Source organism: Dipteris shenzhenensis, chromosome 33, assembly GCF_047967505.1.
Source record: "Dipteris shenzhenensis isolate YYH24624 ecotype China chromosome 33, Dip_SZ_1.0, whole genome shotgun sequence".
NCBI lineage: Eukaryota > Viridiplantae > Streptophyta > Polypodiopsida > Gleicheniales > Dipteridaceae > Dipteris > Dipteris shenzhenensis.
The window spans coordinates 2,717,497-2,783,469 of NC_141628.1; the positions used below are offsets into that span (position 1 = coordinate 2,717,497).

The 65,973-nt window shown below is 41.7% G+C and overlaps 2 protein-coding genes and 1 non-coding gene across 3 annotated transcripts; all 3 read left to right on the plus strand.

Moving 5' to 3' along the window:
* Window positions 1-22,158: 22,158 nt before the first annotated feature.
* LOC147879542 (polyphenol oxidase I, chloroplastic-like) lies at window positions 22,159-24,767 on the plus strand. The gene is made up of 4 exons (XM_087371397.1): window positions 22,159-22,229; window positions 22,437-22,545; window positions 22,816-23,663; window positions 23,882-24,767. The coding sequence occupies exons 1-4, from the start codon at window positions 22,159-22,161 to the stop codon at window positions 24,765-24,767; spliced, it is 1,914 nt and encodes a 637-aa protein (XP_087227523.1).
* A 341-nt stretch (window positions 24,768-25,108) lies between these two features.
* Window positions 25,109-60,625, plus strand: LOC147879543 (pentatricopeptide repeat-containing protein At3g09040, mitochondrial-like). Its single transcript, XM_087371398.1, has 2 exons — window positions 25,109-25,216; window positions 57,536-60,625. The coding sequence occupies exons 1-2, from the start codon at window positions 25,109-25,111 to the stop codon at window positions 60,200-60,202; spliced, it is 2,775 nt and encodes a 924-aa protein (XP_087227524.1). The 3' UTR covers window positions 60,203-60,625.
* On the plus strand, window positions 57,347-57,444 carry LOC147879544 (U6 spliceosomal RNA). Its single transcript, XR_015540701.1, has one exon. It is a non-coding gene; the product is annotated as a U6 spliceosomal RNA (small nuclear RNA).
* Window positions 60,626-65,973: the final 5,348 nt, after the last annotated feature.

A 65,973-nucleotide genomic window follows, 5' to 3' on the forward strand; every position in this document is an offset into this window, starting at 1 on the left:
AGGAGAAGAGAAAGAGAAAGAGAAAGAGAAAAAGAAGGAGGGAAGAGAGAGAGGGAGCGCCAGATCTGCTATTACAGTTTTGCAGAAACTCAAAAAAACTGTTCGCGACCAGAAGATGTAGGAGCCCAGAAAATTATCGCGTGGGTGAACACAGTAGACGCACGAAGCGAGAAAACTGTCCGCGACCAGAAGACGCAGGAGCCCAAAAAACTATCGCATGGGTGAACACAGTAGACGCGTGAATCGAATGCATGCGCAGGGACTCATAAGGAGCACAGATGTTACAGTTCTGCAGATGCGACCGGTACGAGCAAAGAAGAAGAAGAAGAGAAGAGAGAGGGGGGGCACAGGATCTACTGTTACAGTTTTGCAGAAACTTAGAAAAACTGTCCGCGACCAGAAGATGCAGGAGCCCAGAAAATTGTCGCGCGGGTGAACACAGTAGATGCACAAAGCGAGAAAACTGTCCATGACCGGAAGACGCAGGAGCCCAAAAAACTATCGCACGGGTGAACACAGTAGACACGCGAATCGAATGCGTGCGCAAGAACTCAGAAGGAGCATAGATGTTATAGTTCTGCAGATGCGATCGGTACGAGCGGAGAAGAAGAAGAAGAGAAGAGAGAGGGGGGACATGGGATCTGCTGTTACGGTAATGTGAAACAACATACTCATGATCAATTTGTTTGGTATTTGACAAACTAATCAAAAGCTTAAAGAGATGAAAATATGATAATCTATATATCCAAGCCAATATAAAATGGGTCCAACCTTGTCCTCTTTCATCCCAAGTTGTTTAGTTCTCTTGCAATGATCCAAGAACCCACCTTTGGAAGAATGCAAGTGACATGTTGCTAGAAAGTTGCATGTGTCCTAAAAGTTGTTCAACTCTATAAATATTGAGAATGCAAAGATGGGCATCCTCAGCATTATTCCATATCCAAAAATATTTGTTGCACTTGTTATGCTCATGAACCATGAATGCCAGTCTAAATCGTGGAAAACATAAACGTTTTTAATGCAAAAAGTACACTTTAAATCAATTCAAATTGTTTTAAAAGATTTGAATTAATTAAAATACCGATACTTATATTCCTTAATTAATAATACTTTTATTCCTAAAATATATTAATTACTTGACCAAGAATATAATATCTCAATTTAATTTATGGTATATTATATACAAGTAAAGGATTTAAATAATTGAAAATACCTACTTTTATTTGTAAAATATGGTAATTACTTGACCAAGGACATTCCACGTTATATCTCATTTTACTTCATGGTATATGTGTGGCCTCGATGGTGACTCACATGTTGTGGGGTCCTTGAAGGAATGACAATGGATCCTCTACTTCAAGCTACTCCTTGTGAGAGAAATGCAAAGCAGGAACCGTTCTCAAGTGTCACTCAAACGGCTCTCAGATTTGTTGCAATGTGTTTCCACGAGAGAAACGGGGAAATTGGAGATGTGAGAAGAGGGGGAAAAGAAAGGAGAATAGGGGAATGAAGGGGGATGGAGTGGAAAACACAAAGGCACTACAAAGGAAACAAGAAAATACCCAAAAACACACTTGGAAGAGAAGAGGCGGCTTGTATTCCAAACTTGTGCATCCAACAATGAAGAGCAAATTCAACCACTTGGCCTTTTATACATGTTACCTTTTGAAGGGAGGGCCAACCCTATTCCCTTTATACCACTCTCTTTCCTCATTCTTTTACAGCCATCTTGGGCCTATATCGCTCCAAGGCACAATCCTACCTCTATTGACTTGCCAATCTCCACCATCAGATGACATTGCCAACTAATGTAGTTAACATGCCGCCCTTCCTATTCTCAATCCAGTCCCCTCGATCATGCAAAGCTCATGGTTGTGGGTTCGTTGATGGTGAAGATCATTCCTAGTGAGTACCCTTGTGAAGTTTTTCCATTTGTAGTGCAAGGTCTTCATTGGTTCTTGTATGGTAGAATTGTTGCTGGAAAGATGGATATTGCATCTTGTAGCATTGGATTCCAAGGTATGGCTTGATTTATTGCAATGGTTAGATGCTAGATGGATGGATTATAGATGAGTACTTGTAACGTTTCAAAGAAAGAGTAAGAAAGAGAAAAATCTAAGGTGTAAGTTAGTAGGGAGAAGGTGTTAGTAGGGATTGATGTAAGACCCTAGTGGTGTTAGAGTTAGACGAATAAGTAAAGTGTATTCTCGTTCTCCCCCTTAAGTCCCATATTTGATTTGAGTGGAACTTTTATTAGATTCTAATTAGACTTTGTCTTTGACCTGCCATGATGCTTGAAGTCCGAAGTTTTGCATGACGTTTTTCCTTGCTTCGCTTCTTTGAAGTTCTTTCAAAATCCATTTTATGGATTATATTTCATTGAGGTATTTGTCTGAGTCATCGGAGTCTGATAATACACCATAAAAACCCCTAAAATGAGGACTATCGTTGAAGCAATTTATTGCATTTGGGTTCTAGGAAAGTCCTCTACGTTAAAACTAATATGACATTGAAAGGCTCAAACGGTTAAGTGGGTACTATGGTTAAGCATAAAAAAGAAGAATAAGAAGGACAAATAAAAAAAGGAGGGAGAGTTAGAGTTAGCTAATGAAGGGTGGGGTTAGTAAATGAAAGTAAAAACAAATCTTTGAGGATCACTATAAACTCATCCAGACCCCTTTTTTTTTCATCAGATTCAACCTGCAATCAAACTCATCCTATAGAGCTGGTGGTATGGGACCACTTGTTGCTTTGTATGTGGAGGAGTTCCTTGGGATGCCAGGGGTTAATGTGTCTTTGACTATCCCTAAACCTTTGCTGGTGAGGCACTTCTTCCATGGTAGCAACGTGTTGTGAAGGGCTCCAATATCTTTTGTCACATCAGGTTCTTGTGCATCTACTTCATTGTTATGAGTAGGTGCTTGTGGGTATCTTGCCATGGAGTTGACTAAATATTGTACTAAAGGAGTGGGTTTGTATTTCTTTGTGGGAAAACTGATGAAGGCCTTGAACTAGCATTGTCTTGCTCTTTGTGGACCTTGCAGTAGATTCTTGTGTTACTATTCCCTTTTTAGGAGCAGTTTGTGTAGCTACTGCAGGGGATGTGTCATTGTTGGTGTTGTAGACTCTAACCTTTCGGGTCTCTCGTCTTATTTTTGTGGCTCTAGAGGGGTGAAGTTCACAGTGATACAAGCATGAGAAGGTGGGCTACTGTGTTGATGATGCTTAGGGATCCACACTGCCATTGTAAGATCTTTGAGCTTGTAGTAGTCCTTCTTAATCACATCTTTTTTATGCCTTTGTCAATTACATCCTCTAGCCTGTTCAACTTCCACTCTCTCACCATGATAAGGTGATATGTGTCCTTTGGAGCAAATGTGAGTAGGACCTTAGTGTCTCGGAGACCTTCTGCTTTTGTTGAGCCCAACTTGCTTCTGAGAAATGTGCCAATGAAAATAGTTCAGCATTCTCATTGGAAGGTTCTTGTATGACTTCCATTGTGCCTGGCATGGTTGGTGTGACATATTTAGCTGTCACACAAAGATTCATGCCGAATTTCGTACTAAGGAAGGTTCTTGTGTTACTGTCTCTTTTTTGAAGATAGGTTCTTGTGTAATTGCCAGTTTCCTTGAAGACGATGCGGTGAATTCAATGGCTTTTTGATATATTAATAGTGATCGAGTAGGTTCCTTGGTTACTATCTCTCTGTTTGAGATAGGTTCTTGTGTAACTACTTGATAGGAGGTAGAGGATGATATTTAGTGTGTAATCCTCTTGTATTGGTGCATTTACCTTGTCCTTGTGAGCAAGTTCTTGTGGCTCTACTTTTTCAAAATAGGTTCTTATGGTTCTACTCTCCAATCTTTGCCTTGATTTTTCATAATTGATAGGCCTGAAGTTTATGTTTGCCTCTCTTTTGTTGGTGATGACAATTTTTTAGGCTTCGGCCTCCATTCATTCTTCTACTCTTTATTTAGCACATTGTCGTTGCTTCTTGAAAATGATGGAGGTACTCTTGTTGCATTAAGTACCTTGGGTACCCAAATATAAGTGTTTCCAAGGTAATATCACTAAGCCTCTAGTAGTCTTGTGGGAATCCAGCAAAAGTTATAGCTTCCTTTTTGGATGTCCTCATTTTGTTCTCTGTTGTCAAGGTTCATTGCTTACATACTCGGGTGGCTTTCGATGTTAAGGTTTTGTTGGAACCCAAATGTATGATTCACCTTCAAGGTACCCTTGGGCCTCTAGTAGATCCTTTTGGACCCACACTTGCTTGGTTGCTCTTCTTCTTCATTTTCTTCGTTGGTGAGGTGCTTGCTGAGGTTGAGAAGTGGAAGTTGATGTTGATGTTGATGCTTGAAAGTTGGACCGGTTAGTAGTTGTTTGCACATCTGACTCATCACCAAGTAACCCTTTGTGAGTGTCTTGGATCCATCTTCTATCAAGAATTGTGGCTTCTGTTAAGGTACCTATAGGAGTTACAAAAAACTTGCAAGGCACGACGTGATTGTCCATGGAAACATTCAGCATTAAAGAACCAATAACCGTAATTGAGGTACCTCCTATGGATTGAATTTCAAAATCACAAACTTAAAGGAGTACCTGGCTTAGATGTTCTAATGTTAATCTGCCAAGGCCTGTATCCAACATATTTCACCTGTTGATGTTAGCTCTACCTAAAGTTGAGATGGAGCTATATCTATCCCCTTAAGATCAATGGAATTATCAATTCTAGGTTCAATTTGATTAGATAGTACCGCTCTTTTGGTGTAAAAAGGTGTAATGGTAGTAGGTTTATCATTGTCAAGGTGCATAAATTGAGTCCTTTCATACTTGGCAGATCTATTATGGCTAGTGTATGCATCCCATTTAGTGAGTCTTCTAACTCAGGTATAGGAGCACGCCAAGAGTCTTCAAGACCAAGGTATTGGCCCGGTTTGTTGATTGGTACCCTTGGAAGGTCTTGAGCTTGATTGGGAGATTCAACATTCTCAGGATTAGTGGAGTGGGGTGTCACTATTTTCCCATTCATCCACTCACAAAGATCTTTTCAAAGGGTTGGGTTCCCTCGGAGCAATGTCACGATAGGCATCTTCACCTTTGTGGGTAAAAATGAGGCTAAACCGGCAATGTCTCATGGCCCCATGGTTGGCTTCAATCTAATTGTTTTCGGCTCCTCAAAACCATGAAAAGACCTATCATCATCCTCTTTTAAGTGTTGTAGGGCGGGGTCTTCTTTAAACATTCGTTGCATTAGGGTGGATCCCTCTATTGAAGGGAATGACACACCTTCTTCATCTACCCTTTTAGGTATTTGAAAGTCTTTTGAGGCTTGAGTGGCTATCTCATGTCTTGGATTCGTTGTAGCAACACTCTTGCTTGCCTTGAGCCTCTGCTCACATTTCTCTTGGCACTTGCATACCAATTTATGTGCCTCGGTGAGACATTGTTTCTCCACCCATGGGTTGGGATATTCACTATTACCCTTAGTTGTTGTGGCTTGGCCCATGTGTTCTGTCATTTGCCTCATGCAGGTGTTTGTTGCTGCTACCATTTGAGAAAATACCACTAGAGGAAGATGATTGTTCTAGGGAGGTTGTGTCTTCATCCAACCCATCTTGGATAATTACCTTATTGTGTCCATTCCTAATCTTCGTTGCACCCTTGGTGCTTACTCATGCTGATTCACTTGCATCCCTAGGCTGTGACATACTAGCTTTATCCCTTTAGGAAGGTACAATTGTGGGATGAAATAGAAATCTGACCTCTCCATGAGCCACTTGTCATGTTCCATAAATGCTCCCCGGACACCGCCCCTTCCGTCATCATGAAGAAATAACCATCTCCAACACTAATGGATTGGCATTGGTAACTCTAAAATGGAAATATCCATATCTAGAGTTGAATAGGTACCTCACCACAACCAGACGTTCTCCCTCGATCCTACCCCTAATTGCTTCTCCTCCTCTCTTCCTTCTCTCCCTCCCCTTCTTGGATCTGTCGACAACCATTCCCCTTGCTCCCTGATCCTTCTTCCCCATTGCTATGGTTATTTTGATTCAAAGCTCTTGGCTATGGCGCTCACAGCCTCTTCTGCACACGGAGCCTTGGCTATGGCGATCTGGAGATTATAGATGCTTTCTATCCCCTCCTTTCCCTCTTCCTCTGTTGCTATGGACATTGCCAACCTTCTCTCATCCCTACACTTTCACTTCGATGTGGTCCGACGCATTAGCGTCTTTTGAAATTACTACCTACTTGTACTTTATTGTGGCTTCCTTGCTGCATATCCTTGCCTGTATTGCTAGCTCATTGTAGGTGTAACGAGAAATCTCACATCCAGCAAGTAAGCGGCAATAGACGAAAGAGGGCGTGAGCGATTCTTCTTCCGCTGGCTATTCGGAGACTAGGTTCCGTGCTAGTTATACACCACAACAGAGGGAAAAGGGCGTGGTCAATTGTTTTTCAATCCAGTGTTCAAATCTTGGTGATTGTTTGCGAAGGGCAGTGCTTTGTCATTGCCTTGGAGCAAACAATACCCGAGGTTTGTCAATCCTAGAATAACCCTCGACGGTGGACGCACTATTGTGAAGCAGATTTGGACACTGATCTTGATTCTCGATGTAGTGCAATGGATGCATTGGAGTGTCACGCTGAGCAAGTGCACATGAAGACTACGGCGCATGTCCTCGATCAAAAGAGAGTGAAACTTCCCGCCAATATTCAATCTCTCTGTAAAGCAAAGTATCTAGGGTGTACAAGCAAGAGGTCATCCCTTTCATTCCTTGCACCATGTTCTCTATCGCACCCGCCCTTCCAGTGGAGGCTCACAGCAGCTCTAGCAGAGATTCTTTATGTAGCTTTCGTTGTCATGGAAGGAGCATTTAGCTGTTGCATAGCTCTTAGGTAGCGTACTTAAGATAGCGGGCACAGAGGCCCTCGACCTGGATCTGAGTCATCATCAGAGTTTTGGAGGGTTTCTAGCGTGACAAAGTAGCTGGAGTGCGAACAACATTAGTGGATGCTTTGCAGACTCCAAAAACTATGCTTTGGAGAAGGATTTGCAGCTCGAAATAAGCTTTGAGGATGTTGTCACATAGGAGGCTAGGATACCAGCAAGAAATTGAGGTTCTATTAGATGGCCTTTTCAGTGATTCGAGCAGAACATCCCATGGAAGCCTATCCAAGACAACTTCATCCACTTCTCTTCCCTGTGAATTAGTGCCCTAGCAAGCCTCCTTTGACTCATGGAGAGAGTTCAAATTTACTCAGGTCATCATCCACATTGAAAGAGAACGCACCCGCAACAAGACCAAGAAGATTTAACTTCATGCAGCCTTCTAAGTGACTTGAGGGATTTACTATGTGTGCAGATATCGAAGGAATTGTCTCCTACCCATCAAGGTAATTCTAAACCATTGAGGGCTTCTTTTTCTGATGCTTAAATTGAGGATGATGATTTCTTGGTCCAAGTTTGGTTGGCAAGTTTTTTTGAATCACTTCTGGAAAGGCTATAGTTTGCTACAATTGATTGTTCACTCAAGGCTTCATCATTAGGTTTGTATTTTCTCTTTGATGGTTGTAAAGTGATTCTGAGCTGCGGCACTGAAAATTATGTCGCACAAGACATGTATGACAAGGATTCTGATTCGCATGTCAAAGGAGCTCTGTCGATAGATGTTCCTGGTGAGGTAGCCAGCTTGCATCTTGTGTGGCAGTAGCAAGGAAATTTTTCATCTCCCATCTTGTGATACGCCTCGCAAAGGAAGGCTTCGATGTGCACCCTTACCCAGAAAAATCAATCAATTTGTATGCATCTTTGAGAGTTTTTATCTAGATAAGGTGACTCTTATTGCAGGTTTGGAGGCATGTGCAAGAGAGGATTTGTTACCGTAGGCAAGTGGTTGCATATAACAAAAAGTGGCATCCAGGTAGATATTCTCGTGTGAAATGCTCTTTTCAGTATTTGTGGAAAATGTGGATGTTTAGACCATGCAAGGGAGGTTTTTGACAAAATGCTGAAGCAAGATGTAGTTACACGGACTCCTGTGATAGCATCTCATGCTTGAAGTGTGGCTAGGAGAGGAGGCTTTTCAACTATTCAGTAGAATGCATCACGAAGGAATAAAGCCAAACAATGTGACCTTTGTTTGTGTTTTCAACGTGTGCATGGGTTGTGGAGCATTAGCAAAATGCCAGAGCAAGATGTAGTTTCATGGAATGTCATGCATGCTCCGAATCGCAAATCCAAGCAAGCTTTAAGTTTGCATTATCAACGCATGTGGTAGCTAGGCAACTTTAGATGAAGGCAAGTGGGTCAAATCTCGTCATTATGTATGGAAAATTTGGATGTTTAGACCATGCAAGGGAGATTTTTTATAGAATCCAAGCAAGATGCAGTTACATGGACTGCTCTAATAGTAGCCTATGATCAATGTCAGTTAGGAGAGGAGGCTTTTCAACTATTCAATAGAATGCATTAGGAAGGAATAAAGCCAAAAAAGTTGACCTTTGTATGTGTTGTCAATCAATGCATGCACGAGGTGTGGAGTATCAACGAGTACATGCATGCATTGCATGCACGAGGTGTGGAGCATTAACGAGTACATCCATGCATTTCGGATCTTGAGATCATGATATCTTGCCTATTGCAGAGCATTATGTGCAATGTTGACCTTCTTGGGAGCGCAGGGCATTTGCATGAGGCAAGGCAGGGCATTTGGATGAGGCAGACAATTTGATTAGCAACATGCCCTTGCAATGTACAGGTGTGTTGCTAACGGCTTTACTAGGAGGGTAGGGCAGGGCATTTGGATGAGGCAGACAGCTTGATTAGCTTGCAATGTATAGGTGTGTTGCTAATGGATTTACTGGGAGCCTGCAGGTATCAAGCATATGTTGAACATGGAGAACACGTTGCAAAGAAGATGTTTCAATTGGATCTAGATAGTGCTGCACCTTATGTAATGCTATCAAACATATATAGTGCAGCTCGATACCTCTTCAAAGTATCTCTAGCACCTTGATACCTCTTCAAAGTATCTCTAGCTCATCAATCAAGGGCTCCACATAAACATTAGGATTTTTGACTTTCAACAAATGCATGCATAGTTATTTAGTGGCATTGCTAAATCAATCTCTCTTCATTCTTTGCAAGGAAGCATCTGCTTTTGTGGTGAACTAGCTACTCCAGTTATAGGATAGTCTTTAGGATTTTTTTAGGGCACATCATGCACCTCGATACCAGATCATTAATCAAGGGCTCCACATAAACATTAGGATTTTTGACTTTATGTTTCCTTGGAATTAGAAGGGTTAACATAACATGTCCTTTCTTAATCTCCATAGAGGCTGGAAGATTATAATTCACCAATATCACTGGCCATACACTATAAGAGGTGCTTTTGAGACCAAATGGATTCACATCATCGATACCCAATCCAAGTCTCAAGTTCTTAGGTTCTTTCTTGAAGCTTGGCCATGTATCTTCAATATGCTTTCACGTAGGAGTGTCTGCAGGAGTTCTCCACTTGCCATCGGTTGATCGATGGGAGGAATGCCATGACATGAGCTCTGCAATGGATTTGCACTTGAACATATGTTGGATGCGAGGGATTATGGGAAAATGTCGTAGAACCTTACAAGGCACATTCAAAGTTTTGAGATTCGTTCTACATCTTTCCTCTCCACAAGTAGGACACTCTCTTGGGTGCTTATGTGATCCATAAAATAGAACGCAATCATTGACACATGCATCATTAGGGAAATTTTGGATTCAAAAAGGTCCTCTTGGATTAGTCCCTTAAGATTTGTGATTAGTAAACCAGCCAATGGGAAGACTTGGGCATTAAAAGAATGGAGGATTCCATATTGGTCTCTCATTGGTGGAGAGACTTCCCTTAGTACCCACTAGGCTCTCACTTGCCTCCTCTTTCCCCCACCACCTCCTGGGATATGTACTCCCCTTCTTGACTTTTTCATGGTCCCCATTAGGAAAAAAGGGAGCTCATTTTGGGGCCTTTTAGAAGAGAGAGAAAATAGGCTCTCAACCAATTAGGAGTGGGCCAACGTAACGTTGAAAATTCAACAAAAGAAGATGAAAAAAAGAAAAAGAAATAGTACTATATGTTCGTAGAAGCATGTCACATTAATGAGGTGATCTGATTTGAATCTTTAAAAAATTTATTTTCTGTGCAGAATTTGGTGATTCTGACACCGCAGACGCGTCCGGAACGGCCCAAAACCCCAAGAACGGCACTGAAAACGCTGGAATCGGACATCCGGAGGCCCGGAAACGGCCAAAAAAGGCCAAAAAACGTGATTTGCAACAAAATGCGATAGGGCACTCCCTATCGCATTTTGTTGCAAATCACGTTTTTTGGCCTTTTTTGGCCGTTTCCGGGCCTCCGGATGTCCGATTCCAGCGTTTTCAGTGCCGTTCTTGGGGTTTTGGGCCGTTCCGGACGCGTCTGCGGTGTCAGAATCACCAAATTCTGCACAGAAAAGTGTTGCTCTTATATGAACATTGAATGTAAAGCATGTGAAAGAATATATTTATTCTTTTTCACACTGACATTTCTCATGCAAGTATCCATATTTTCTTGCTTTTGTAGAGAGAGAAAAGAGAAAATAGTGAATTTCTTACAGGGCCCCAAAATGAGCTCCCTTTTTTCCTAATGCCTACCCTCCTCCCTCACTCCGTGGGCCCCCAAAATCGCGAGTTTTTTTCCCTCAAAAAAATCAAAATTTTCCAAAAGTGTCCCCAACTCCCCAAACTATCCCCATTGACTCTCGACCTTCCTCCTAGCCTCTTTCTCCTCTCAGCCTCCTCCTCCTCCTCCTCTCAACCTTCTCTCAGCCTCGTCCTCCTCCTCTCAACCTCTTCCTTCTCTCAGCCTCCTCTCAGCTTCCTCCACTCATCCTCCCCCTCTCAATATCCTTATCCTCCTATCAACATCCTCACAACCTCTTCTTTCTCTTAGCCTCGTCCTCTCAATCTCTTCCTCTTTTCTTTCTCCCATTCTTTCCATATTTATGAAGTGCTCCTCTTCTCCTAGACCAGATGTAAGACACATTTTGAAGAAGTACTTCATTTTGGGATTGCTCAAAAGGAGCTTGTATGGGAGCGAGGGTAAGAGGACTATGTTGTGGAGAGAGATAAGAGAGAGAGGCAGAGCTTGTGCGTGTGTATATGAGAGAGAGAGAGAGAGAGAGAGAGAGAGATGGATTCCCATGCATTTTTGTGTGTGTGTGAGAGAGAGAGAGAGAGAGAGGGGGGGGGGAGATGGATTCCCATGCTCTGTGTGTGTGTGTGTGTGTGTGTGTGTGTGTGAGAGAGAGAGAGAGAGAGAGAGAGAAGCAAATGGATTCCTATGGATCATGATGTAGTGGACACAATAAAGATTTGATTTGATTCCTAGGCTTGGTTTGATTGATTTATTTATTGTAATTGTCAGGATGCATCAAAATTGACCATTTAGGGATGTGCCAAGCATCGCTACTACAATATCTATGAGAAGTGAATTCACGACCACAATGGGGCATGCCTTACAATAATTATTATTTTCTTTTATAGATCAAAAAGTGAAAGATCAAGAAGTTATTGGAAAGGCACATGGATGTAATACTATCTTTCATTGAATGGAACCATTCATGTACATTGGGTAAAAATGATTTGATTGAATATACCAAGAAAATTTTTATACCACTTTGGATATCTATATTTTGTTCTGTAAATTGTCATATTAATTCTTTCAGAATGTATTACTTTAGGTTAATTGTTGTATTTAGTTAGCCAGGACAACTTGAATTACTACATGAATCAGTGATGAAGAACAATAGGTTGTCCTTGGATGAGAGTAGCTAGGTTGTTTGTGGGATCTTGTCGATGAGGTTTAGATATAAGTCTTGAAAACAACTTATGGGGCATGAATTCCTTTATTAGGTAGTAGATTGTCTTTGGGATCTTGTGGATGAGGTATAGATGTGAGTGTTGTGTTTGGGATTTTAAATCAACGGGTATATGGTCTTTGAAAATGTACTACTTTTAAAGATTATGTAAGTTCAGTTAGATATGAGTCTCTATTTACTTAATCAATCCCAATGGTGCCAAAATACACCATCTCATGCATGGATGAGACAAATTAATATGTATTATGTTGTGTATATGAAATATGTATGTAGCTATTCGGAAGTTATATTTACTTCTTGGACATTACATCACATTTGAAAATAATCAGACATAATTTCATGTCATCACTTGTATTTATTATTTACATAGAATGGGAGTTGGCAACTTGAACCCCTAAGTAATACATGCTTTGATGGAATACTCCAAGTAACATTTTGGGAAGGTTCTACTCTAAGGTATTGCTTATATTTAGAGCTAGATTGATTTTTTAATTTAATTAATAACTTTGACTCATGAATAATATAAGTTAGAGGGGATATTATAATTGAATATGTATTTAAAAACTTTGCTTTTATAATTTTTGTCAATTATATAACATTTTTTAAAGATCTTCTTCTAATGTACCAAAATTTGGATGTAACAAACATAATGCATCATTTTGAAATTTAAATTATGTGGAAATTAAGCATGCAAAGATTCAGTAAGAAGATAGGATGGGACAAGGGTGCGGAAAAAATGTTCAATTTTATTTATTAAAAGAAGTGGAAAGCTTTTGAAGGTTCAAAGTTAACATATCCACATCAAGACCCGATGAATGATATCCATATCATATCCTAATGTTTGGCATCCAAAAGTAAAAGTATTTGAGCATGTAAAAGAAGAAACACCTATAGATCAATTGTACCATAAGCATAGAACATGTCCATGCATATCCATGCTATTGAATTGAGGTACAATGAGATTATTAGGGGCATACATATGTATAATATCGATGATTCTTGTATAAGGTAACAATTATCTATAATGACAAATTGTCTCTAAAAGTTTAAGAGTGACATTTGTTCTTATTGGTTTTAGTGTAAACACTAAAACAATAACTAGAGAAGGACAAAATACATAAGAAATAAATATGATTGAATTTATGTAATAGATCAATCTTGGAGTATAATATGCATATGCATGCAAAAGTGAAAGGGATGCACATGGGACATATATAAACCCATGAATAGAGTTTGTAGATCAACCTTGTAGAGTATAATATGTGTACTTTGTGTGAGTACCCATTGTGAGGCCATAGGTCATTGCATTGTATTTTTTATTCCATGATTTGTTTTCACAATTTCATCAACATATTGAGACTGAGCACTTTGGAAAGGCAAATATTTATGAGAAGATGATTGATTTTGGGAAGAGTCTATAAGAGAGAGTTATAGATTTTACATCAAGCTACAACTTTGATACTTTGTGATTTACATGGTTCAACCATTTAGATGGACAAATAATGGCTCGAAGATGTAAAAAAGGCACTCTAAAGTGTTTTCTTGGCTTGGATTTGCATGCCCAATTCTAAATGCAAATTTGAAGCCTTAGATGGTGAGTTTGGGCAGAAAGAGATGATGATAGAAGTTGTAGGGAATCAAAAGATTGCTAAAAGTTATACTATAAATTATTTTCATATCTTGCACCATTTAGAAGATATGGGCCTCCAAACAGGGCTATTTTTCCCACAATGGGTACTCACATCTAGATTGGTGTACTGACCTATGGCCTCACAATGGGTACTCACAAAAAGTACACATATTATACTCACATCTAGATTAGGGTCCCCGTCTAGCCAAAAGTCGTGCCTGCTCACACCTAGGGCCATCTGGCCATTTTTTTTCAAATTTTTTTCGGGGGAATGTCTCTCCAAGCCCTAATCACTATTGGGGACTGTCTCTCCATGACCCAAACACTATTAGGGGAATGTCTCTCTGTGCCCTAAACACTATTGGGGACTAGTATTTGGAGCATGGAGAGACATTCCCTCAAAAAAATTTTGAAAAAAAATGGCCAGGGTGTGAGCAGGTGTGACTTTTGGCTAGACGGGGACCCGAGACATTCCCCCAAAAAAAATTTGAAAAAAAATGGCCAGATGGCCCCAAGTGTGACTTTTGGCCCGGTCCCCGTCTAGCCAAAAGTCACACCTGGGGCGATCTAGCGGTTTTTTTTCAAAATTTTTTTGGGGGAATGTCTTTCCATGCCCCAAATACTAGTTCACATTAAATCAAGGATGCCTAATAGTTTTATTTTTGGGAGGGGGGGGTCAAGATTGCCTAATATTTTTCCAAATCATCTTTTTTCTCTTTTATTTATTGAGAACCACTATTTGGGGCTCAATCTTGTTGAATCCTAGTTCAAGTGGTTGCCTTTCTTTGTTTACACAATACTTATTCTTCTTGGATCAACTGATTTTTTGTATAGATGTGTGGCTAATGGGGTGTACTGGTGTTTATTATAGAGAAACTTGCTAATCACAAGGAAGGGGCTGATTAGGGGCAAGAAGTAATGTCATAAGACACAACAAAGTCCTCTTGGACAAACACACATTTGGGCCAAAATTACATTGTTTGATCCAATTGCACACCCACATGCACATTAAGGACAAGAGGTTTTTTTGAAATTGAGTTTTGGGTAAACTTCAACAAGCAGCAAGAATAAGACAACAATAATAAAACAACATAGATTATGATTTTACTTTATTTCATGAGAATGATAACATTTATTTATTTTGCAATGAAATAATATCAATTGCCATAGAAAGGGCAAGTACAAGCAACCTCCATTGGGGAGCCAAAATATAGTGTCTACAAAAGGACACACTATAATATAATAGGTGTCCTCTAAAGGAAAAGAACACATACAAGACAGATAAATGTTGATGGGTATAGTGGTAAATGCTAAAGAATGACCACTTCCATCATGTTGAAGAAGATTCTTTCCTCTACCTTTGATTCCCTCAATGTTCTATCCATCCATGCTCAAGTTTCTTGAAATCCAATCGAGATTACTTCCACATATTTGAAAAGATTTGAATAATGTTTATCCAATAAGCTACAGAGAGAAGGTAGCTCATAATCCCGAGACGTAGCCCTCATGCACCATGTAGCTTGCACCCTTTGATTGATTGCTTGCTCCACCACAACCTGCCAAGAACACATTTTGTGACATGCACTTGTAACACAGGGAACACTTCTACTTCTTATTGGTAACATTGAAATGGAACAATGAGAGATGTGAGAAAATAGATTTGAGTTACTAAGTGAAATTAATTAAAAAAATTAGATTACAAAATAGCTTTGTTGTTACACTATTAACTACCGAGCACCACATTGTAGGATAATCTTGCAATGGAGCCATGAGAGGGTTAGAAAAGTGACAAAAAATAGTTATGGTGAGAAGAAAAAGGATTCAGGGGTTAGAAAGTGATTAGGTGAGAAGAAGAAGGATTGAGGCATTCGAAAGTGACTGTGGTGAGTAGAAGAAGGATTCAAGGGTTGGAAAGGGATTTGGATGCAGATGCATGGTTTGGGGGAGGTTTGGAAGTGTTTCAAGTCATTTTTGGCACTTTTGAAAATTTTCAAATTTTTGGGCAGAGTAGTACCTGCAAGATGCTTTTTAGGAGCGGGGACCACCTTGGGGTATAAAGAGGGTGGACTTCTTGCACATGGTGAGGATCCTCCAAGTGGGAGAGAGGTGTGCACTTCTTGGGACCACCAAAGCCTAGGGAGGTGTACTTTTTTGGATTCATATGGGGGTGATGGGACCCTTTATAGACCTTATTAGTTCTTAATCCATTTTGCTAATCCACTCCTTATGAGTCCCTTTTTGAGTCCGAAATTCCCGTAATGGGATGCTCTTGTAATTCAATCCTCCAAGAAAGGTGTCACATGTTGCCTTGCCATATCTCTTGAGGTCAGTAATTAATTCTTCCTTGGAAGCATGTTACATAATAGCCTGCACACATGAAGACCATAAATGAGAAAATTTGACCCATTAGCATAATTCACCATGTTTGAAAATTAGACTTTAAAGCTTACTTGAGTAATGCATTCAAAGTTGCATTGCTCCAACCATAGATGGTCTACAAGTTTAGTAACTCAAGGGAGGCACGTAAAATAGAAAATGTGTACCCCTCAAATAGTGGAGTCCATGCTACAGTAAAAAGATCATCCTACTCCATGCTATCATCCCTACCTGAGGACTAATGGACATATACATCCCGCACCATATCATCAAACACCTCCTCCTCCATGGCCCCTTGAGGTAATTCTGGAGGGCTACTATCACCATCACTCCATGCACCCGTAACAGTCCCTCCTGAAGATCCCACTTCATATCACCGATGCTTTGCCTCCTCACGAGATGAGCATAGGGCAACATATGTGGGTGTGGCACTGCATTCTGTATCAAATTAAAGAAGGATCATATATCAAACACATGAACACCCATAGGTATCTCATTTTAACACTTACCATGTTTACGGTTGCATCTTCTCCGTACTTTGAGACGTGATTGAGTGTAATTCTGTGTGCACGCACTCATCCCCAAGCATACAAGAGAAGAGGGTGAACAAGGAAGAGAAGAAGGAGAAACAGCTTTGAAGAAAGACAGGAAGCTTCCATACCTCTATCCAAGGTAAGTCTCTTGGTGGTTGGTCTTCTTTGGAAGTTGCTCTCCTTAGATTCGTCCTTTGTCATATACAGGGAAGGGATGTTTTTTGTACTAGTTCTTTTTGGGGTCGAGCGCATGTCCTTTTCACCTTTTTTTAAAAGGCATCTGTTGGAGCGTGTCTAATTTTTTGGGAAACAGGTAGTTGCGCCTATAACCGCGCTGTTAGACGCGTCTATAGACGTGCTCCGACAGTTTTCTTATGTTTTATTCCCTTTTCCCTTCCCCTTTCCCCTTCCCCTTCCTTCTCTTTCCTTTCTCCTTTGCATGCATGTTTAAGTCGAATTTTCAATGCCTTAAGCATTCGTGAGGAAATAGGGGATTGCATGAATGATGGAAATAAGTGATTGCATGAGGGCGGGTCCAAGAAAGAGGAAAATTGGACTGAAGCATGAGGGCGGGATAAAGAGGGCATGCATGATGGAGCATTCTTTTTCTCTGTTTTTTCTCCTCTTTGTTCCTCTCTTTTCCCCTCTCTATTCCTCTATTTTTTCCTCTCTTTCCTTCTCTTTTTTCCTCTTATTTTCTCTCTTATCTCCACTCTTTTTCTCTCCTTTTTCTCCTCTCTTTTCCTCTCTTTTCTCCTCTCTTTCCTTCTCTTTTTTCCTCTCTTTTTCTCTCTTATCTCCTCTCTTGTTCTCTCTTTTTTCTCTTCTCTTTTCCTCTCTTTTCCTCTCTTTTCTCCTCTTTTCTCCTCTCTTTCCTTCTCTCTTTTTCTCTCTTTTATCCTCGCTTTTTCTCTCTTTTTTCTCCTCTCTTTTCACCTCTCTTTTCCCCTCTCTTTCTCTCTCTTTCCCCCTCTCTTTTCTCCTCTCTTTTCTCCTCTCTTTCCTTCTCTCTTTTTCTCTCTTTTATCCTCTCTTTCTCTCTCTTTCTTCTCCTCTCTTTCCTTCTCTCTTTTCCTCTCTTTTCCTCTCTTTTCTCCTCTCTCTCTTTCTCTCTTTTTCTCTATTTTGTCCTCTCTTTTTCACTCTTTTCTCCTCTCTTTCCTTTCTTTTTTCTCCTCTTTCCTTCTCTTTTTCCTCTCTTTTCTCTTTTCCCCTCTCTTCCCCTCTCTCTTCCTCTCTTTTCTCCTCTCTTTTCCCCTCTCTTTCCTTCTCTCTTTTTCCCCACGTGAAGCTTCAAAGCCTGACATTGAGCAAGTAGATACAGACTTCTATCACTCTACTTCAAAGAATGCGGGAGTCTGTAAATGCTTGCTCAATGTTAGGCTATCAATCTATTTTTTAATTTGCCCCAATGATTGCATGCATGATGGAAAGAGGGCATGCTCGATGCTAATCTTCTTCTTTTCTTTTCTTTAGCTCATCATGTGGCCAGGAAACTCTTTAGCCTCGCCTGATCTTCGGGATGCCATCTTTCGGGAATTATATAACATTTTGGGGCACCCTCCCACTCTTGGGGAGTTATACACATACATGATGCAGGTACTCTAAACACCCGCCAGGAGTCGACAGTATAGACTCCAAACCACCCCAACCCCAAGGGCCATGCCCCTTCTACACAATCATAAGAGTCCCTTCTCCCCTGCGGTTAAGCGTCCCTTCTCTCTGATCATCAGCACTCCCTTGTCCCCTACGGCAGTTTGCCCTACGGTCAGGAGGCCCTTCTACCTCGCAAAGCCACCAGTGTACTCCCATGCAGTCGAGAGTCACTTCTCCAGATACGAGTGGCCAACGTACTAGCTCGACATGATAGGGTAGCAAGCGTAGTAGTAGGGAGAGCGGTGGGGGATGCATGGCACATTGCTTTGGGAGGGGTAATGGTGGAGGCGAGGATGATTCAGATGATGCAGACGTGCCACAAGGTGATGGTACAATCTTCTATGACATCACTCAGACAAGAGGCATCTTGATGGATGCACGGGGGAAGGACATCATGGCCTTCATGCGCTCTATAATTGCTAACAACTACAAAGATTGCTTTATTTTTTACAAAGAGCAGCCAAAAAAGTTGGCTAATGAGACCATCGTTGTTGTACACTCTAGGTATCTTAATCCCCCCAATGTTTAGCTCATAGATAAATGGGCAAAGTCAAAGATTGTTATTATATTTGCCAATAAAAGATCTTCACTTAAGAGGCCGGCACTAGTCGAGATTGCCAGGAGAGAGGGAGGTCAACCATCAAGGGGCCAACCCCACACCGCTCACAAGCATGAGTGGAAGAAAGCAATGAAGGCAGCGACGACGGATCCCAGTCTGCAGCATGTGGAGCCACGAAGGATCCAAATGGAGCAATATGAAAACATGCATTTTGGAGCAGGGTGTGTTGAATCATGGGAGGCCCAATTTGTAAGTATTAATCTCAAATTATATTGTGTTTATGTGGTTTATTAGGAGGTTATTTCTTTGTACTAAACCCACCACAATTTGTGTCATCTTGCAGCTTGATATCGTGGGAAGGTACCCTACCCCTGTCGAGACAGCCTACCATCGCTACCATCACAGAAGAGATACATGAAGGCACATCTATGATGATGGGTTGATTATAGAGGAGCAATATATCCGGGGTACTAGAGCGCCCCCTAGGTATTTAAAAGTACTTAAATAATATCAATATTATAAATAAAGATTTGATTTTTCATACATTGATACATGTTGTCCCTCGTTTACAGGTCCCTACGAAGAAGATGAGGAAGAAGGCGATGAAGAAGGGAGCAAAGAAGGGAGCGAGGACACGAAGAACTTAGATTAGTCATAGAAGTAGTGCTAGCTACTCTTTTTTGTACTTGAAGCCATTGGCTTGGCTTCATGCCTTTCTTGTATATCAACTCCTCTTATTTTTTGTACTTTCCGTGGCTTGGCTTCATGCTATATGTACATACAAGCACTTTTTGGGCTATGAATTAATATTCACTCCATTCAATTTCCTTATGCAACGTTCTATCAATGAATGCCATGTGAACTAAACGTTTTGGAGTTGTAATGTTTTATTCGAAATTGTAATCGCCGGCTATAGATGTGCTTGGAATCATGCTAATTAAAATGTGGTTGGTTGTAAGAATTGAATTGCACACTGTGGAAATGGGGTTCTTGTAACCACATAGCATTGTGTTCAACCACACAAGAGCCACACAAATTTTTGCTTTTATTTTAATATATATATATATATATATATGCAGAGCGTCTATAAGCATGTCTATGAATGCGTCTTTCTATTTTTTTTAAATTTTTATAGAGCATCTAAAAGCACGTCTATAGGCACGTCTATCTATTATATAGACGTGCCTATCGTTGCCTTTTGGATGAGATTTGATATGATGCAACTTGCCCACGAGCTTTATTAGAAGATATGTGTTTGAGAAATCCCAAATTGTATTCTGCACCATTTCGATTGCTAGGCAGCATTGTGGAAAGGAGCAGTCTCCTTTGATTTTTTGAACATTGATGAGCCCGCACAGATTGTAGATGTAGACAACGATCATTTTACAGATGCCCGACCTTAGCCATAGTTAAAATTTTACCTTCTAACCTTAAGTTAGTGTGATGAGAACTAGCGGCACATATTGGACTTTACAAATGCATCAATAAAGGCAAGCCAGGGAGATCTACCACAAAAGATAAAAGAGACAAGCCACAAAATCTAACAAGGTAAATTATGTATCTATCATTCATTAGGCTTGCCTGTGTCATGGGTGAAATGCCCAAAAGAGCACATAAAATTGGAGGCCCAAGGGAAGGAGATTAAGAGTGTGCAAAGAGGAGTAAATGATAATGGTCATCTTGTATAATGTAGTCACTTATAATGTTGGACCTATTTGCATTGTCATCATATCGGGGATAGTAGTAGTTTTGCCTTTTTCTATTTAGCATAGCTTCGGCAAGTTTGCCATTTTGTATTTAGCATACCTTTGACAATTTTGCCATTTTGTATTTAGCATACCTTTGGCAATTTTTCCAATTTGTATCTCATCTTCAAATTTTGTACTACTCTTTGAAAGGGACATTTTGTAATAAGACATGATGATTTGATAGTTTTAGGCATGTTGTAACTCTTACCTTTTAATATTATACATACAATAGTGGGGCCAAATGGGTTGAAACAAGCCCTATTCTGCCCCACAATTTTTTTTAAAGCTTCTATAAAGTGTTGGTGTATACCAACACTTTCTAAGTGTCATTATATACTGACAGTTATCAGTGTGGATATATATCAACACTCATTTATCGACACATATACCAATGATTTGTCAACGCTTTGCGCCCGTAAGGAGAAAAACTAATTAGTGTTATTTCTATCGTTATTAGTGTCGAAAATTGACCAATACCTTATAGTGTACTTTTCTCTCATAATATACTATATGCATGGACTATGTTTACCACTACATCCTACTGTCCTCTAATAACAAAGTATATGCATGGACTATATGCGCAACCACTCTATTGAATGCACACATGGGGGTTGGCACATAAGTAAGCGTGACACCTCAACTATAGCTCCATAGCCCTCTTATTCTATATTATTTATTCCCCTTCATATTATAAGACACTATGCAAACAATCCACTAGGAAGTGAGTATGTGGTCAAATACCACTTTCGTCAGTTTTGCAGATTTGCCTTGTGAGGCAAAATTAGTTTTTTTCACTATTTTGTATTTTATAAAGTCAATTTGATGGGATGGATTGCTAACAGACAAATTGAGTATTAGTTGACAACTTAGAAGCATTCGTCATAGAAAACCTATAAAGTATTTACAAAGAACCTGAAACATTTTCATTTTCAACTGTGAAAAATATGTTCTCAATGTTGTAAAATTTTAGGCAAATTAGTAGTTCTTTAGCTTTAAAATCTGCAAATTTTAGAGAAAAACTTGATACCCCAAGTTTTATGATTTTGTTAAGAAATGCCTGGCTTAGAGGCCTTTCCCATGATGGGCAAGCCCAACAAATATGCTACCTTCCCCAACATACAAGGACATTCGTCATTCCCTGCACCCTGCTGCTCCCCCCAAATATAGGATTTGTGCAAAGTGTCTAGCCACCCAAAGTTATTACTTTTTCTTTGAGCACCATAATTCCCAAAGGTGGAGAGAGATTTTCTCTGTCTCTAATGGGGGTGAAAGAATGCTAAGGTTAGCGATTTTCAGGGGTTGAAGGAGTGGCATATTTGAGCGTATTTAGAGTGCATTCCCGCGTCTGGCAAAATGGGCAGAAATCCTGTGAAGCACCAACGCTTAGCTTGCTCCCCGTCTCACCCTTACTTTCTCACTCCCTAGACTAAGCATTTTCACGCCCTGCCGGAGACGGAGAAAAGGCCTCTTTAGCCAGGCATTACAAGGCTTGGGTGTTGTTTACCAATGGTAGCTTCAAATCAAGAGCAATTTCTCAGGTTTTCCCACTGTTGTCAGACTTTCTCTCCATCACCAGAAATCTAAAGCAAGTGGGAACGTTCTCAAAGGTTGATGCCAAGAGACATAGCAAAAATGGCAACGTAGAGCAGAGCGGGAACGTGCTCTTCCTATTATTGTAGACGGCCTCTAGGCTTTGAAAAGTTGTGGCCCCATGCAGTTTGAACTTTGGAGGCTTGTGGCCGGCCGATGAAGGGGAAGGTGCGTTGGGTTGACAAATGGAGCGTCGCATTCGAGGGCATGACGGAGCGCAACGCCAAGTTAATATAAGGCTGCCATGGGGCTGCCTCACACACTAAAATAAGCATAACACTCTCTGAGTCGCCGACAAAAGAATCAAACGATTTTACGTATGGATGTCTAGGTTCTGCACTGCATTTGCTTGAACAAAGCCCTTCAGATTTGATCCTTTCGTGAGAAGCAATCCATATACGCTCTCAATTTCTGAAAGTTCCTGAATTTGTCAGCACGCAAGGGAGGCCAGTTGCAACTTGCAAGACAGCGAGTGGGAACAAATGCCTAGCCTTGCCCACTTTTACCCCTAAAATCCGCTCGTCTAGCAGCGAGCCTTTACTGGCATTAAAGGAGGGCACACACGATAAATAGGCATGAACAAACGTAAACATATTGACCCTTGACTTATTCTCTGTAACCTTTCTTCTAGCGATAGAAGAATCAATCGATTATATGTTTTGCATGGCTTGCTTCTACACTGATCTGGCTTGAACGAAGCACTCTAGATTTGACCATTTCATGTGAAGCAATGAATCCTCTTAGTCAAACTTTGCTGCTTCTTGGAATGAGTCCACTCAATCCGCTGTCTCTTTCCCCTACAAATTGTTGCAGTCGCATCAACAGGTCCCCATCGACATCGTTATCTCCCGGCTCCTGTACCAGGACCTGTACTTTGCCCAATCCATCATGTTTCACTCAGTTCAGCAATCTGCTTTTATGGATATAGCTGCTGCTGCTTTCTTCTGCTCCTGCTTGCTCATATTCACTCCTCTGCCCGCCCATGGAGCTCCCATCACCCCTCCCGACCTCACCGTGTGCCAACCGGCCACTGGCATATCCGTTGTCCCTCCCGCTCTCACTCTCATCTTCAACTGCTGCCTGCCCATTCCCAGCAACACTGTCACCTTCTCTTTCGACAAGTACCCACCCGTTTCGAAGGTCAGAAGGCCGGCACACAAGGCAGACGCCGCTTACATCGAGAAGTATAACAAAGCTTATGAGCTCATGAAAGCTCTTCCGTCTGATGATCCCAGAAGCTTTGCTAAACAAGCCGATTTACATTGTGCTTTCTGCAACGGGGCCTATACACAACGAGGAAACAACATCACTCTTCAAATTCATTTCTCGTGGCTTTTCTTCCCCTGGCATCGTTGGTATCTTTATTTCCACGAGAGAATCCTGGCCAGCCTTATCGGTGATCCCACCTTCTCTCTCCTATTTTGGAACTGGGACAACCAGGAAGGAGGAGTTAATGTGATACCTTCCTTCTTTGCTGCCAACGGAACCGCGGTCTATGACTCCAAACGAAACCCGAATCATGTGCCCCCTGCGCTTGTGCGACTCAATGCTCTCTCGAACACCACCAACAATTCGGAGATAATCAACGAGAATTTGAATGCAATGTATCAGTCCGTGGTAACTGCATCTACAGCAGATCTTTTCGAGGGAGGGGCCTACAGGTAATAGTCGATTCCGATCCCCTACCACAAACAACAGTGGCTTGCTTGCGAAGATGAAAAGGCTAATTAGTTATATTTTGGCATTTTTCATCGTTCCACAATTCCATTCTCGCATTGTGGCAATTCTTAGACTCATTTTCCACATTTTCATGAGCTAACTACTGAGCCTCGGATGCCAATACTGCCACTTTTCTCTAACATCGACTGGGCTCTTGCAGAGTTGGTACTAACAGCATCAACGCAACTGTGTTAGACGCACCCCTGGGTGGAAGTATGGAGAACCAGGTGCACAACGCTATTCACTTCTGGACGGGCGATCCTCTGCAGCCGCTCTTCGAGGACATGGGGGTGTTCACCACCGCATCACGAGATCCGATTTTCTTCGCTCACCATAGCAATATCGACAGGCTTTGGAATGTGTGGAAAACCCTCCCTGGAGGACGTCGTACCGACCACACTGATCCCGATTTTCTCAACGCAGAGTTTGTATTCTACGACGAGAACGCTAATCTGGTAACGGTGACGGTACAAGATGCACTCGACTCCAAGAACTTGGGGATAAGTTACGAGCCAGTAAAGGCCGATAGCATGTGGATTAACTACTCACCGCCGTCATCCTCGAATGGCACAAACAGCACATCATCATCTGGAGTGAAGGAAATAGGACCAGCATCGGAGGACCAGAAGAGCATAAAGCTTGGGAAGAGGCTAGTTGCACTGGTGAGCCAACCTGCAGCGCCCACGGAGGAGATGCTGAGCGACGAGGGGGTGAAGAATGTGAAGGAACTGGATAAGGTGTTGGTGTTGCAGGGAGTGGAGGTGCACAGGGAGAAGTTTGTGCAGCTGAAGGTATTCATCAACCTGCCGGAAGCAGACGAGGATACAAGGACCAGCATTGCAGAGTACGTGGGTGAGTTCAACGTAATTCCACGTCCTGGCAAAGAGAAGCGTTTGTTCGCTAATGTGAAGATGGAGATCGGCGACAACATCAAGAGGATTGGGCTGGACAACGCAGACAAGGTGATCATCACCATCTTGGTAAAAACACAGGACGGTCACCATGTGGACGTGAAGCTCGAGGGGATGAAGATAGAATATGATTAACCTATCCCTCCTTCAAGTAGGAAGATTCTTTTTTATTTTCATATTACCTTAGTTCTTTAGCATTCATCTTTCCTCTTCTGGGTACGTGTGACCAACCCTAGCCGATCACTTTATCGGATTCAAATTGCTCTTATACTGTCACACTTGTTATGAATTCAGGTTAATGCTTCAAGACTAACTAGTATGTCGCCCGCGCATTGCTGCGCAAGTAAAAAACTTGGCCCGCGGACTACTCCCACAAAAAATTCACCACCCTCAAAATCCATGCAAATATGAATAACACAAAATGGATCCTCGTCCCAAGTGTTTGGCAACATCTCCTAGAACGGATTGTCTTCATAATGGACTTAATTGTCACTCACCAAAACAACGTGGTTAATCGCATTGCTTTCGAGCTCAAGCTGCCAAACGTAAATTGTAGTGATGACCTTAATGATGTGACTCTCAAGGTATCTAAGTACTAAACACAAATGATGTTTTTGATGTTGATGAAAAAAAGGAATTAAGCCTCATTTTTGGCCTGCCGTAGGTAGCTTTATTGAAGGTTGTGGTTTTGAGATGGGAAAAATAAAATCATGGTTATTATTTATAGTCTCTTAGGTGTTAATTTGTGGTTGGTGCACTTGTAGAGTATTGATAATTTGGGGTCCCCTTGTATGACTTTTTGGGCCACTATGTTCCGGTCTACCAACACAACAACACAAAGCAACTATAGACGCGCAAAATAGCGGGCGCGTCTACAGGCGTTGCTTTAGTAGAGAAATTACGGGCGCGTCTAAATGCGTGGCTAAACGCTCGTCTATTTGCGCATAAATCACCGCGTCTATTTGCGTGTTTGACCTGAGAAAATACGGGCCCGTCTAACATCCCGTTTATTAGCGTGTCTATTTGTGCGTGTATTTGCGCATTTATTTGCACGTTTACACTGAGACTCAGACGCGCATTTAGACGCCTAAATAGACGCGCTCCAGAGAATACAGAAAGTGAGATTTTGGTGTACATCATTGCTTTCCAAACATTGCCCATGATTACCAAAGCACATAATTTTTTGCAAGTCCACATATACAAGAATTAAGTGAGATGAGGAGAATGAGACAATATGTAAAATAGTTTTGCCAATATCAATTGTGGGGCTACGGTTCAATCTCATCCTCAATGAGATCAACCCTTGCCAAACTATCTACTTCAAAATCCAAACAAGTGTTTAGATCTACAAATACATTCAACCCACTACTACTTGTGCCACTCATGTGCTCATCGAAATCAGCATCTCCAATGGTAGGCTCGTCCTCACGGGTAATGGCCTCAATATCGATATCTCCTATCTCATGATCATCCTCCTCTCTTGTATCACGGTCATCATCACGTCCATGGCCATGATCATCCTCCATACGCTCCATATTAGTAAATGTACTATACATCACTTTGGAACGTGGCATAATAGGTATGGCATGCCACCATCTATTATTATCCACCATTGGTTGATAGACAACCTAATTCAAACACAAATACAATCATGTTACTTTTCTTGCATTAAATATTTAAAAGCGAGTATTTTTATGTGTGTGCACAGTACCTGTTCACATTGTTGCGATAGTCCTAGTGTGTCCTTCCTACTTTGCTAAAACTTTGTGGAGTCAATAGTTACAAAGCCACTTGCATGGCGTTTGATTGTTGCATTAGGGCCTCTTTCCACCACGTCCTTAAATCACTTTACATCCAAAACATACACAAAGAAGCGTCGAAAGTCAAGCATAATGATATCTTGGATTATGCCACAATAATCATCCATGGCTCCATTGGCTCCCTCAAAGCTAGCAATGACGCCGCAATCTTGTGTGTTTCTCTTATCATCAATCCGTTGTGTTCGAAAATGCTTGCCCTGACACCATATAGCATTGAACATAGTGCACTACACTAAGAAAAAATCAATTAAATAAGCAATCTAAATTATAAAAAGCTCCTAACTTATGCATAACATTCTATATACCGACCTTGCTCATGCATCCCTTAGCATACTCCCATTCTTCCATTGTGATATGCATCCCCTCGTCTTTCTCTGCTTTCTCCATTTCATCAAGTAGCCAATCCACATGAATATCCTTTGGAAGTGCTCTTAGATGCTGAGGGTATGGCACACGAGATCCGTGGTGTGTACGAAAGAGGGTCCTTTCTTCTTGTCTTCTTGCCTTTGCATCCTCGTATCTTGTCACCCATCTTTTCATCACATCACTATTAAGCACACAAAAGAGGTTGATACTATAATGCAACTCCGTGTCTATTACTTTGTTGTGTCCTTTTCCTTGAGGCACAATAGAGGTCATCCTTAGGTCTTCATCATCTCTCCATAGTCGTGTCGTGGGAGAGAGCTATCCACATCAACAAGAAACTCAGAAATATATACAAGTGACTCTTGTACCAACCAACCCTCAGCCATGCTACCTTCGGGTCTTGAATTTTGTCTCACAAAGCCCTTCAAGGTCTTCATGAAGCGCTCGAGGAAGAACAACCATCGTGCATGTATAGTACCGCATATAGCAATCTCATCCACCAAATGTACTATGAGATGTAGTTGGCTTGTGAGAATAGAACGTGGAAATGTCTCCTCCACTAAACAAACCGCCTCCACTGACATAACTCGAGCATTCTCAAGCATGGTGGGATCTATTTCCTTTGAGCTCACATACCTCACAAGCTCGCCCATCTTGTAAATACAATCTTTCACGTCCTTTGATGCACTACGTGAAATGCTAGTAGGTAGTATGAACTGAACCCGCGAGGAGGTGGTTGATTAGTTGCTTATAGCTATTCACTCACAAATTTGAAAGGAAAAAGATATTATGCATATAAAATACTTACTTGGAGCATCTTGTGCCACTCATGAGATTTCAAGCCATATAATTGCTCTACACCTCTTTTCTTGCTCTTTGTAAAGGCTCCCTTCAAACACCTCATGCATCCAGTGGGAGTACGAATTGTAGTAATAGCGCGCTTCACCATCGCCATCTCTAGCTTTGATAACATCCACGGTGCACGAGGTAAAAAAACACGCCCATTTGGTCTCTCTTGAGGCCAAGCTTCACGCATCCTCCCTGTGGTACGTAGATCCTCCCTTATGCCTGCCGAATCTCGTGTCCCATTCAAATGCTCCCAAATGGTAGATGCCACATTCTTGAAGATATGCATGGGATCGAGCATGTGATTGATCTTGAGGTGGGACCAATATGGTAAACGATAAAAGATGGAGTATCTAAAAAAAATAAAGTGTTAGCATGCAATCTTTACTTTCAACCAATATAGCCAATCTTTACTTCCAGCCAATAGTTACAAACCCTTACCGGCTCATGCCAAGTGGTGGAGGAGTCGTGGAACCGTCCCAAATTCTCATCCAATCTTTTGCGGTGAGTGATTGTGGGAGGACTTCATTCCAAGGGGCAACATATCTAGGATGATCAGGTGGGAGAAATCGATGGTGATTCTCATAGATGACCTTATTCAATGCGTCTGCCCGTGAGGCAACTAGCGAAGGACCACAAACAGGACATGCATGGTAACCCGATGTAGTGAGACCTGAACAATAGATGCAATTAAGAGTGGAAGGTGGGTTTAGGGTGCCACGTCCTTTGCCTATTCATAATTAAAAAATGCAATGCTTACTTGAACACTCGCCATAGCCTGGGAAGTCATGCATCGTCCACATCAAGACTGCTTTGCAGTTGAAGTCTCGTGACGAGGGAGGCCTGCTCACATCATGCACCTCGATACCTCTCCAAAGTATCTCTAGCTCATCAATCAAAGGCTCCAAATTAACATCAGGGTTTTTGACTTTATGTTTCCCTGGAATTAGAAGGGACAGCATGACATGTCCTTTCTTAATAGCCATAGAGGGTGGAAGATTGTAATTCACCAATACCACTGGCCATACACTATAAGACATGCTTTTGAGACCAAATGGGTTCACCCCGTCCATACCCAATCCAAGTCTCAAGCTCCTAGGTTCTTCCTTGAAGCTTGGCCATGTGTCTTCAATATGCTTCCACGCAGGAGAGTCCGCGGGAGTTCTCCACTTTCCATCGGTTGATCGATGGGAGGAATGCCATGACATGAGCTCTGCAATAGATTTGCACTTGAACATATGTTGGATGCGAGGGATTATGGAAAAATGTCGCAATACCTTACGAGGCACGTCCAAGGTTTTGAGATCTGCTCTATATCTTGCCTCTCCACAAGTAGGACACTCTCTTGCATCCTTATGTAGTCCCACTACAAGGCATAGGCCATTTTCCGATGGAAATACCGACGCTTTTTACATTAAAAATTTTTTTTTCACGGGCGCAAAGGTCGCTATAAAAGTCGTTAAAATCGTCGGAAAAGGAGCGTCGCTATAAACCGTCACTATATAGCGACGCTGTTAATCGTCGCTATATAGCGACGATATAAACGTCGCTATATAGCGACGATTAACAGCGTCGCTATATAGCGATGTTGTTAATCGTCGCTATATAGCGACACTGGTAAACGTCGCTATATAGCGACGATTAACAGAAGGTAAAAAAAATGGTTAGTGGGGCTAAACAGGGCCAAAAGGAAGCCCTGTTTAGCCCCACTAACCATTTTTTTTTTTTTGTAATTACAAAAGAAAGTTTTTTATAACAAAATTTCCCTTGCTTGCAGGGTGATACAAAATTGTTCTTGTGAATGATGAGGAAGAAATGCATATACATATACAACTGTGTTTGAAACAAAATTACCCTGTGAAAGGGCGATACAAAATGGCTCTAACGAGCGGATATGAAAAATGCTACTACCACTACTAATCCGAATCCGAATCCGAATCGTCTTGTTGGGCTGTTCCCTGGTCCTCGGCACCTGCATCTTCTCCCTCGTCCCCGACACCTGCGTCTTCTCCTTCGTCATCGGCACCTGCGTCCGATCCTTGCCCCTGTTGATCGCTCGTCTCTGATGATGGGACGCTTGAGCTTTGACCCTGAGAGTGAACCATATAAATCGAAAATTAGATTGGAACTTAAATTAAAAAGTGAGATTACAAGCAGGAGTAAACTTATACCGTGCGAGCAGCCACCTCAGCCCAATCGACTGCCGCTCCCATTGCCTCTTGCTCAATGAACCACGGCTTGGTTCCTATCCGAAATGCGCGCCGCGTCTCTGCATCCGTAGGAAGACGACCCATCGCAGCTTGTTGTGGATCCAATTTACGAGAGTTAGAGTTAGCTAAAGTGCATGTAATATGTAAGTAAAACAAATAGAACAATACATTAAATGGAAAGAAGTAAACTTACCACGGTTGCCTCGAACGCATACCGTCCACCTGCACCAAAGTGCGAAGTACCTACGACATCCAGCCGTCTCTTCGCAGCCCTCCTCTGACCCTCGAACATTTCAGGATGGTCCCTATTCTGCTTCTTCAAGAACTTCCAATCAGCTTTGTCTGCCCAGCTGGGTTTAGACAACCCCTTTGTAATGGAAGTACGCATGGTTGATCTGCGATGCTTTAGGACCAAACCCATGCGCTCGAGCATATAACTGTTATTAAACTCCACATTTGGCGGATTAGGAAATCTGAGTTTTAACTCATCGATCACCGCCTGCTTCTTTTGGCCATCTTGATACCGCCAATAGATATTTATGCCGCTCTTGAAGTGATGACTCATCAACCGCCTCATGGCGGCCATCACTGCTTTGCCCTTTTTGTCTTCTATTATCTCTCCGGCAGATGTGATTTGATAGGAGAGATCCCCTGATGAGTAAGGGGGACTGACGGTAGCAGAGTCTGAAGGAGTGGAAGCTGCGCGACCGCTTCCGGATCGAGGAGTAGCTGTGGGAGTAGGAGAGGGAAAGGGACCTGACTGATACTGTGTCTCCGGACCAAGTGGAGACCTAAAGGAGCGTGAGTGTGCTGACTCGTCTACATCTCCTGAGTCAGCACAACATGAGCCGCCCATCCTACTCTTCCTTCCCTTGCGGGAGGCATGCGCAGGTGATGATCCCGCGGTCGAAGGGGCGCGAGGGGATGGCTGGGCTGTACGTCCACCCGTCAGTGTAGGGGAAGGAATTGCGGAGGTCCTCTGAGAGAGCAGAGAGAAGAATCTCGCTGCCTCCTCATCGCTCATCTGCGCTACAAACTCGTCGGGAGTCCCAACAAAGCCATGCGCGGCTAGCAAAGGAGTCCCCTGAGGGGTAGTCGCAGTGCTACGTGGAAGAGGGGTCGGACCAGGGGTAGTCACAGTGCTAGGACCGAGAGGAGTCGGACCAGGGGTAGTCCTCGGGGTAGTCGCCTGAGAGGAATCAAAGTCCTCTGGAGCATATAGATCGTGAGCTCTCCTCCTGCGAGGCTGTCCGTACTCGTCGGATGAGCGACGTGATCCCATGTCTAACATAGACACAAACACGAAAACAGAAAACAAATAAACAAACATGAGCATTCTCATAGGCATAGGCATAGGCAAGAAGAAAGAAGAGGGAAAGGAAAGAAGAGGGAAAGGAAAGAGGGAAAGAAGAGGGAAAGATAAGAGGGAAAGAAGATGTAAAGGAAAGAAAAGAATGAGAACGAGGAAATAGAGAATGAGAGAAAGGGAAAGAGATGAGGGAAAATAGAGAATGAGAGAAGGGGGAAATGAGAGAAGGGGGAAATAGAGTGGGAAATAGAGAATGAGCTTATGCAGAAATAGAGAATGAGCTTATGCTTCTCTCATTCTCTATTTCCGCATAAGCTCACGCATGTGCATGAGCTTATGCGGAAACTTAAGCATAAGCTCATGCACATGCATGAGCATAAGCATGAGAAGGATGAGTTTCCGCATGCTTATGCTCATGCGGAAAAAGAGAAGGAGCTTATGCAGAAAAAGAGAAGGAGAGAAGCATCTCTCATTCTCTATTTCCGCATAAGCTCCTTCTCTTTTTCCGCATGAGCTTATGCTTATGCTCATGGGTGAGCATGAGCTTATGCTCATGTTTCCGCATATGCGAAAATAGAGGAGGAGAGAAGCATAAGCTTCTCTCATTCTCTATTTCCGCATATGCTCACGCAAAAGAGAAAGAGAAAGAGCTTATGCGGAAAGAGAGAAAGAGCTTATGCGGAAAAAGAGAATGAGATCCGCATATGCTTCTCTCATTCTCTATTTCCGCATAAGCTCCTGCGGAAACTTCCGCATAAGCTCATGCTCATGAATAAGCATAAGCTCATGCTTATGCTCATGCGGAAATAGAGAATGAGCTTATGCGGAATGAGAGAAGGAGCTTATGCGGAATAAGAGAAGGAGCTCATGCGGAAACTTGCGGAAACTTGCATGCGGAATAAGAGAAGGAGCTTATGCGGAAAAAGAGAATGAGAGAAGCATATGCTTCTCTCATTCTCTATTTCCGCATAAGCTCTTGCGGAAACTTACGCATAAGCTCATGGACATGAATGAGCATAAGCATGAGCTTATGCTTATGCTCATGCATAAGCATAAGCTTATGCGGAAAGAGAGAAGGAGCACTTGCGGAAAGAGAGAAGGAGCACTTGCGGATAAGCTCTTGCGGATAGCTTATGCTTATGCTTATGCTTATGCTTATGCTTGCGGAAACTTGCGGAAACTCATGCTTATGCTCATGCGGAAATAGAGAAGGAGCATAAGCATGAGCATAAGCATAAGCATAAGCATAAGCATGAATGAGCATAAGCATGAGCTTATGCTTATGCTTATGCATAAGCATAAGCATAAGCTCATGCATAAGCTCATGCTTATGCTCATGCGGAAACTTGCGAAGGAGCTTATGCGGAATGAGAGAAGGAGCTTATGCGCAAAAAGAGAAGGAGCTTATGCGGAAAAAGAGAAGGAGCACTTGGGGAAACTTGCGCATAAGCTCTTGCGGAAACTTGCGCATAAGCTCATGACAAGCTCCTTCTCTCATTCCGCATAAGCTCCTTCTCTATTTCCGCATGAGCATAAGCATGAGCTTATGCTTATGCTTATGCTTAAGCATAAGCATAAGCATAAGCATAAGCTCATGCTTATGCTCATGCGGAAATAGAGAAGGAGCTTATGCGGAATGAGAGAAGGAGCTTATGCGGAATAAGAGAAGGAGCTTATGCGGAAACTTGCGGAAACTTGCATGCGGAATAAGAGAAGGAGCTTATGCGGAAAAAGAGAATGAGAGAAGCATATGCTTCTCTCATTCTCTATTTCCGCATAAGCTCTTGCGGAAACTTACGCATAAGCTCATGGACATGAATGAGCATAAGCATGAGCTTATGCTTATGCTCATGCATAAGCATAAGCTTATGCGGAAAGAGAGAAGGAGCACTTGCGGAAAGAGAGAAGGAGCACTTGCGGAAACTTGCGGATAAGCTCTTGCGGATAGCTTATGCTTATGCTTATGCTTATGCTTGCGGAAACTTGCGGAAACTTGCGGAAACTCATGCTTATGCTCATGCGGAAATAGAGAAGGAGCATAAGCATGAGCATAAGCATAAGCATAAGCATAAGCATGAATGAGCATAAGCATGAGCTTATGCTTATGCTTATGCATAAGCATAAGCATAAGCTCATGCTTATGCTCATGCGGAAACTTGCGAAGGAGCTTATGCGGAATGAGAGAAGGAGCTTATGCGCAAAAAGAGAAGGAGCTTATGCGAAAAAAGAGAAGGAGCACTTGCGGAAACTTGCGCATAAGCTCTTGCGGAAACTTGCGCATAAGCTCATGACAAGCTCCTTCTCTCATTCCGCATAAGCTCCTTCTCTATTTCCGCATGAGCATAAGCATGAGCTTATGCTTATGCTTATGCATATGCTTATGCATAAGCATAAGCATAAGCTCATGCTTATGCTCATGCGGAAATAGAGAAGGAGCTTATGCGGAATGAGAGAAGGAGCTTATGCGGAAAAAGAGAATGAGAGAAGCATATGCTTCTCTCATTCTCTATTTCCGCATAAGCTCTTGCGGAAACTTACGCATAAGCTCATGCGGAAGAATGAGCATAAGCATGAGCTTATGCTTATGCTTATGCTTATGCATAAGCATAAGCATAAGCTCATGCTTATGCTCATGCGGAAAAAGAGAGGGAGCTTATGCGGAAAAAGAGAAGGAGCACTTGCGGAAACTTACGCGTATGCTTCTCTCATTCTCTATTTCCGCATAAGCTCTTGCGGAAACTTACGCATAAGCTCATGCTCATGAATGAGCATAAGCATGAGCTTATGCTTATGCTTATGCATAAGCATAAGCATAAGCTCATGCTTATGCTCATGCGGAAAAAGAGGAGGAGCTTATGCGGAATGAGAGAAGCATAAGCATAAGAGAATAAGAGGGATGCGGAAATAGAGAATAAGGGGGAAAGGAAAGAGAGAAGGGAAAAGAGAGAGGGGGAAAGAGAGAATATGCATAAGCATAAGCATAAGCTCATGCTTATGCTCATTCATGAGCATGAGCTTATGCGTAAGTTTCCGCAAGAGCTTATGCGTTATGCATAAGCATAAGCTCATGCTTATGCTCATGCGGAAATAGAGGAGGAGCTTATGCGGAAAAAGAGAAGGAGCACTTGCGGAAACTTGCGGATAAGCTCTTGCGGAAACTTACGCATAAGCTCTTGCGGATGAATGAGCATAAGCATGAGCTTATGCTTATGCTTATGCATAAGCATAAGCATAAGCATAAGCATAAGCTCATGCTTATGCTCATGCGGAAATAGAGAAGGAGCTTATGCGGAATGAGAGAAGGAGCTTATGCGGAATAAGAGAATGAGAGAAGTGTATGCTTCTCTCATTCTCTATTTCCGCATAAGCTCTTGCGGAAACTTACGCATAAGCTCATGCTCATGAATGAGCATAAGCATGAGCTTATGCTTATGCTTATGCATAAGCATAAGCATAAGCTCATGCTTATGCTCATGCGGAAATAGAGGAGGAGCTTATGCGGAATGAGAGAAGCATAAGCATAAGAGAATAAGAGGGATGCGGAAATAGAGAATAAGGGGGAAAGGAAAGAGAGAAGGGAAAAGAGAGAGGGGGAAAGAGAGAATAAGAGAAGAGGGAAAAAAGAGAAGGGGGAAAATGAGAAAAAGAGAAGGGGGAAGAGAGGGTTCCTACGCCCATCACTGCAGCTAGCGCTTAAGGCGCTAGCTGCAGGCAAATGCAAATAACAAAAAGCTTAAATGGAAAGAAGAGGAAGCACTTACGTGTAAAAGTATGTCCCGCTCGGTGTAGTGGACTGGGCCCACAAAAGAGAGACTATGTCCCGCTCGGTGTAGTGGACTGGCCCTACAAAAGAGAGAAAACAACCCATTTTTTCAAATAAGATGTTAGTGGAAAGAGGAGATCACAAAAGCAACTTCTTGAAAGGAGACAAGGAAAGAGAAGATTGAGGAGACAAGGAAAGGAGGAGATTGAGGAGAAGAGAAGGAAGAGAAGGAAGAGAAATACAGAAAGAAGAGGTGAGTTTCTTTCTTTCTTTCTTGAAATTTCGTTTTTTGTTTGAATCCTTTCTAATCAAGCATGAAAACTAGTTTAAAACTTTAGCAATACAAGTAGAAACACTCACAAAACCAAAGCTAACAAACAAACAACCTACATTGTTGAAAAAAACTCACCTTTTGAAGAACTTTCTTTCTGGAAACCAAAGAGGGAAAAAGGAGAGAGAGGGTGCACAAGAGGTAGGAGGAGGGTGAGGAGTGGGAAATAGGGTAGGAGGTTGCTTGGAATAGATGGGAGGTCAGTGAAAATAGGTGGGAGGAGATTTTGGAGAGCTTAGTTTAGAGATTAGGAAAGCTTTGAGCAAAACGCCGCGGGTTTCGCCGTTTCGGGTTTTAAACCACAGCGTCGCTATATAGCGACGCTTATTCGTCGCTATATAGCGACGTTTTTAATTGAAAACGTCGCTATATAGCGACGCTTTCAATTAAAAACGTCGCTATATAGCGACGGAACAGAGCGTCGCTATATAGCGACGCTTACTGTTTGTTTTTTAATGAGGCCTCTTGTGACTCAAACATGCTATGCCTATAATTGTCAATATCTCCTCTTACTACATAGCCTTACTATATAGGATTTTTTGTTTCAATCCTTACTATATAGCGATGTCATTCTTTTTATATAGCCTCAAGAGAAGCTCAAATTAAACATGCTATGCTCATAATTGTGTACATCTCCTCTTCATGCTTATGTTTTGGTTTTATAAGTGTAGATGGAAGGGACGAGTGGAAGCTCATTCGATGATGCGCCAACGCCCGGGAGCACGAAGTGGCTTACGGAGAGGTTATATTGTCATTGCACTCATTGCAAGCGAGAAGTACGACATCAACGTCGTATTATCATGCGCCACTTGCGGATGTATGGGGAGGAGCCAGAACCAGTACCCCCCGTTGGTGTTGCACATGTTGATGGATCATCGGTAAGTCAAAGCTATTTAAGTTCGCAATCTTATTGTATACCCGGAATTAGAAGATCTTCTATTTACACGAATGAGCTTATGACAGGATGACGAGGGTGACGAGGGTACACATATACCTTCTCACTTTCAACAAGACTATAGTCTCCCAGATGACGACGAGGGTATGGTCGACATGATGGATTCCATTTTTAGGGGCACTACATCCCACGTACACGTGATGTCAGAGTCTGAGGTGAAAATGCGAGAGTTGCAATCAACACAATTGTACGAGGGTGCCAGGATGTCTAAACTACGTGCTTGTCTCTCAATCTTGAATCTATAAGTACAGTATGGGTGGTCGGATACAAGTGTCTCGGCCTTAATGAGGTTAGCCCTTGCATTAATTTGATTGACTCATTATTTGGATATTGTTTGTTTTGAGAATCATCATTTGGATAGTGTCTTTGTCATAGGTTGCTCCAAAAGATGTTGCCTGCACCAAATACCATGCCCGCATCAAGAGATGAAGCGAAAAAGATGCTAACAATGGTGGGTATGGATTATGATACCATCCATGCTTGCCGTAATGATTGTATTCTCTTTCGTCGTGAGCATGGAGATTTGGCTAGTTGTCCAAAGTGTGGGGAACAACGATATAGAGATGACTTGCAGGGTGAGAGGATACCGGTAAAGGTCTTAAGACACTTTCCCATCATTGCAAGAATACAACACATGTTTCGATGCAAATCCATAGCGGAGTTGATGACATGGCATGCATCTCATCGGTCCACTGATCACACATTGAGGATTCCCGCAGATTGTGCGGCTTGGAAGCACATAGATAATCAGTGGCCGGACTGCTCCTAGGCATACCAATGATATTTCCGTCAGGGGTATCTTGATGTGGACCATGCATGACTACCCAGGATATGGAGAGTGCGCAGGTACGTGGTTATGTCTTTACATGTACAATGAGGGATTATGCTTTTTTTACTCTCTTTTGCACGCATGTCTTGTACTAACATATTCATGCACGCGTGCAGGGCTTGCTACAAGTGGGTACCATGCTTGTCCTGTTTGTGGACCCGCTCTGAAATCGCTTGCACGCTACTCCAAACACATGAGGAAAAATGTTTATGAAGGTCATGCTCGATACCTTCCGCTCGACCATCTCGCACGTGGAGGTCAGCTTGATCCACCACCATCATATTTAAAAGCAAGTGATTGGATTCAAGCTTGGAGGGAGAATGGAGAGGAACCTCCTCCTGGTATGAAGAGGCTATCGATCTTTCACGAGCTTCCTTATTGGGGTCAGTTACAAATCAATCATCTCTTGGATCCCATGCATATCTTTAAGAATGTGGGGGCTACCATTTGGGCACACTTGGTTGGTTCCAAGGACTCGAGAGGAGTGCGAGAAGACTTGCGTGCTATGAATAGGATGTCTCGTTTGTGGCCCCAAGTGCATGCTTCAGGAAAAGTTGTCCTCCCGAAAGCAACGTGGATCCTCTCTACGAGGGAGGAGGCAGCGATCAAGGCAGACATTGCCTCTTTTCAAACACCGACAGGGTACATGCGTTGCTTGAAAGGAGCATTTTCAAAGGACAATAAGCTTAGTGGCCTCAAGTCCCATGATTGGCACAAGGTCTTACAGGTATTCTAAGTAGAATTAGTGTACCGATAATAGTGATGCATTAGCGTAATTATTATTATGTTATATTGTTGACATGATTTCATTGTTGCTTTGATAGTTCATCCTTCCAATTACAATAAAAGGGTGCTTACAAGAAGATGTTAGAAATGCTATATTCAAGATCTGTGGTATTGTGAGGTATGCTTACTATCAATTCGCATTATCTATTTTCTTCATGGACATGTGAAATAGGTGGATATCTCAAATATCTTACATATGCATGGACATGTGAAATAGGTGGATATCTCAAAAAGAGATCTCTATATCGAGCATCGAGAAGGCTAGGGTGGAATCCATCGAAGCCGTATGCTTGCTTGAGAAGCACTTTCCCTCAAGCATTATGACAACTCAAGTCCACTTGCTTGTGCACATAGTTGATGAGGTGGCTATAGCAGGTACCGTTCATAATCGATGGATGTTTTTTCTCGAGCGGTTTATGAAAACTTTAAAGGGGTTTGTAAGACAAAGAGCAAGACCAGAAGCAAGCATGGCAGAGGGATGGCTTGTGCAAGAGTCATTAGTATATATCACAGAGTTTCTTGCATCCACGGATCCTGATATGCCGCAAGCTTGGCACAACAAGGATGATGATCGCATCATTGGCGAGGTCCCCCAAGGAAAAGGGATTGAAAGAAAGATGAGCGAAGAGCAAATGGAGAAATTCAATAAGTTTTGTATCCTCAATAGCCCTGAGATGCAGAAGTGGATTGAGAGATATGAAGTGGCCAAAGCAGAAAGAATAAATGCAAGGACGAGATTCAGAGTAATGTACAGGCGATCACAACCATATCCACGAGATCTGGCTCTTCTCCCTACTCACATGTCACTTGATTGGCTACAACTAGCTATACGTAAAGCCGAACGTGATGGAGAGACAATAAACGAGCGCGAGCGGGAGTTATCATCTGGATGTATGGTGCATGTAAGTTTCTTATCTCTTGATGTAATTAAGTAATTATTTGTGGCAATATATGCTATAAAATAGGTGCATCTTCATTGTTTTAATGATGCTCTTTTACAGTACAAAAAGTACAGTGCATTATGGTCATATGGACGACATTTTCGCATAGAACGCATCGATTCAAAGAGAGTCACGTATGATTGTGGAGTCATGGCTAACTTCACACAAGATAGCCGAGCAAGTGCTTCGGATACCAATCTTCTCTCCTCACAGTTGGATTATTGTGGAACCATACGCGACATCTATGAAATTGATTTCAGACGATTTACTATTTTCATTCTTGATGTAAAATGGTTTAGAACTACTTACAACGGTCCCCATGCAACTGTGAGAAAAGATGGTAGCGGTCTCTTTGCAATAGACTCCACCAAACATTGGACCGATGAAAGTGATACTTTTGTTCTTCCCGAGCACTGTGAGCAGGTGCATACTAATGATTTAATTAGTCGAAGCTTTCGTTTTTTAAGTCCATTGATATATATATAATTGACGACATTTGGCACGTGATTTTTCATCTTCAATATAGGTGGTTTTTCATCCGGATCGTTCTGATCCAAGATGGTGGTACGTGATCCAAGTTGCACCACGAAGTAAGCAGATTTTTGAAGATCGAGATGTGGATATGGAGATGCCACTACCAAATCCGGATCCAATTGATGAATCTAGCGAAGAAGATGTAGATCACCATATGAGGCAAGAGGAAGATGCGCATAATGACATCGCACGGGAGGAGGATGGAGATCACGATATTGACGAGGAAGACAACAATCGTCAAGATCAATCACCACACTTAAGCTTAATTGAAGAAGATGATCAAATACTTTTAGGTGAACGTACGATGCTAGAGTACGATGATGATATAGGAGATCAACTCGGTATAGAGTTGGAGATAGACTTGCTTGGCGCCTTAGACTTGGCTCAAGATGAAACAGTTGATGTAAATGCTCTTATTTAATTTGATTTTTCTCATCTCCAACTTGGACATGAATATATGAGCTTCAAAGGCTTGATGTACATGCTCTCATTTTTTATTTCTCTATGAGCTCAAACATGTATGAAAATTTAAAAAATTTTGTCATTGGAAGAAAATAAATTTTAAGGCTAAAAAAAAAAAAAAAACCTCTCTGTAAAACGTCGCTATAATATAGTCTCAGTGTCGCTATATAGCGACCTTTAAAAGTCGCTATATAGCGACTTTTACTAAGGTCGCTATATAGCGACCTTTGAAAGTCGCTATATAGCGACTTTTACTAACGTCGCTATATAGCGACGCTTATTAAAAGTCGCTATATAGCGACGATTTACGACACCCGATTTTTATACCGACGATTAACGCTAAGCGGGCGCTAATCGTCGGTACGTAAACGTCGCAATAGGATGCGTGTGTAGTAGTGTCCATGAAACAAAACACAATCGTTGACACATGCATGGATGCGCTTGTAATCTAATTCTCCAAGAGAGGTCACATGTTGCCTTGCCATATCTCTTGAGGTCGGTAATTTATTCTCCCTTGGAAGCATTTTACATAATAGCCTGCACGTGAAGACCATAAATGAGGAAAAGCATTTGAGTAATTGACCCACGTGCATAATTCACCATGTTTGCAAAATCGACTTTAAAGCTTACTTGAGTAATGCATTCAAACTTGCATTGCTCCATCCATAGATGGTTTGCAAGTTTAGTAACTCAAGGGAGACACGTAGAACAGAGAATGTGCACCCCTCAAATAGTGGAGTCGATGCTGTGGTAAAAAGATCATCCTGCTCCATGCTATTATCCCTCCCTTGATGGACATATAAATCCCGCACCATATCATCAAACACCTCCTCCTCCACGGCTTCATGAGGTAATGGCGGAGGGCTACTATCACCATCACTCCATGCATCCGTGATGGTCCCTCCTGAAGATCCCACCTCATATCGCCGACGCTTCGCCTCCTCACGACGGGCATAGGGTAACATGTGCGGGTGTGGCACTACATCCTATATCAAATTAAAACGGGATCATAACTCAAACATATGAACACCCATAGGTATCTCAATCAACCTTAACTTACAAACCCTTACCCTGTTTACGGTCACATCCCATTCTCCATACTTTGAGATATGATTGTCTGGTTTTCGGTGCGCCGCTCGCTTTGCTTTTCTTTTCATTACTTAAACTTCGCGAGCGGCTTCCTTCCTTCTTTATTAGCAGTTCCATAGATTCGAAGCTTAAGATAGAGCCTCCCATACACAGTTCCAAGCTTTCACTCAAGAGAAGGGACCGTACCTACACTTACTTCCAAGTCTAAAGGAGAGGAGGAGTACGAACAAGGAGAAGAAACAAGTTTGGAAAAGAAAGATCCTTCCATACCTTTATCCAAGTAAGTCCTTTTGAAGTTGTTTTTGCTTGCTCTTTCCAGTTTTGTACTTTCTCGCATCCAGGAAATGCAGGATCTAGGTATGAGCGTCACGTTCTTTTGTCGGGCGCAACGTCCTTTTCGACTTTTTAGTATTCTCGCCTGTCGGAGCGCGTCTATAGGCGCGTCTCAAGGCGTATCTACAGGCGCGTCTATCCGCGCGTCTGGCTTGTTGCAGACACTCACAAACGCGCCTGTAGACGCTCACACAGACGCCCTGTTAAATGCACTTTTAAATGCACTGTTAGACGCTCACGCAGACGCCCTGTTAGACGCACTTTTAAACGCACTGTTAGACGCACTTTTAAACGCTCTGTTAAACGCACTGTTAAACACTCTGTTAGATGCGTCTATAGACGTGCAAATCAGACGGGTCTATAGATGCGCTCTGACAGAGCCTCTTTTTTCCTCCCCTTTCTTCTCAGCTCCCAAAGTAATAGATTTGTTTCCTTTTTTCCAGTTCAACATGTTGCGAGGAAGTGCTTCTAGCTCACCTGATCCGCGGGAATCGATTTGGAAGGACTTATATAATCTTTTAGGGCACCCTCCTAGTCCTACGGAGTTATACGGGTATATGACAGGTACCCTTAACACTCCTAAGGAGTCGACACTACAGACTTCGAGCCACCCCACACCACCTGAGATCACCCCAGCGGAGTCAGCATAGCCGTCTTATGCCCCTTCTTATGCCCCTTCCCCCGTACCGTCTTATGCCCCTTCCCCCATGCCGTCTTATGTCCCTTCTGCCATCCCGTCTTATGCCCCTTCCCCCATGCCGTCAGGAGGTCCTTCTGTCTCGGCGAGCCGTCGATGTACTCTTGAGCCATCGAGACTCGGTTCTCCAGCTACGAGTGGTCAGCGTAGTCCTGTGCAGTCCCCAGCTACGAGTGGCCAGCGTACGAGCTCGACACGATAGGGTAGCAAGCGTACTAGTAGGGAGAGCGGTGGTGGATGCATGGCACAGTGCTTTGGGCCATGTGGCGGTGAGGAGGAGGATGATTCAGATGATTTAGACGTGCCTCTGGGTGATGGTACGATTTATTATGACATCACTCAGACAGGAGGCATCTTGATGGATGCACGGGGGGATGCACGGGGGAAGGACATCATGGCCTTCATGCACTCTGTAATTGCTAACAATTACAGAGATTGCTTTATCCACTATAAAGACCACCCAAAGAGGTTGGCTGATGAGACCCTCGCTACTATTCGCTCTAGGTATCCTAACCCCCCCAATCGCCAGTTCACAGATAAATGGGGAAAGTCAAAGATTGTTACGATACTTAGCAATAAAAGATCTTCGCTTAAGAGGCAGGCACTAGCGGGGCTTGCCAGGCTTGAGGCAGGTCAACCTCCAAGGGGCCTGCCCCACACCGCTCAGAAGCGTGAGTGGAAGAAGGCAATGAAGTCAGCAAGGGAGGAGCCCAGTCTGCAGCACGTGGAGGCACGGAGGATCCAGATGGAGGAATATGGAAGCGCGCATTTTGGAGCAAGGGGTGTTGAATCATGGGAGGCCCAATTTGTAAGTATCGATCTCAAATTATATTGCTTATGTAGTTTATTAGGAGGTTGGTTGTTTCTTTGTACTAATCCCTCCACAAAGTGTATCACGGTCATGCAGCTTGAGATCGTGGGCAGATACCCTACTCCAGTGGAGACAGCCTACCATAGCCACCATCGCAGAGGAGATACATGGAGGCACTTCTATGATGATGGGTTTATTACTGAGGAGCAGTATACCCGAGCTACTGGACAGGCCCCTGAGGTATTTGAAAGTAATTAAATAATGCCAAAATTATAAGTAAAGATTTGATTTTTCATACATTGATATATGTTGTCCCTTGTTTACAGGCCCATGCACAAGATGACAAGGAAGACGAGGAAGGAGGTGCAGAAGGGAGCGCAGAAGGGAGCGCGGAAGGCAGCGAGGATTAGTTGTAGAAGTAGTGCTACTATTCTTTTTTGTACTTAAAGCCACTGGCTTGGCTTCGTGCCTCTTGTATATAGACTCCTCTTATTTTTTGTACTTGAAGCCACATGACATGGCTTAACTTCCTTATTTTTTGTACTTGAAGCCACATGACGTGGCTTAGCTTCGTGCTATATGTATATACAAGCACTTTTTGAGCTTTCAATTTTATTGCGTTTTGGGGTTGCAATATTTTATTTGGAATTGTAATTAAAATGCGGTTGGCTGTAAGAATTGAATTACAGAATGTGGATATGGGATTCTTGTAACTATATAGCATACACAACATACACAGTATTCTGTAAAATTTATATTAAAAAAAAGCGCGTCTATCAGTGCGTTTAAAAATGCGTTTATATTCGCTTCTATCTGTTCGACTTGCGTCTATACGTGCGTCTATAAAAGCATTTATAAGCGCGTCTATTTATGCATCTTTGTGCGCGTCTATACATGCATAATTCTGATATATAGATGTGCAATTAGACGCGGGTCTCCAGACGTGCAAATAGACGTGCAAATATACGCGCCCGTAAGTTTTTTATTTAGTTCATGAAACGCGTCTGTGCGCGCGTCTATGGGTGCTTTGTCTTGTTGTGCAAACGACATCAATTTCTCAAATAATGGGAGATAGAAACAACTTGATCAAGACATAACCCATTCAATGCCATGTGTGTCAAGAGCCACACCCAGCCAATGAGTGTCCACAGAAGGGGCAATCTAATCAGCCAATTACATGTCCACAGAAGGCCATCTAAGTTCACAAGCCTTAATATGTTAAGCATTGAGAGAGGCAAAGTCTCATCAATATCCTTGAATGTAATCACAAGGTTGCAAGCTAAAGTCCTTAATAAAGAGCTTCGCAAACTAGTCCCGGGTAGGTAGCTGTATTGAGTGAGAATATGTAAAATTTTATTTGAATTTTATAAATATATCAAATGTTTCAACAATAAGATGAATTTTCTTGACATTCCCCAAACATGTAGAATTGATATTTCCTATTGAGAAGTCCTTGATAGGTGGTTGAAGTAGAGCTCAAATAATTATTTCAAGACATTAATAAAGCCACTAGAAGGTTGTGCTTGAGGATGTGCGATACACCATAGGGTGCAGAAGAAACTCAAGTATTGCATCTTTGGTGCTCCACATAGATCCGAGGAGCACGTACCCATGCACAAATGGCCAAGGTAAGCCAAGAAGGGGGATTGGGGTCAAGAAGGGTCAAGATATCACCTTGGACCTATTTGAGTAAGGTGGCAACCTACTACACAAGCTAGGTGGTGTTCATAGCATTCATGGTTCAGGCCAAGTCATGTGTTGATGAAATGTGTGCTTGTGGGGTTTGAGTTTTGTGGATGAAATGTCTATTGAAGCACATGTATGCTAACTACACATTCTACCTAACAAATGTGATAGCAGCAACCCTCCAACACATTCACAATATTACAAAATCTACATGACAAAGATCACCAATAATCTACATAAGAACAAAATCCACGTCTCATGTGATCAAATCGACTAGCATCCCTTATCACAATGTCCTGAGGGGTTATCTTTGAAAAAATATTGGTAGCAGAATCGTAGAGGGGTTGTCACTTATCAACCCAGAGCTAACATCTAGCCTCTCACTATGACTATAGAGGAAGTTTTTAGCCATCTTAGTATTCTTGTCAAAAACATGCCCTACCTACTTTATTTGGGAATCCACCTCTGCACCTCAGTGCAGATATCCTCCTCTAATTGAGGGTGTAGGGGTTCATCTTCAACAAAATTGTATGGTTGGTCCTCAATCTCAACTAAGCAATAGTCCTTCTACTTCCTAATGTGCTTTCCCTTCATACTGTGTATTATCATAGCAGCATCAACCCTTGTGCCAACTGCACTTTGGTGCTTTAGATCTATGCTGCTTGGTTCAGTGCTTTAGCTCTATCCCACCATGTCGGTGCATTAGCTCTATCCCATTGGATCAACATTGTAGGCCTCTATCCCCCCATCTAGAGGGATACCTCTGGGAACACAAAAGTCTAGAAAAAGTAGGGATATCAGTGTAATCTAGCACCTGAAATTTGGAACCTTGAGCATCAGGAAATGATAAAACTTGCATGTAGATTGCATTAAAATAAATCCCATTTTGCCATCCCTTGACCCTGCGTCGAGGCAGACTCAACCTAGAATTGGGGCCTCAACAGTGCTAATGAACACATGATCTTGAGATCTAGAAGAGTCCTACAAGCTAACCCTAAGCCTAAAGATAGTGGCTCAAATACCATCTTGTCGACCTCCATGCCTAGCTTGGCATCCTTAGGGTCAACAAGCTCGAAAGTCGGCTCTCACTCCTTACAAGAACCACCGCAAGTGAATTATCCAGCTTGGTAGAGCCCATGAGTCACAATGAAGACATGGGTGAACCCTCTAATGTTAGAGCCTCAATGGCTCTGCACTGCATCCCCAATGATCTCCACTATCCTACCCCATCTAAAGAAGCAACTACATTAAGGGAAACCTTTTCCAATATCATGGGAAGGTTTGGATTGATAGATGTAGTAGAATCACTAAACCCATTTGTTGGTGGGTAGACTAGGGCAACGATAGAGCCTCAAATGCCAACCCAACCACAATAATACTCAAGGAACCAAGTCCCATGATACCTACTGGCAATCAACCCCCCTCGTACTAATTATTCAATGATAGACAGTACTACGGGGATGGACTTGGATCCACATTCTCACAAGGACCCCAAATGCTAGAACAAAGGGAGAAGAGGAGTAACCTTAAAGGCCCACAATTAAGACCCTCCACCTCCGAAGCTCCAATCATTCCTCCTTGGCAACAAAACATGGGAGATATTCCCTATGCAACACCTACCCCTTATGGGCCTATGCCTGTAGGGAACATACCACTCACTAGTAGAGGACCTCCAGTCCAACTTATTAGGCCCAACCCAACCCAAGTCACAATACAAATGCCCATCCCAACCTTGTGCCATCAAATCCATGGAACCCTTAATTAGGACTAGTAAGGTATGGAACAGGGCCCACCATTCCACAACCTCCTCCTGTATTGCAAACAGTCCTTTCAGATGAAGCTATGAGAGTCCTAGTGCAAGCACTAGGAAGGGGGGCTGCAATGCCACCTCCATCTTTTCTCGGAAGGGATACCAACCCCTCAAGGAGAAAGCTTGTCACAATCTCCAAGCTAATCACCAAGTTTGTAGGAGAAGGAGACCCATTCTCCCATGTTGAGAGATTTGAACAAATTTGTGAGACCTTTGGTGATATAGGACATCTAGACAAGGTAAATGCTTTTGGCTTGAGTCTCGATGGCAAGGCTAGACAATGGTTCAGAGCCTTAAACCTTGAGGAGAAAGTAAATTGGGACACATTGCATAAATCTTTCATTGTGGGGTTTGCCCCTAGTGGGCCCAAGTGGAGCCCGATTACCCAACTTTATGAGGTGAAACGGAAGGAGAATGAGTCCTTAAGAGACTATATTGCCAGGATTAAACATCCGAACTCACGATATGTGCCCCATGAGAGGATGAGCGATGCTCAACTCTTACCATAATTCCTCATAGGGCTAGGGGATGCTAAGCTACATGATCATCTATTTGCTATGAATCCCACATCATTTGAGATATGTAGCAAGACAGTGATATGCCTAAGGGATAACATGAGGGAGAACATGAGGGAGAAGCCCTAAAAGGATAAATCCTTAGCTTCCTTTGATATATCCCAGACAACAAAGGCTTCCACCTTACAAGTAGCTAGGGATGCAAGCATGACACCCAAAGGCACTAAACATGGAAGAGTTGGCCACTCATCTATTGAACCAGTTGGGCTAGCAAATGGAAGGAAAAAACATTAAAAATTCTCCTAAAAACCCCCATTTATTTCCACAAAGAGATTATGTATGGTGTGGGGTATGCAATGGAAATCATCCCACTAAGGAGTGCCCTCATCTTAGGGCAAGGCCGGCACTCTACTGTGCCCATTGTGTTCATTGGGAAAATCATGACACATTCCAATGTCATTATCCTAGGGTGATTCCTCAATCCATGTATCAACAAAGGCCGCAACTAACATTGCCTGCACTGCCCAATCCATTTAATCACACACAATTGGCAATACAAGGAGCCACATTAGCCAATTAAGGGCAATTTGGGGCTCAAAAGATTCCATTACCCCTACCAGTACTGTGACATCAACCACGACCATCACCATGAATTACTCTCCTAAATCAAGTATTGGTGGAAGAGCTACCTAGTGATTGGGGAGACCCCAAACCTACCACACTACCACCTTAAGAATGAAACAAATTAAAAAATAAGATTACATGTTAATTATAAAATCAATGACACAATCAAACCCTAATCAAACATGCTTAAGAATGATGATAATTGGAGTAGACATACATGCCAAGAGTAGAAAAAGAGTAGGAAAGAGAGGAAGAGAGTAGGAGAAAGAGAGGATAAGAGTAGGAGAATGAGAGAAAATGATGGACGAGTAGGAGAAAGAGGGGAAAGAGAGAAAAGAGAGAAAAGAGAGAAAGAGAGGACAAGAGTAGGAGAAGCATAGGAAAAGAGAGAAAAAGATTAGGAGAAAGAGAGAAAAAGAGAGACGAGTGGGACAAAGAGAGAAAATAGAGGAAAAGAGAGAAAAGAGTAGTAGAAGGAGAGAAAAAGAGAGGGAAAGAGTAGGAGAAAGAAGAGAGCAAGAGAGGAAGAGAGAAAAGAGTAGGGAAAGAGGAATAGAGAAAAGAGTATGAAAGAGAGAGAGAGAGTAGGAGAAAGAGAGGAAGAGAGGTAGAGAGAAAACAGTAGGAAGAGAGGAAGAGAGAAAGGAGTATAAAAAGTGTAGGAAAGAGAGGAAGAGAGAAAAGAGAGAAAGAGGGTAGGAGAAAGATTCTAGGAAAGCGTAGGAGAATGAGAGAAAAAAGAGAGGAAAACATGAAAGAGTATGAAGAGAGAAAGAGAGAGAGAGAGAGAGAGAGAGAGAGAGAGACAGAGACACAGAGAGAGAGAGAGAGAGAGAGAGAGAGGAAAAGAGAGAAAGAAACAAAGAGATGAGTAGGAGAAAAGAGGAAAAGAGTAGGAGAAGAGAGGAAAAGAGTAGGAGAAAGAGAGAAAAAGAGAGGAAGAGAGAAAGAGAGGGAAAGAGTTGGAAAAAGAGAGGAATAGAGAAAAGAGTAAGAAGAGAGGAAGAGATAAAGAGTAGGAAGAGAGAGAGAGAGAAGAGAGAGAAGGAAGAAAAAGAGAGACGAGTAAGAGAAGAGAGGAAAAGAGTAACATAAGTAGAGGAAAAGAGAGGGAAAGACTAGGAGAATGAGAGAAAAAAGAGAGGAAGTGAGGAAGAGAGAGAAGAGTGGGAAAGAGAGAAAAGAGTAGGAAAGAGAGGAAGAGAGAAAAGAGTAGGAAAGAGAGCAAGAGAGAAAAGAGAGGAAAAGAGAGAAAAAGAGACGAAGAGAGGAGAAAGAGATAAAGAGAGAAAAAGAGGAAGAAAGAAAGAGAGAAAGAGATGGAAAGAAGAGAAATGGAAGAAAGAAGAAGAGAGGAAGAGAGAGGAAGAGCGAGAGAAAGAGACAAAGAGATGAAGAGTGAGAGATGAGAGGAGGAGGAAAGAAGAAAAAAGAGAGGAAGAGGAAAGAGAGGAAGAGAGCAAAGGGAGGAAAAGAGACGAAAAGAGCGGAAGAGATGGAAAGAAGAAAAATGGAAGAAGGAAGTAGAGAGGAAAAGATAAAAGAGAGGAAGAGAGAAAAGAGAGAAAGAGAAAGAGAGGAAAAGAGAAAAAGAGATGGAAAGAGAAATGGAAGAAAAGTCTTGAAAACAACTGATGGGGCATGGATTCCTTTAGAATGAATTCATTTATTAGGTAGTAGGTTGTCTTTGGAATCTTGTGGATGAGGTGTAGATGTACATGCTGTGTTTGGGATTTTAAGTCAACGGGTATATGGTCTTTGAAAATGTACTACTTTTTTTTCATTCTCTTTTCCCCTCTTCCTTCCTCTTTCTTCTCTTCTTTTCCCCTCTCTTATTTCCTCTCTTTCATCCTCTTTTCTCTTATTTTCATAAGCATATGCATTTGCCTATGCTTATGCTCATATGCTTTTCCCCTTTCTTTTTTCCTTCTCTTTTTCCCTCTTCCTTCTCTTCTTTTCCCCTCTCTTATTTCCTCTCTCTCATCATCTTTTCTCCTCTTTTCATAAGCATATGCATTTGCCTATGCTTATGCATGAGCATATGCTCATATGCTCATGCATAAGCATAAGCATATGCTTTCTCTTTTTTCCTCTCTTTTCTTCTTTTCCCCTCTCTTTTTTCCTTCTCTTTTCCCCTCTTTCTTTCTCTTCTTTCTCTGCTTTCCCCTCTCTTATTTCCTCTCTTTCATCCTCTTTTCTCTTCTTTTCATAAGGATATTCATTTGCCTATGTATCTCTCTCATAAGCTTATGCTTATGCATGAGCATATGCTCATATGCTCATGCATAAGTATGCTTTCTCTCTTTTTCTTTTTTTTCCCCTCTTTTCTTCTTTTCTTCTCTCTTTTCTTATTTTCCCCTCTTCTTTTTCCTTCTCTTATGCTCGTGCTCTTTTCCCCTCTCTTTTTTCATTCTTTTTCCCCTCTTTCTTCCTCTTTCTTCTTTCTTTTCCCTTCTCTTATTTCCTCTCTTTCATCCTCTTTTCTCTTTGTTTCATAAGCATATGCATTTTCCTATGCTTATGCTCACATGCTTATGCTTATGCATGAGCATATGCTCAATTTATGCTCATATGCTTTTCCCCTCTCTTTGTTCCTTCTCTTTTCTCATCTTCCTTTCTCTTCCTTCTCTTCTTTTCCCCTCTCTTATTTCCTCTCTTTCATCCTCTCTTCTATTCTTTTCATAAGCATATCCATTTGCCTATTCTTATGCTCATATTCTTTTCCCCTCTCTTTTTCCTTCTCTTTTCCCCTCTTCCTTTCTCTTCTTTCTCTTCTTTTTCCCTCTCTTATTTCCTCTCTTTCATTTTCTTTTCATAAGCATATGCTTTCTCTCTTTTTCTCTTTTTTCCCCTCTTTTCTTCTTTTCTCCTCTCTTTTGAAAGGATAATTTTGTAACAAACAATGTTGTATTTCTTTGACATGTATATGCTTGTGTCACTCGACTCATTTGAGCGATTTTGTATCACCCTTTTCACAAAGGAAATTTTGTAACAAACAACATTCTTTTGTATCTCTAACATTCGAGTTTTCAGTGAAAAGTTACAGCCTGCAAAAAGTGACGAAATTCATTTTCTACGAGGATTTTGTGTTGGATCTTCATATTCAGGCCACCATTTGCAGTTATGACAATCCTAGTGGATCCAGAGTGGTCTAAAACTTCTACTTGAGAAGCTGCTTCCGGTTTCGTAAACCTTTAAAGCTATGGTGAATCTTTGTCTACTCCGACATCTTCATTTTGCCATTTCCTGTGTGAGTGGGATCTCAACATCCAGGCTTATGGAGCATTAAAAATTTTAAAAATAACAAGGTGGGATCCCACGTCCATACAATAGTTTAGAATCTTTTCTTTAAACAAGATACCAAGGGATGTTCCACCTCTTTATGTGAGAAAAAATTCCAAGGGGGGTATTCCACACCCTTGTGAAAAACAGAATTATCTCTTTCTTAACCAATTAATATGAAGGTGATGATTGTGATCATAATGGGGGGTAATCCACACCCATAAATTATAATTAAAAAGAGTTTAAAAAAATAAAAGAATGAACCAAAAAGTAAAAAATAAATAAAGAAAGAGAATGAGAGAATATAAGTAAAAACGAAGTAGACTACTTTACAAGAATAGTGTACTAGCAAGCTATCAAAAGAATAAAAGAAAAGAGAAAAAGTTGTACTTAGTGTAGCCTATAACATAGAAAGAGAATGAGAGAAATCAAAGTGGAATATTTGAATAAATAAAAGAAATAGTGTACAAGAATGGTGTATTAGCAACCTATCAAAAGAATAAAAGAAAAGAGAAAAAGTTTTACTTAGTGTAGCCTATAACATAGAAAGAGAATGAGAAAAAATAAGTAAAATTGAAGTGGAATATTTAAATAATTAAAAGAAATAGTGTTATATAAAAAGATATAGTCATTATTAGTTCATACTACCATATGAATAAATTGAAAAATAGGGATATTAAAATACTTGAAACTTTAATTCATACACACACACACACACACGTAAATAAAGAAAAAGTGCCTTTACGTAAAGGATCAAAGAACCAAAAAATATTAAAATAAATAAAGCTAAAAGCTCAGAAACAAGACCTGAAACCAACTAAGGCACAACAAGGTGTCGTGCAATGGTGTTGACCACCTGGCTAACCCAAAGTCAACAACTAAAAGCAAGCACTCCAAAGCTTGAGGAATGACCTGGAGGTGGCAAAGTACACAAGACACATAAGATTGGCGGAATAAAGCTCGACTGCAAGCAGCAAGCAAGGAACCAAAGTACGAGGTGAGCACCTAAGGTTTCAAGAAGGAATAACTAAAGAGCAGCATAGCCATATGGCTAGCTAGGTTGGCAACAAATTAGAAAGAGGGGAGGCGGCAAAATCAACGTAAGAGGAGGCAAGGAGCCAAACAGCATGAAGGTCCACAGCAGAAGCAAGCAAGTATACGACCTGAGAGTTGGTCGTAATCATCAAGTAGGAAAGGAATCAGTAAAGGTGAGGAAGTGTGTACACACATCAAGTAAGAATAATGGGAATTGTGTGTGTGTGTGTGTGTGTGTGAAAATGAGAAAAATTATTAAGCTAAATTTGTAGTTGTGTGTGTGTGTGTGGGGGGGGGGGGGGGCACCCCCAACCCAGAGGTAAGACCACATGGTGGGGAGTAAGCCCACCATGCAGAACTTACTCCCCACCTAATATTAAGTGCCGAAAGTGATAAATGTCCAAAGTAATATAAAAGCACGATGCCATCAGTAGATGCATAATCCAGTTTTTGGAACAAGTGTTTCTGCACATTAAAAGCAATCATTAGTACACAAGGGAAAGGGACTCAACATATTTCCAATGACAACAATTTACCTATGTTTAAAATTATCCTATAATTATGAATAAGTGTATGGTACTAGCCCGACCAAAGGCTAGTTGGGAGATCAGTGTGTGTGTTTTGTTTAGATTTAATAATCCCATCAATAAATGAGCCATACAATTAATTCAATCATTTGGATAATTATAAAAAGCTGCATATAATAAATGGATTGAATTTAATTTTAGGAAAACAACATTGAGCTAACTTTTTACAATATTGCAATCCAAATAATTTTTTGGTAAGAACCTAAGCAGCATGATTGGTAATATATTGATTTTGCAGATCTAAGACAAGAATTACTACAAATGTGTCAAATCCATCAGGTAGTCCCAGCTCTGAGGTCAGGGTCCACTTACCTTCCACCATCCAGAAAAAACAATGTGTTAGAACATTATAGTTTTGTGAGGGAAGATAGGTAATGCCCGTAAACCCCACGTTGTTATTGCTTATACCGCAGAGTAAGATACCTATCAAGATTCTTAAACAATATGGAGCATCAAAAAATTAAAAATAACAAGGGGGTATCCCACATCCATATAATAGTTTAGAATCTTTTCTTTAAACAAGATACCAAGGGATGGTCCACCTCTTTATGTGAGAAAAAATTCCAAGGGGGGTAGTCCACACCCTTGTGGAAAAGAGAATTGTCTCTTTTTTAACCAATTAATATGAAGATGATGATGATGGAGGGTAATGCACACCCATAAATTGTAATTTTAAAAAAGTTGAAAAAAATAAAAGAATGAACTAAAAAGTAAAAAATAAAGAAAGAAAGAGAGAATATAAGTAAAAAAGAAGTGGACTACTTTACAAGAATAGTATACTAGCAAGCTATCAAAAGAATAAAAGAAAAGAGAAAAAGTTGTACTTATTGTAGCCTATAACATAGAAAGAGAATGAGAGAAAATAAGTAAAATCAAAGTGGAATATTTAAATAAATAAAAGAAATAGTGGACTATAAAAAGATATGGTGATTATTAGTTCATACTACCATATGAATAAATTGAAAAAAAGGACATAAAAATACTTGAAAATCTAATTTATACACACACACACATAAATAAAGAAAAAACAACTTTACATAAAGGATCAAAGAAACAAAACATATAAAGCTAAAAGCTAGTAAACAAGACCTGAATTAACTAAGGCATAACAAGTTGTTGCACAATGGTGGTGATCACCCGGCTAATCCAAAGTCAACAACTAAAAGCAAGCACTCCAAAGCTCGAGGAATGACCCGGAGGTGGCGAAGTACACAAGACACAATTGAGTGGTAGAATAAAGCACAATTGCAAGCACCAAGCAAGGAACCAAAGAATGAGGTGAGCACCTAAGGTTTCAAGAAGGAATGACTAAAGAGCAGCACAGCCATATGGCCAGCTAGGTTTGGCAACAAAGTAGAAAGAGGGGAGGCGGCAAAATCAATGTAAGAGGAGGCGAGAATCCAAGCAGCATGAAGGTTTGCAGTAAACCGTAAAACGGTGGCAAGGTGCACAACTGCAGAACTGTGATGGTAGAGCAGACCAACAGAGCTGTGAGAGAATAAATGCAATAGAATAACTAGAGAAACCTCCAAGGCAAACTGTTGTTTCTCAGACGGAATTACAGAGGAGGCCAAACTGGGATACGTAACAAATTCTCAAGCAAGAACTATGAAGAAGCCAAGCGGAATGAGAAGAAGATGATAGGGCAAAAAGTCAAGCTAGTAAACCAAGCAAGGAAGTAGCAAGTTAAAGCAAGCAAGTATATGACCTAAGAGTTGGTCGTAGTCATCAAGTAGGAAAGGAATAAGTAAAGGTGAGGAAGTGTGTGCACACATCAATCATGAGTGCATGTAAGGAGCAATGGGAATTGTGTGTGTGTGAATGAGAAAATTTATTAAGCTAAATTTGTAGCTGTGTGTGTGTGTGTGTGAAAATTGAAAATTTCTTGAAATGCTACTAGATGAGGTTGAGGATGTTTGTGATGTAATAAATTTATTTGAAAGTTTGGGGAATCAAATTTATTGCATTTTACTTAGCATGCAAATGTTATATATTTTCATCTGATGATTTTATGTCTTCTTTACTAACCCTCTTATCCAAGATGGCTTCCTACTAGTAGGTTGTGACATGACCTTAAGCTTGGCACAATGACACATCAAAATTCTAAGTCAAATTACCAACATAGCTAAAGACATGGCGTAAAACATGGAATGTCATAGTTACTACAAGGGATGGGAATGCCAATTAATGAGATGTTTGAGGATGAAAACTTTAGTTGGATTTAGGAGCCATTTAAGTGGTTATCTTCCAAAAATTACTATTTCTTTGACAGGATGGAGAGTCATTCACGTTCTTATCTTTGAGTGATTGCTATTTCTTTGATAGGTTGACTGTTGGAGGGTGGCAATGTCACGTGTGATCTAGAATGGCATTGATGGTCCCTGGACAAATCTAGAATGGCTCTCTAAGAATGCATTTTGTGTAATTTTGTAATCATTTGGAGCGGGTAAATGTTCAATTGCCATATTTGTAGGCATGTAAAATGACCTTCTTCAATGTATGCATGAATGCTCTTTGAGGGAGTGGATTGATCATATTCTTTGATAGGTGGGTATAGGCCTTGGGTAATTGAGAAGGGTGCCATAGAAAGAGTATCAATGTCAGAGAGAAAGAGAGTGCTATGGAAAGAGTGTCAACTCTCCACATGTAAGGCCCCATGTGAGAGGGATGAGGGGAAGTAACAGATGTAAGAACTTAGTGTTTGGGATTTCACAAACTTTGGCCCAAATAGAGCACACATGGGCTACACATGGACAGTGAAGGTGAATGAAATGTGAGAAAATTAAATTGGTAGTATGCACACAGCAAAATGGCTATCAACAAGGCAACACTATTGGTTTCCATAATGGGCAAAGGTCCTACCTACTATATGGGTACCATTTAAGGCACAATCAAGCTGGCAAAATATCCAAATAGAGGTTATAAAATATGCTTGGGGTTCTAGTATAAAATGTAATAGGCTAGCCAAGAAAAGGTGTTAGCCAAGAGCCTCATTAGGTCAACAGGTTAGGGATGGGAATCAACCATGTAGGTTGGCCCTTTTGTGTACTAGTGGACCTTATACCATGGTTAAGTTGTTTGGTTATACGATGGAGAGTGTTCCTCATGCACTCACTCTGTGTCGTATTTTTCTCATTCACTCTAAAAATATCATGTCTAGCATGACAATGTCTATAAAAGCTATCAACTTTTTATAGGTAAATCATTTATATATCAGGGAACAAACTAAAGAGTATATGGTAAAAGAACACATGTAAAGAATAGACTAAAGCATGTATGACCAATATCTTATAAACTAAAAGAAAAAGATGACCCGAAGATGAACTCCAATAGTAAATTGAGACATAAACGAAGATGGACTCCAATAGAAAATCAAGACATGAATGAAGATGGATTCCAATAGAAATTTGAACGTGAATGAGGCTAGACAATAGAAGATAGTGATTAGGCTAGGGGGAGTACCATAGAGAGTCATGTTCAGTTCACTTGTCTCATAGTATCAAGAGGAAAGGATCCCTAGCTAGGCAAGTACATACCTACCCCAAAAAAAAGGATATTAGTTGCATCGTTAAACAATGCAACTTTTTAATTAAAAAGGGTCGCTAAATGATGCCAGTTTTATTAAAAAACATCGTTACTAACGTTGTTATACAACATGCCTAGCTTTTATTATTCTCGTGAAAATGGGAGTCGTCATTATAGCAACGATTTGTACTACTGGTGGTTGAATTCCGTTTCTTTGGTAAAGTCTTAGAGTGGTATGCCTTAATACATGGCTACCATGGTAGTAACTCTTCTTTCAACATCCCTTTTGATTCATTTAAGAAGTCCTCCTCGTTGAGTGGATGCCATATGTGTTATGCATGTCGATGATGTAGATTCTTTGAGTATCCCATTGGATTACTCTTCAGGTTATCCTCCTTGTTGGCCATCTATGTTACCTCTTTAATGCATGTGGATGATGTAGGTTCAGATCTCATGTAAAAGTTCCATTTGTGAGATTTTCAACACTAGGTTCTAATTAGGACATTTTTTTCGGATTCTGCTTGAGTGCAGGGGAAGGAGGTAGAAGCATGGGAAGGCAAGGGTCATTGTTTTGTGGACGAATTTAACAATGAGGCTAGGATGGTGTTATATTTCTTTTGTTAGATTTCCTTTTAGAAAAGAGATTCTTCCTTTTGTAGGTTAGATCTCACTTAAAGTAGGTATATGAATTTGAAGTCTTTTGGGTCTATTTAGTGACTTGGTCTAGGCTTTTTCCTTAAGCCATCTTGAATGACCTATTGGATAGGCTATAGGTCTTGGTCGAGGAGTATACATGATCTGTCTCAGCCTTTTTGAGATTGATAGAATCTTGAAATTGAATAAGTCTAGGGTCTCTAGCATCTACCTGAATGGGTATTTCTCTACTTTAGTTTTGTGGTCGAGGGTTTGTAGCATCTATGTGAAGGGATCTTTCTTTAAGTTAGATTTATTATTAGATAGATAGGCACTCTTTGTTTGTAGAAAATGCCGTTTCAATGTCACAAAGTGATGTGATATCTTTGGTTACCCTTTAAACATATCTTGTAGGAGGAAAAAGGTTTTTTGTGTTGTGGTGGCAAGTCAAAATTGTATTAATATAAACAAAATTGGTTGTACGAAAAGGAAAGGAAGGTTTAACCACCCGAATCAGGTAGGCAAATAACTGAACATCTCAGTGACCAATAGTTATCGACAATTGACGAAACAACCGTTTGCTTTCTCTTGAAAAATTTAGCGGTCATATTTTCAATGTCTTCATCTAGCAGACCAATACCCCGGCCTTTCTTAGAGCTTGTTCATGCGAAGGTGGCAATTTGCAAATCGAGTTGAATGCGAGATTTTCAATGTGGATTCACACGTCTCGGTTTTAGAGGAAAAACCAGGTTGATGCTTGGGCCCCTGCTTTGGAGTAAGGGCCAACAGAAAAACTTGGTTGCTGGTCAGCTCTAACAGGGACAGGGTTTCTGGATTTGAAAAACATTCATGTGTCTCCCACAATGGCCAGTTTCCACAAAGGTTTCATATAGATGGAAAATTTCTCAAACCATTTGGTGATCGTCCACCAAACATCCCCACTGGGAGACATTGATAAAATTGGAACGATACTCAGAGGATTACCATGGCCCCTGGGCAAAGATGGCACGCACAAATCGCAAAAAATGCATTCAAGGGTACTTAGCTGTATATAATGTCTTTGTTAGCTTTACACTTAAGGGTTCTAGATTTGAATTATCAAGAGGTCGCTGTTTGATAGACAGCTTGTACAATTGAAGACATTTGCGAATAAAAACATTGGGAATGGATCGTCTGGTCAGGCCCGGTCAAGCTCCGAAGGCCGTGGCTCGGTGGAGATTAGTGGCTCCGAGATGCTGAGCTTACAGGAGACACTCTCCTCTTTGGAACGGATGCCCCAGCTGCCTTCAGTTGAGCAATTCATGTCTATGTTGCAGAAGTGCAGAAAGGAGAAAAGTCTAGTATATGCCAAGCGCTTGCATGCCTACATGTGCAAAAGTGGGTTAGAAACTCACACGTCTCTTGGAAACTACCTTGTCCCAATGTTGGTCGAATGTGGAAACATGTGCGACGCTCAGCACTCTTTTAACAGGTTGGTGGATCGGAATGAGTTTTCTTGGACTTCTCTGATCTCGGGTTATATCAAATCTGGGGACTCCCAGAATGCCCTCTACCTCTACCACAAAATGCAAGCGGATTCTGTACATCCTAGCAAGTTTACGTTTGTGGCCCTACTGAAGGCTTGTGCTAGGCTGAAAAATGTGGAAAGAGGCCAAGAAATACACATGGAGATTGCTGGACAACAATTGGAGAGCGTTCCGTGTGTTGGCAATACCTTGGTTGACATGTATGTCAAATGTGGCTCACTTGCAAGGGCCCGGGAAGTGTTTGACAAGCTGCCAGTGCGAGATGTCGTGTCATGGAACGTACTAATTGCAGGATATGCTGAACATGGTCTTGGTGAGGAAGCACTGAACTGTTTTGCACAGATGCAGCTGGAGGTTATCCCTCCGAATGCTGTCACATTTATTGGCAGCTTGAAAGCTTGTGGCAGCATAAGAGCTGTAAACAAAGGCCAAGAAATACATGCTGAGATTGTCAAACACAAATTGGAAAGAGCTTCTTTTGTTGGCAACGGTTTGGTAGACATGTATGCTAAATGTGGTTTGCTTGCAAAGGCCCAAGAAGTGTTTGACAAGCTGCCAATTCGAGATGTAGTCTCATGGACTGCACTGATCGCAGCATATGCTGAGCATGCCCTTGGTGAGGAAGCACTGACGTGCTTCAAACAGATGCAACTGGAGGGCATTCCTCCAGATGCTTTCACATTTATTTGCTGCTTGAAAGCTTGTAGCAGTATCGGTGCTATTGACAAGGGCCACGAAATACATGCGGAGATTGCAAGACACGAATTGGAAAGAGCTTCTTTGATTGGAAACACCTTGGTCGACATGTATGCCAAATGTGGCTCGGTTGCAAAAGCACAGGAAGTGTTTGATAAGCTATTGGTTCAAGATGTAGTGTCGTGGAACATACTAATTGCAGGATACGATGAACAGGGGCTTAGTGAGAAAGCTCTGAAATGCCTTGAACAGATGCAACTGGATGGCATCTCTCCGAATGCTGTCACGTTTGGTTGCAGCTTGAAAGCTTGCGGTAGCATAGGAGCCATAGACAAGGGCCAGATAATACACGTTGAGATAGCCAGACAGAGATCAGAAAGAGATTCTCTAGTTGGCAGCACCTTAGTTGACATGTATGCAAAATGCGGCTCACTTGAAAAAGCACGGGAGGTGTTTGACAAGCTGCCAGTTCAACATGTAGTGTCATGGAACATACTAATTGCAGGATATGTTGAACATGGTCTTGCTGAGGAGGCACTTAACTGTTTTGAACATATGCAACTGGAAGGCATCTCTCCGGATGTTGTCACATTTGTTTGGATCTTGAAAGCTTGTGGAAGCATAGGCACCATAGACAAGGGCCGAGAAATAAACAATGAGATTGCTAGACAGGGATTGGAACGAGATCCTGCTGTTGGCAACACATTGGTCGACATGTATTCAAAACGTGGGCTGCTTGTAAATGCACGGGAAGTGTTTGACAAGCTGCCAGTTCAAAATGTAGTCTCATGGACTGCACTAATTGCAGGATATACAGAACATGGTCTCGGTGAGGAAGCACTAAATTGTTTTGAACAGATGCGACTGGACGGCGTCTCTCCGGATGCTGTTATGTTTGCCTGCAGCTTGAAATCTTGTGGCTGCATAGGCGCCATAGACAAGGGACGAGAAATACATGCTGAGATTGTCAGACAGCAAATGGAAACAGATCCTCTTGTTGGCAGCACTTTGGTGGACATGTATGCCAAATGTGGTTCACTTGCTAAAGCACGGGAAGTGTTTGACGAGCTACCAGTTCGAAATGTAGTCGCATGGAGTGCACTAATGGCAGGTTATGCCCAGCTAGGAGAAAGTAAACTTGTTTTCCATATTCTTGAGAGAATGGTAGGAGAGGGCGTAAAGCCAGATGGGGTCACATTCTTGAGTGTTCTTACTGTATGCAGCCACACAGGTCTGGTGGACAAGGGCCACACATACTTTGAATCCATGAGCAAAAACTATGGCATTGCTCCAACTATCGAGCACTACATATGCATGGTTGATCTCCTTGGCCGTGCAGGTCAATTAGATGAGGCAGTAGGAATGGTGGAGAAATTGCCTTTCCAACCTAACCTAGTGGTGTGGCTCGCTGTGTTGGGTGCTTGTCAAAAGTGGGGCAATGTGGAGCTTGGAAGACGAGCTTTTGAGCATGCAATGCGATTGGATGATAAGGATTCTGCTGCTTATGTATTGATGTCCAACATCTATGCAGGTGCTCAGATGCAGGAGGATGATTTGGTGTGGCAATGAGAGTATACGAACAAGCATGAACGAAGTCAGGACAGACTTTGACAGATACTGGCAGAATTCTGCACACAATTGAGGTGGGAGGTACATGACTTTTCCAAAGCACAGATGTGTATATGTGAAGCTAGAAGATCTTGCCCTCAAAAATGAGGCAGATGATGATTCCCCAGATTTTCATTGGGTGTCTTGGGACGCACTTGTTGATGCAAAGAAATATGAATTATGTGGGTCAATTGAGAGAGGGGCTATTACATGTGCCCAGATCAACACAACCAAGGGGACACCTGTACTAGTAGAAAATATCCAGGTTTATGATCCCTTGATGGGGCCACTGCACATTTATAAGGATAGAACAACAAGCGAGTACAAGTACTCATGAGCACTGCCCTTAGAGGGACGAGTTGATTTGAAAGAGAGAGAGAGAGAGAGAGAGATGTCACTCAGAATAGAAAGTGTAAAACGTGGCCTAAAATAACTGGAGGGACATTTTTTTTAAAAAGTGTAAGGAGAGCACTGCCTGCAGGGCATTGCTAAAAACTATTCTTGTCAGAAATGCAAACCGCTTTCATATCTTTAAGGAAAGTGTATTTGTGGAATTACTGGTGTTGCTAGTGCATCTATAAGAGCTACCACCATATGGTACCTAATGCAAAGACAAGCACTCCAACTTAAAATTTGGTGTTAACTACATCAACATTGCATGAGGTCTCCTTGGCAGAGAATATATGATCAAGTCAAACAAGAGCACTGGCTTGCTACAGCTAACTCTCCGTAGCAGAAGACTCCCCTGAGATCGCACAACATTACTTGAGACAGCAAGTCACTCCTTGTGCATGCATGTATGCAAAGAACATTTCAGATCTGGAAGAAACACACATAGATATACAACCATGTGTGTGTGTGTGTGTGTGTAGAAAACAAGTACTAAACTTGCAATGATTGTACCGCACCTGCAGCTACTACAGCTGAGGTAAGGCACCCAAAATGGCCTTGTATGCTGCACCACTTCCTGTAACTCTTTCTGTTCACCACATGCCTTCCTGTAGGCTTCAGTAGCTACTGGGATGCTGCTCCTGAGCAACCCCTATAGCTCTTCTTCCATGTAGGAGGTCTGCCTCTGATGTGTGCTCCTGGAAGGACAGATCACGATGGCTTCCGCTGCTCTTCACCATGTGACAATCTGCAGACTGAGCTCACCAGGTAGCAGAATGAGCTGCTGGATTGGTGGAACCCCAAGTGTGGCTGCTTATATGGGGCATACTGGCTGACCTGCAGTCTGCAGGCCGAGCCAGAACAGCAGACCTGTATAAACCCAGGTGCCAACCTGACTAGTGGCAGGCCAACTGCATATGCTGGCCGACCCGCAGTGCTGGCTGACCTGGGGCCAGGCCTTTAAATGGCCCCAGTCCTACTTAGTTGCTGCCCGACCTGCTGCTGCAGGCCATCTTTACAGGCTTTCTGGCTCACCTGAAACAGGCTGACTAGCCTGCTCTTGGGGGACTATAAACCCTTATGCTAGCCCCATTTGGCTGGGTGTTACCACAGATCACTAAACAAGGGTCTAGTGCCAGCCCTTCGGGCTGGCGAGGGTGCCCCATGCGGTTGCCCTAAATCTAAACTAAGATGGGAGATCCTGTGGCAGGCAGATTGCTGCCCACAAGCAGCCTCAAACAATCCCCTTTATTACTTCTCATCCTGCATGGCAACCTCCCCATTCCTCCTCATATGGGAGATCATAGGTGGGGAAGGTGACCCCAATAATCCAAGATGTCAAGGGAATTATAATGTATAGTGCCCTGTTGAAATTCTCTTATGGTTATCCAACTCTGAAGATGTGGCTACCAATCATCATCCATGAATCTCTCCTAGAGCAGCCCTTGAGTTCTTTAAATTTATTGAAGGTGGAAATGCTCCAAAGTTATGGTCCTGTCTTATTTTGACTGACAAATGCCTCCTACTTCTTAGCCACACCACACTGCAAAACACTTGTGTGCTTTGGCATACACACCTGTTCTATAAGAAGCTTTGTGCATTTCTTGGCACCCTCCTCGCACAAGCTTCTATGCCTATGGATTTGACAATCCACCATGCACCTAAGGTATGCCAAAAAGAAATTATTTGTTCACTTCTCCAAATATTTCCACACTCCAAAACCATGGCCTTGCTTGGTCAATACTGAATTTCAGCTACCGGGACAAGAAAGCATTGAAGCTTCCCAAAATAAGGAATGGTTTACTATGCAAACAAGGAGACACCATGAAGGCAAGGTTGGGAAATGCTTGCTATGTGTTAATAATAGTAAGATTCATTATGGCTTGAATGATCACCATGTGGTATCCCACTTTAGCCTCTTGATCCATAACCCGGTTTGAGGTAGAAAAAGAGCAAAGATGGACAGCTCAACAAGCTCTATGTAGCTAGTGACTTAGATGGCATCAAGGTGGTACCTTTACATGTACAGTCCCAATACCTGCTATATAAGATCAAATCCACCTTACATAAGATTGAAATTGAAGATGCATGATGAAAGTGGATTGAAAAATGCAGCCACATTATGGAATGGTGGTGGGGAAAAACTATACTTATAAAATCAACCCCCTTGGGTTGATATAGTAGTATTAATATGTCATCTTTTACACTACATATGCTTTATCCCATATACAAGTCTAGAAGCTATGATAAGTGGGTCCATTGAGCCCCATACATCTTGCATTCTTCAATTTGTAACTATGCTCACAGAATATCCATACTACAAGATTAATCTACCAAGAAATATTCATACTTTTGGAAAATCCATGCTACAAAATCAATCTACAAAGATTTTAAGGGGCTTTCTCCAAGTTTTATATTGTATAGTGGGGGGTAACTTTATTCCATGGCTTGCTTTAGTTTCATGAGCTAAAGATGGAAATGACCATTGTATGATAGGTTAGTCATAGTTTCATTAGAAGTTCTTATTAGAGCATGTGGATTACTCCATGATTAGTGCTTTGAATATTAATTAGAACTCTTGGGACTCGATTGAAAGAGGGCATTATTCATGCTTGTCGTAGAGCTTCTATTTGGAATGTTGTTGCATTAAACCTTAACTTATAAGGCCATCGATAATGCCACCAATTATGACTCACATGGGCATCTCACTATTGTTCTAATGATTTTTGTTGTAAACCTTTTTATTATAGTATGTTCCCCTATTCACCTCTCCTAGCAAATTTAATTAATTAACCAATTTTGGTGCATTGAGACTTAATTAAGCTATGTTTATCTATGGCTTAATTTATTTTTACTTTAATTAATCTATATTTTTTGTATTGCTTATTTATTCATGCATTAATTAGCCTATGTCTCTCCATAGCTTAATTACTTTTTGTGCATGGACTATGCCCAAAGGGGTTTCCCCAAACATTCAAGAACCCAAAACCAAGCATTGAACTCAAAACATTCTTTTTCCAAGCGTGAGCCCTACCACTAGGCTATTAAGTAATAATATATCCTTATTTCCTCATAATAATATTATAAATCCTCCCTCATTCCCCTCCCCCTTTGGGATGTCCTTTCCTCTTTAATGCCTTTCATAAGTGGTCACCCCCAAATCTCACACGTCCCTCCCTCTTTAATGCCCCTCTCCTCAAGCTCTCTCCCTCCCCCACATGAGACTAATTATTGCCCCCTCCTCACCCCTTTATGCTTAAATATTTTGCCATCATATACCACTCCCCCCTGCCCCTCTCCCCAACTAATCAATTAGTATAATTTTTTCAATATTAGGGGACCTATTGTTATGTGACTGATAAAATCCTCGCCAAATGTTTGTTTTCCATATTTCCCATCTACTTTTCTCATCTACCCCCCGGCCCCCCTCTTCCCGCCGCCCCCTCGCCCCCCCAAATCTACTTTTTCTTGAGCAAGCTATCTATAAATGAGTGAATGTTGGTACATGTGCAATGCCCACCTCTCATATGTAACCACCAATGTTCCATGGTGCCCTTTTGTAAGGCCCCCATTATGAGGAGAAGCCATGGTGTGAGCACTGGACATTGGTAGGATCCTAGTTTTGACACTAGATGAGATCTCATGGTGATCGTTTGATGGTTAGGAGATGGTAGAAGGAACAACATACTCCTCGGGGGCTCTGGGGAATTGCCCTCGATCCTAGGGGATTGGGGTAATGCCTCCAGTGACACGGTTCGGGTCCACCGATAGGTTGGCCCGCAGTGGTATGCCCTCCGTTGCATGCGTGCAAGCATTCACATGTGAATTTATCTTACGCCCACGTGGTCAATAGTCGATGGTCAATGGTCTTTGGCCGGTGGAGAAATTCAAGCAAACATGTGCCAAAGTTTAAGTGAGAAGCAGTTCCATCTTTTCTAGTATCACCCTAGAAAGTTGGCTGTCTACTTTCCAAGGCAAACAGTTCAATCAGTGCTAGAATATGGCTATTTGTGGTGCGGGAAGATGAAGAAGATGTCCATCACCATCTGAGTGGACCTCCCATCTCCAATTCACCAACATTTCAAAGCACAAATATGCATCATTGTCTTGGCATTGAGTCTCATACTATTATTGTCCTTTTTTGGTACTTTGAGAAGATTCATGACAAGTTTGACTGGTCTTTTTTGGAGGGCACCATGAAGAGGATGGATTTTTGAATATATGAGGAATAGATGGATTCATGGGGTCTTAACTATGTACACAAGGAGTACTAACCAGATGCTCATAGGAGGGCATACGAGGGATTCTCTCTCTCTCTCTCTCTCTCTCTCTCTCTCTCTCTCTCTCTCTCTCTCTTCCCCCTTATAGTAGGGACCACCAAACCATCCTTCCCCCCCTTAACCCATGCTTAACCCTCCTCCCATGTGCACCTTCCCCACATGAGCCCCAAATGGCATTCAAGAGGAGTTCGGCCCTCTTGGGCGAGTTTTGATTACCCCCTCTCTCTAGGTGGTTACTTTATAAAAATGTCATTCTCAAATCAAAGTTTACTTTTTGACACTATCCTTTCTTAATAAAATTTATATTTACTCACACTATTATTTTGAACTAATAATACAAAAACTAGGAAACATAATTCACACCTTACTCTGCAAAAATCTTAGTATAAATATTTATTTTACAGAAATTCATTCCTGTTTTAAGAACTAACTTTTTCTTAACGTATTAATAATTTAAATATACAAAAAACCATAAAATATTATATTTATTTATTTATTACTTACTCATTTATTTATTTACTTATTTATTTATTTATTTATTTTTATTTTTATATAGTTAAGGTCCATGCATGAGATTAATTTACCATGAGAGTCTTTCTAAAATCTCTAACACTTAATAGCATTGCCAATAAACACCTTTCAAAGTTCAAAAAGCAACAGTGGTATAATCTCAAAGAACTTTATAAACACCTTGCAATAGTTACAAAGGTTTTTTTAGATGTGTTCGCATTGAGTGAAGCACACAGCTTCAAATGACACATCTTGATGGAGGGCAAAAGAAGGAAAAGGGAGAGGAAGGGAGAGAGACATGGAATGGAGGGGGAAGCCTCGGGGAAGGAAAGAAGGTAAGGGAAGAGTGAGGGAGGAGGGAGAGAGAGAGAGAGAGAGAGAGAAGGGGGAGGGGGGGGAGGCAGATAGGGGAGGGAGGGGAGAGGGAGAGGAGATGGAAGGGATGGTAGGGTAGCTCTCTCACTGTTAGGGTAGTTTTTTTTGTTTGTTTTTTTGCGCACAACCCTTGCATTGCTGCGAGGAAGGAAAGAAGGGAAGGGGAAGAATGAGGGA

Bases quoted from the DNA above. Each gene is read 5' to 3' on its own strand.
- LOC147879543 (XM_087371398.1), top strand. From the start codon at position 25,109: ATGGACTTAATTGTCACTCACCAAAACAACGTGGTTAATCGCATTGCT. The intron at 25,217-57,535 runs GTATCTAAGTAC...TTTGATAGACAG, and splicing joins TTAATGATGTGACTCTCAAG to CTTGTACAATTGAAGACATT.
- LOC147879542 (XM_087371397.1), top strand. From the start codon at position 22,159: ATGAAGGGGAAGGTGCGTTGGGTTGACAAATGGAGCGTCGCATTCGAG. The intron at 22,546-22,815 runs GCATTAAAGGAG...AAATTGTTGCAG, and splicing joins CTAGCAGCGAGCCTTTACTG to TCGCATCAACAGGTCCCCAT. The intron at 23,664-23,881 runs GTAATAGTCGAT...GGGCTCTTGCAG, and splicing joins TTCGAGGGAGGGGCCTACAG to AGTTGGTACTAACAGCATCA.